The sequence below is a fragment of the Streptopelia decaocto genome, assembly GCF_964273445.1.
Source record: "Streptopelia decaocto genome assembly, chromosome: 3".
Taxonomy (NCBI): Eukaryota; Metazoa; Chordata; class Aves; order Columbiformes; family Columbidae; genus Streptopelia; species Streptopelia decaocto.
The window spans coordinates 19,090,415-19,161,331 of record NC_138656.1 but is presented as its reverse complement, the minus strand read 5'-3'; the positions used below and the strand labels follow the sequence as shown (position 1 = coordinate 19,161,331).

Genomic DNA, 70,917 nt, shown 5'->3' with positions numbered 1-70,917 from the left:
ATGGCGGCGCCGGGCCAGCGGCGGGGGCGCGCGTCAGCCAGCCGGGCGCGCCGGACCCGGTTCGCCGCAAGTGGCCCCGGGCTCGGCCCCGCCTTGCCCCGGCCCCACCGGCCGAGCCAGGGAGGGAGAAGGGCGCGGGGAGTAAGCGGGGAAAGCACGGCGGCTTCCTCCTGCAGTCCGAGCGAGTTCGGAGCTGAAGCTGACAGGGATGATCTGTGAATTGTTAATCCCTGGGCAGCTTCTTGCAGCTGGAAACCGGTGCTGCCGGCTTTTAACTTTTCCAGCTGCTCATTATGGGACGCGTGTGTTATGTCGGGAATTGATGCCAATTTCAGTGCCTGGCTTTTGGGGTTTATTTACAAATGCTCCATGGTGTAATATTATACAGCTCTGAGTTCCCTTTCTGGCTCTCCAGTAAGGTGGTGCTCTCATAAAATACTATCAACAGATAAATTACTCCACTAATTCTTCTGTAAGCATAACTAAAATCCTTTATAGTTTATTTTTCCTGAGTCGCCTCTCATAAGCTCACCATAGGGTCAGAGGTGTGTGCCTGGTATATATCTACACCAGTCTGTGTAGTTCAGCCCATTTCATTTATTTGAGTACCAAAGCAGCCTACATCTATTTTAGCAGGGTGTTCGGTCCACAAGAACACTTTTCCTCATCAATTTTGATTAGCCCCAAGCAAATTACTCCAATCACATGGCTAAACTGCTTCTGCTTCTGCTGCTGGAGGCAGCTGTGCCTCTGCACAGAACTGCATTACATTGTCATCCATAAGAAAGATTTTGCAAATCAAGTACAGCTCCTTCTCATACCTAAAGGACAGACAAGATGGTGGCACCAGTTTGCGTGAGTACAGAATCTGAAATGCAGTTAACGAAATTGCAAGTGACTGTTCAGTCATATTAGAGCAGAGGTTACTTTCCCATGGGGCATTTCATTTCTGACATTAACAGAAAACAAAGTAAGAGTGAATTTTCTCATTAAACAACATGGCAGCTGATACAAGCGGATGGGATCTGTTGGTGATGACAGTGCTAAATTTACAGTCACTTTTCTAATAGCTGCATTCAGGACTTGAAATAGTTTGACAGCACTGGTACAGGGCACAAGCCTCCTTTTCCTTCCCCAAACCTCCAATTTTCCTTACAACATGTTGTGTCTGCAGTTTGTTTCTGACCTCGACCATCCTCTCCTGTCCTTCAGCTCTTATTTTGCAGGGTGAGGAAGAGGAGGCTCCCATGTCAGATCCTCACTGGGTTAGCTTTGACAGGCCCTGTTTGTGGTGAGAATTCTGGAGTTACTTCTATGTAAAGAGCCAAAATAAAAACCGCAAACAAAACATAACAAAACCCCCAAACAAACAAAATAAAAACAAAAGCAAACAAAACCCAAACCCAAACAACCCCACCCAAAGCCAGTCAGACTGACTCTGGGGGACGACAAGGTGCTTTATACTTTGGGGAGGGTAGAAGCCGGAGCTGGCTCGCACTGCAACGCTGGCCCACCCGCAGCCGGCTGCTGGCAGCCCCCTCCCCTGGGGCTTGTTTTCCGGGTCCCTGCTGCTCCTGCCGCCCAACCGGCGGGGGGGACCAGACGCGCCAGGGGGGCGCTGGGGGCTACGGGCGGGGCGGGAGGGCGCGGGGTGCCGGGCCGGGGTGCCGGGCTCGGCGGGGCTGGAGGCTCCGCTCCGGTCCCCGCCGGGAAGGGGCGGGGGAGGGAATCCCCCCTCGCGCGCGCGGCGTGTCTTTTGTGTTTGTACACAGGGCGCCGAGGGGAGGGGGCGGGGCCGGGGGCGGGGCCGCGCCTTCCCTCCATTGTGCTCCATTGGCGGGCGGGCGGGGCCGGGGCGGGGCCCGGCGGGTGGGGGCGGGGCCGAGCGCGCGGCCGGCCCTCCCGAGTCAGCCATCTTTCAATTGTGCTTCGAGCCGCCGCCAGCAGCAGCAGCTCCGGCTCCTCCTTGCGCTCGCCCGCCCGCCCTCCCTCCCGCACGGCAGCCGCGCTCGCCCAGCGGACGGGGTAAGTCTGGCGCCGCGCCCGCCGCCCCCCGCACCCCACCACCCCCGGCGGCGCCCCGCCGCCCTCCTCCGAGCCTCCCCACAAACTTTTGGGGTGGTTCGGGAGGAGGCGGCAGCCCGGGTCCCCTTCCCCGCGCCGCCTTCCCGGCGCAGCCGGAGCGGCTCCCTCCGCCGGTACCCCCGGCCCCTTTTCGCGCGGTCGTTGCCCCCCTCTACTCCCCTCGTCCCCCCTCCAAACCCCCACCAGAAGCTTCCCCGACCCCTTAGCTGCCTCCTGAGCCCGATATCCCCCCGGATCGGGGCTGGGAAGCGGCCGCAAAGAGGAGCCACTCGCCAGCCCAGGGTAACTCTCCTGCCTTCCTTCCCCTGCTCCCCACAGTTGTTGCTCAGCTTCACCATCTTGTCTCTTTTCTCTGGTCACCGACCATATTTTTTTTCCTATTGCATAAAAAACAATAAAAAGGGAAAGAAATTCGCCGAAGGAACGACCCAAACCCAACGCAATTTTTTGGTTTTCGATTGCAAACTTTTCCGCTGCCTCCCCCTTCATCTGCACCCACATGGTTTGGAGTTCCTTGCGATGTTTTTGGCGTTATTTTTTTGCAATTTATTTTTTCCTCCTTTGCAAAAGGACTAGGGCTGCATTTCGTGATTGTTTCCATTTTGTTCTGGGTCTGGGAGATGAGTTTGCCTGTGAGAGGCGCTTGGGAGCGAGGCGGCTTTGGGGAAGCAGTTGCACAGAAAGAGAAAGACGGCACCCAAAAACCAGCCACCCCCCCCCCCAAAAAAAAAAAAAAGAAAAAAAAAAAGTTAGTTGCTTTCTCGCACTTGATCCGGACCCTTCCCTTTTTGTACGGTAAATGCCGGTTTGCCTGCGGTTGCCGGTGGGAGGGAGAGCGCGGGCGGGCGGCGGCGAGGGCCGGGCAGCCCGGCGGGGGCTGCTCCTCCGCTCCCACCCGCTCCGCGGTTCGGGAAGGAGGTTTTCACCGGGTGGCAGCGACGGGTCGGGCGCCGGCCCCCCGAGGTTTGCCGGGCGCTATTTGCAAACACTTCGCAGGTGACGGGCGGCCGGCGGGGGGAGGTGACAGCCGCCTCTCCGCGCTTGCTGGCGGGGCGGCTGGCTGGGCTTCAGCCGCCGCAGCCTCGCTATTGAATTCGTGGGTAAAAACCCCTGTATTTTAATATTCCGCGGTCGGCAGACGTTTAATTTTTTTTTCTTTATTTTTTTTTTTCTCGGCGATGGGCGGCGTTAGGCGGCCGCGAGTCCGGGACTAACGGCTCGACCCGCCGTTCCGCGCTCGCGGGCAGGGACGGCTTGCGCGGGGCGGCGGGGACCGCGGGGGGCACCCGGCCGTTGCGGGGCGGCGCGGGGGGGCAGTTACCGGCGGGGCGTGCTCTGAACCGGCCGGTCCCTCTCTCCCCCGCCCCCCCCACGCGTCCCTCCGGCAGGTGTAAGGCAGCGACGTCGGCAGGAGCATGGCCCGTACCAAGCAGACGGCCCGCAAGTCCACCGGCGGCAAGGCGCCCCGCAAGCAGCTGGCCACCAAAGCCGCCCGCAAGAGCGCGCCCTCTACTGGTGGGGTGAAGAAACCGCACCGCTACAGGTAACGCAGCGCCGCGCAGAGGCGGCACCGAGCCGGTACCGGGCGCACCCCCAGCCCCCCCCCCCTCCCCGCGGGGTCGGGGCGGGGCGGGGGGAGCTTCTCCGCCGTGTCGCGTTCTCTCCGCTGCCGACACCTCCCCGGGGCCGCACGCCGGCACCGCTCTGCACCCCGGTCCCCACCTGCTGAAAAAAACCAAACCAAAACAAAAAAACGCCAAAACATAAATGTCCAGCACGAGCATCGACCCGGTATTTACCATTAACCATTTTTTGGGCGTTTTGGTTAGGCACCTAAAAAACCGACACCCCGCGAATCAATGTATCCGCGATTTTTTTTTTTTTTTTTTAATTTTATTTTTACGTTATTTAAATACTGCAGCAGGGTTGTGCCGGCGCGAAGTTTATTGTTACCGGCGGATTTGAATGTACTTGTGGGGTTCGATCCGTCCCCGGCGCCGTTCCGGCTCCGGTGGCCCTGCAGGGGAGGTGACGGACCGCGAGAGGGCGCCGCATCTCCACGGATGCGCAGGGCCACGTACCGGCCTCGGGGCACGGGGGGACACAGCCCGGGCTGGCAGGGGGACACGTCTCTTTGGGCAGCCCCCTTAAAAAGGTGTTTTCCAGTCCTTGCTCGGTGCAGAGTGGTAGCAGCCGTACTTCAGCGTGGAGGATGGTCTTGGGCTAGTTGTATGTATTGCTTTGGGGGGGTGGTGCGGAAAAAGTGGATTGGGAAGGAGAAGCGGGTTTGAAATAGCCAACTTGAGCTACAAGTCTGTTGCTGCAGGTGTGAGGAGTTAATAGTCCAGGAGAAAGGTAATAAAGCTGGAGCAGGAAAATACAAAGTTTTCACAGAAATAAACGTGGTGTTAATTTCATGGGTGGAATTTGTGTCTGCAAAAGTACATTCTGACACCAAAACTAACACAAGGAAATATACTAGGTACTTCCTACTGATAATACAACACAGAATATAAATTCTGGTAGTTCTGTGAGTATTGTGGCCCCTCAGTTCAAGAAGGACAGGAAACTGTTTGAGAGAGTCCACTGCAGAGCCCCAAAGATGATGGAGTGGAGCATCTCCCTTACGAGGAAAGGCTGAGGGAGCTGGGGCTCTTTAGTTTGGAGGAGACTGAGGGGAGACCTCATTAATATTTATAAATACATAAAGGGTGAGTGTCATGAGGATGGAGCCAGGCTCTTCTCAGTGACAACCAATGATAGGACAAATGGTAATGGGTATAAACTGGAACACGGGAGGTTCCACTTAAATATGAGAAGAATCATCTTCTCAGTGAGGGTGCCAGAGCACTGGAACAGGCTGCCCAGGGGGGTTGTGGAGTCTCCTTCTCTGGAGACATTCAAAACCCACCTGTGTAACCTCATCTGGGTGTTCCTGCTCTGGTGGGGGGATTGGACTAGATGATCTTTTGAGGCCCCTACCAATCCCTGACATTCTGTGATTGCAAGTGTCTTACGTTAATGGGGAAGAAGAACCAGATTCCCCTTAAAATTGTGCTTGATGTCAGGCTCATCACAGGGAGAGCACCCATGGTGCTGCTGAACCAGCCGTCTCACAGTGGTGCCCTGGTTTGCCACGTCCACACAGAGACATGTTGGTGTCAGTCGGCCAGTGTGGGCTGTTGCCTCTTCTCATAACAAAGTCAGTGGCCCGAGGGCCCGGTCCTGCCATGCTGTCAGCTGGAGGGGTCCCTGGCCGGGCCAGGCGAATTTTGCACACATCAGTGGAGATAAAACAGTGACCCTTTGCCAGCAAAACTGGGTTTGTAGTGTAAACACCAGGACGTGCTTAGCAAAAACTGCATGTGTACGGTGCTTAGTTTGGTTTAGATTATGAGCCTGTTTTTTGTGACGTGATGTGGACTATGTCTTGAATACTAATTATTTTTTAATTGTTTAATTTTAAAAGGCCGGGCACCGTGGCTCTCCGTGAAATCAGGCGCTATCAAAAGTCGACCGAACTTTTGATCCGGAAACTTCCCTTCCAGCGCCTGGTGCGTGAAATTGCTCAGGACTTCAAAACAGACCTGCGCTTCCAGAGCGCTGCCATCGGTGCTTTGCAGGTGAGCCTTCCCTGGGCCGGGGAGTCGGGGGCGGGCAGGGGTCGGGGCTGCGGGCGCTGCCACAGCGAGAGCCCCCGCACCCCCAGAACCTGCGGACCGAAGGTAAGGCAGGGCTCCGCCTCCCGCCCCCATTGGCCAGGCTGTTTCCAGGGCTAGCCCCCGCTCCTTCTGATTGGTGAGCTGCCGCGGTGGGCGTGGCCCCTCTTGGGGGGATTGCTGATATGGAGGGATGTGCCCTTCAGCTTTCCCTTGGCTTAGGGTGGAGCTGGTGATGCCCTATAGATACCATAGGCTAAAATAATGCAGTGACAGCTCAGCAGCTCCTTATGAAGGCTATAAATGCAATTGGGGGGGGGGGGATTGCTATTTTAAATTTTTTTTTAATAGCCCCTACCCTCGAATAGTTGCACTTGACAGAACAGTACATCTTATTAAGACACTTAAGATAAGTCTGTTTACTCTGTCCTCAAGCTTTGTGAGAGGCTTTGCCTTTGAAAGCGATGCGGTTGGAAAGGAAAGCATTGTGCAAAACTTGCTCTAGTGTTTCTGGATGCAGGTCTTGATATCCTCAAATGCTCCTTAAAGAAAAACAGCTTGACAGGCCACATCTAAATGCAGTTAGGGAAATAAGTCCTTTTGTGTAATGTAGTTAATGCTAAACACGTTTCGAAAATAATAGTTGAATAACTTATTTAGAGTATATTAAGGGTGTTCTTTCTGGCCCAGATTCCTGCATCTAAGTTAAGTCCCCTCCAAGACTCTGTTCTTATCATGGAAGCATTTTCCTCTTGTGATAGAAAGACACCTCCTGATTAAAGATAGGTCTTCACTCTTCTTTTAGCTGTTGAAAGATTGTCCAAGAACCTATCTGAAATTGTATAATATCTCATATACAGGAAAAATGATCTTTTTTTTTTTTTTTTAGTTAATGACTTCCACTTGGTAAGGGCCAAGACATGCCATGAGATCCTATAAACTTGAGCAGATGCTCAACTTCAAAAGCTGGCTTTGTGCATTTGCAAAGTTGCTGCTTTTGCTTTTAGTTATTCTGTCTTCACTGCTGTGAGTGAACATGGTGGTTCTTAAATCCTGAGGTTTACCTATGCGTCTTGATCGGGAATTGCTTATTAAAATCTAGTCAGTAGTTAATGTATTTTCAGAATGCTGGTTTGAATGTTCGTGGTTGTGCATTAAGGAGTTGTTGGCATAGAACTTGTTCATGTACTATTCCTAGTGCTTCCTGCTTGCATATTTGCAAAAAGAAGCTTTTAACCCCTGTAGTACCATGTTGTTTGTGTAATTTTTAATGTAGTGATTTAGGAAAACTGTGTTAGGGGAGTTTATGGTAGCCACATTCTACTGCATACAAAAAGACTTACTAATACTGCTATCCTCATCTTCTGTAGTAAATATTTTTCTTTCCTTGTATTAAATGCTCTATGTTTTTAAACAGGAACTTTGGTTCTGTGGTTCCTGGTAAAGACACAAGCTGTTCTCTTGCATGTATTCTAGAAAGGTGGACCTCAGCCTCCTTTCCATAACTGAGCTCCGTCACTCCTGCCTTCTCACCCCAGCCAGATGCTGTGTCCTGGTCTGTGAGCTGGTCTGATGTTTCCTAGGAGATTGTTAATTGTTAGAATTCCATACCAACCCAAAAATGCATAAATGGTTACTGTTGCTGGGCTTGATAGCAGCTGACTTAACATGAGCCAGAAGAATAATTAGGTCCAATGGAGCATCTGTCTAGCCCAGAATCCTGTCTGCAGCGGTTCAGTAACAGGGAAAATGCTGCGCTGAGGGTGGTGGTTTTCCCAGGACAGAACTTGTTCTTTACCCTCACAAGTGCTGGGCCCATGGTTCTCGCAGACATAAGGTGAGAACCTTCTGTGATCATGGTGGGAGCTGTGGTGTGTACCCCAAATAAACGGGATGCTTAGGCAAGAAGCAAGTGTAGTGTCTGATTGTAGTTCTTAAGCTGCTGTCCTGTTCTTGGTGATTCAGGGTGTTCCTGAGCTAAAGAAGTTGTTCTCTTATTTCTAATAATTCTCAGTACCTTTTTTTTCCTGCTAATTTTTGACTTTTGAGTTAAGCCACCTCTTCAGTATCCTATGGCAAGGAGTGTGTGCCCGGTCTGGGTGTTGTGAAGGAATAGCTGCTGCTCTTTTCCCTGGCACCTGCCACTTTCCCCTAATGCTCCACAGCTCTTACTCTGGGAAGAGGCAGCAGACAAGTCACTCAAACAGTGCAACCCAGCCTTTAAAAAAGAGAAGCTCCTAAGCAAATTAAACTTTCGATAGGAGAACCCCATATCTTGTGAGGGTCCTGTCAAAATATCACTTTAGTTGTGTTCTGGAGGATGTCTTCACCAAATATCAATAGTACACAATTTTGACATGGAATATTATTGGGGGGGTTTATAAGAAAATGGAGGCTTTTATTCTGTGAGAATCTAAAACTTGATGTTTTTGAGTAAAAAAGATAAAAACCTAAACTTAGTGCCACGCTACATTGTACTTTGAATTATTGCTATTGTTTCTTTCCTAACGCTCAGAGAGTGAAAGTGTTCTTAACTCTTTTCTTCTACACTAGGAGGCAAGTGAAGCCTACTTGGTTGGCCTGTTTGAAGATACCAACCTGTGTGCTATCCATGCCAAACGCGTCACAATCATGCCAAAAGATATCCAGCTAGCACGCCGCATACGTGGAGAGCGTGCCTAAACTTCACTCTGATGGGTTTGTCATTCTCGAAGCAAAATCTTCTTCCTGTTATTGGTAGTAATGAACGTTAGATATTTTTTCCATGGGGTTAAAAGGTACCTAAGTATATGGTTGCAAATGGAAAAATAGGGGACAGAATTGGGTATTGGCAAGTTTTTTTCCATTTTCATTTGTGTGTGGATTTTTAATATAAATGAGGGGACAAAAAAAAAAACAGCAATGCGGTCAAAAAAAAAGTCTCAGTGAAAAAGTTTCAACAATTCAACTTTATAAAAAAAAAATAAATAAACCTGTCAAAATTTTTCTGGACAATGCCAGCATTTGGATTTTTTTAAACAAGTAAATTTCTTATGAATGGCAACTAAATGGTGTTTGTAGCATTTTTATCATACAGTAGATTCCATCCATTCACTATACTTTTCTAACTGAGTTGTCCTACATGCAAGTACATGTTTTTAATGTTGTCTGTCTTCTGTGCTGTTCCTGTAAGTTTGCTATTAAAATACATTAAATGATGCCTGCTGTTAGTCTTGATTTTTCAATATTACATGTGGGTCTTCCCTTTTTCTCTTCAGTATGTGGCCTAAATACTTAGAGCAGATCTGGGAAACACTGGGGACACTGCCTTGGCCGAAGTGATGTATATGTGAGGGTTTTTTAAGAGTAAAGAATTTTTCTCAGTTCCATGTGAAAGCAAGTTTGGTAAGTATATCACCAGGTAGAGTTTGGAGCTGGACTGAGCTCTCTAACTGAGCCACAGTGCTGAGAAAAAGCAGTTTTGTTGCTGTTTAAATTCCTTTCTTACTCAACTTAATGCTGAATTTGGAAGCATTTCTGATTTTCATGGTTTGTTAGCTTGGTATAAGTGGTGGGGTGTGGTGGTTTGAGGGTTTTTTGGTGTGTTCCGGAGCTTGTGTTTTTTTTTTTTTCTTATTTTTTCACACCCTTTTGCACTCTCATCTGGCTTCTCAGTTTGTAGGTGTTAAATTTTTGGTTGACTACCTTTCTGTTTCAGTCACACCCTCTAGCATGTTTGAGAGCTTTGTCCACTTTTAGTTTCAGATTGTATGCTTCAATCAAAAAGACACTTTCGTACCGTTTTTGTTAGTTATAATACTTCATAGAAGCAGTATTTAGACAGGAGCACACATTTGAAACTTTTAAAATACATATATATATTCCCTCCCCAATTGCTGATGAAAGTTCTTGCGAATAAATTTACTGCTGAAAGTATGTTCTATAAGAACTTGGTTTTAATTTTGTACCTGCAACTTGGTTGAGGATTTTGATGGACCAGTCTGGGAACGAGTTATGTGGTGCACTTGCAGGTAGCAGCTTACATGGTGGCTCTTGCAGGTAATGAAATGAGTTACATAAAAGAAAATATGTAGGCCGTGAACAGATTTCATCCCTGTGCTAAGAGCCCTACAGAGCTTATTTGCCACCAGCTTCTTTCAAGGGGTTCTGAGTGAGCTCTAAACACACGAGTGGATTTGTCTGAAGATTCCCAAAGAGGATTAATAGAGATGTATTATCTGCTTTGGTATCTTGAACAGAGAGCCAAAAATTACAGAATAAATCACATTATTCAGAACTTGCTCAGCCCTAGTAATGAGTGCTGTCTGCCAGGGCTGTGCAGAGTGAAGTCTTTAAATGAAGTGTCTTGTCACAGAGAAAACTAATGCTAGACAAAATGTGATCACATCCTTTTGATGCCAAGTGGTTCATAGCTATCAACTGAAAATTAACAAAGATTGTCTTGGAGCATCCAGAACAACAGAAATATAAAACGTGAGCAACTGAGACTTAACTGATATAAGATGTCGCTTTTGTCTACTTGATAACAACCCTAAATGCATTTCAATATAATTAGCTACCTGTTTTGTCCTCTGCTTAAGAATTCTGTTTCATGCATCAGTCAACAATGCTGCAGCCACCTACATGAAAAGGTAATGAGGCTGTTGTGTGGGATTTTTTTTGTTTAGTAACCTGGAATTGAAGTTTTGATAAGGACCTTCGTTTTCTTTCTTGGGTATATTAGAAAACCAAGTATAGAGATTTTGGTACTCAAATACTGAGTTCTTTTTATTCAAAGAGACAATTGGGGTGAGGAACATCCCAGTTTAACTGACAATGTTACACTGTTTTGAGGCCGGAGAATTCAGAATGGAAGATGAGGGGGTCAGGAATCCGTGTGGCTGACAAGGTGTAAGTGTGCAGTGCCACACCTGCAGCTTGGGGATGGGCTTTGCCTTTTTGTGGGGTTTGGCAGTGACAGTTGTCATAGAGATGCAATGTGAATCCTGTTAGTGATCAGCTCTCCATGTCTGTATTGATACCAAGTGTTGTCTTGGTTTTATTCCTGAGGAACTTTATGATACCACTTCTCATTTGTTTTTTGTTTTTTGTTTTTTTTTTTTTTCCAAGTGTGATGGGTTTTCATTCTTCAGACTTTTCCACTGTTCTGCTGAATGAATTGCTAAATCTCCAGCTTTCTCGCCCCCTGCCCCGAGTACACCATCTTTTAGTCTTTACTGTGCAGCAACGTGAAAATAAGAACAATTACATCATCGGCTCTCGTTAAACTTTTTAGGTTTTTTTAAACTGCCAGGATGATCACATGTCAGTCCCATTTCAGATGGGCCTCTTAGTTGATGCCATTTAATGTCAATGGAAGAAGGGGAGTACAAAAGGTGACGTTGCTGAAAGTTTAGTTATTTGGGGTTATAATTTTTCCAGCAGATTTTGGAAGCTCTCTAAGTATTGTTGGTATAACTCATCCAGAGGTGACAGTTCCACTTAAATTTGAGAAGAAACTTCTTTTCAGTAAGGGTGCCAGAGCACTGAACAGGCTGCCCAGGGGGGTTGTGGAGTCTCCTTCTCTGCAGACATTCAAAACCCACCTGGACACCTTCCTGTGTAACCTCATCTGCGTGTTCCTGCTCCAGCAGGGGGACTGGACTGGATGATCTTTTGAGGTCCCTTCCAATCCCTGACGTTCTGTGATTCTGTGATTCACTTGCACCTGGAGTCTCTCAAAGACAGGCTCTGCAATACAGATACAGCAAAATAAAAAGGTGAGGACTGCTGTTAATACAAAAGCTGCAGAGGAGGAGGAACAAGACCATCTACAATTCCTGTTTAATCAACATTGTTCCTTGTGTAGTAGCATTCCTACAAAAACACCTGGGAAGCAGTGGAAGGACGGGAGGACTGTGTAGCACTGGAGATCCACGGTTAGGGCACGCATGGATCTTTAGAGAAAGTGGGTTATAGCATGTTACTTGGAGTTAAGTTTTAAGCTGCTTATGTTGAGATGCTGGTGCTCCCTTCCTTTGGTCACTTCAGGATTACAGGTTCCTGCTCCCTGGGGTGAAGAAGGGCAGACAAAATAGTTCTGATCCAGTTACATGCAGCAGCGTGTTTTAAAAATACCTGAAGAACTGTGTTTTGATCAATGTAGTTCTTCTCTATTTCATATGTTGGCACTTGCCCGTCGCGCTGTTTGCAGCGAGCAGCAGCTGCTGGTGGCCCTGTTAGCGTGTGCAGGGTTGGGCATCGGCTACAAAGAACATCAGCCTGTAGCCCCAAGTCTGCAGAGATTTACCAAGCAGGTATTGCAGCTCGTCTTGCTCTCCTGGGCTGCTGCCTATGGAGCTGACAGGTGGGGAAATGAGTCCTGGGGACTTAGCTGGCCTACGGGAGGGCAATCCACTGGAACATTTTATTGCTCTTGTCATCCCAAATGTTCTTTTGATAAAGCAAGGGGTGGTCCTCTCAGAACTGTGTATGCCTGCTTGTTGGATGAGAGAAAATTTGAGGAAACTATTGACAAACAAATATTAATGGATTTGAAATAACATTTTTTTTGTTTTTGAGAAGCACACTTTTCCTCAGTCAATTTTGCAAGCACTGTTTAGTCTTACAAGATTCTTAGTATCTGGAGTTGCCCTATGTTGAAGAAATTATAATATTTAAAAATGTAAATTCCTATTAACTTGTGGTATTTGGGAGTTGTAGGGAAAGAGAATACCATCAAACTTGAATGTGGGCTAACTTAACAGTGACAGAAGAAGAAATCTGCTTAAATCACATGTGCTGCATTCTCTGGAAAAATAAAGTTTTACATGTGAGGGAGATGTAATACTGACTTAAAGCATTCTTATTCTTTGGAAGAAATGGCTTCAGGTTCCTCTTTCACCTCTAAAAACAAAACAAAAAAAAAGGTAGGCTGAACTAAAATAGTGCCTTGGGTAATTCAGTTGCAGCTGAGATTTTTTCAATGCTAGAAATAAGTTGTGGTCATGTGGACACCTTCCTGGGGAGGAGTTTAACTGTACTGGCTGGAGGGATGGATGTGACGTGGCTCTTTACTTGTTAGGGGCACACATATGCAAAGGCTTAGCATTTGTTTAAGGCATATTGTTGCATGTATCTCCACGTTTCAATCTCTGAATTATTTTGTGAAGTCCTTCATAACATGTATGCAATAAACTGTTCTTTTGGTCTTTGTTTTAGATGTGTATTTTAACACCTGTATTTACTTGCTGTTTTCTCAAGAGTAAATGCATAGCCTTATTTTTCCTAAAGTTGGAAGCTTTGTATTAGCAACACAAAAAGCAAGCTTGCCTACCAGAGCCAAAAATTAATAACAACTTTAGACACAAGATTGTCTCTCTTGTGTGGTTGTATCAAATTCAATTGGTAGTTCTTGAGAGCTTGACTAACGTGGAGCTTAAACTCAGCAGTTTAGATTTTGTTTAGAAAAGTAACTTGCTGAATAGAAAGTTAACTAATATATAAAGTCTGTGAAGGATTTATCTTCTGACCTGGATGATATGTTAAAAAAAAGCTCAAGTGTGTGAAAAACACTACATCTACTAATAGAACAAAAAAAGAAAAGGACTGTTATAACTGCATCAACCGATCTGCTTAATGTAAGTTACGGAATTTCATCACATGGTACCTAATCCAGTTTGTCGTGTCTTTTCAAATTTAAAACATGTTAGCAGTGCATGTATAAGAGGGTAAAAACTTGCTATAAAAGGCTGTGTGCACAAAAAATGTCTCTAGGGAGCACGAAGGGACTGTCTGGTTTCTGTTCAGGGGAGTTACTGTCACACAGGCAATTAAGACAAGAAATTGCTCTCAAAAAACGCCCGCAAACTATAACTATTTATTACTTTTTACATATGTTGTGGAAGCATACCTCAGCACACCACGAGCCCTCTTTTGAGGGTTATATTTCAAGCAGTGATTGCCTGGTTGGGGGAGCAGACCCCCCGTTATTGCCTGGTGTCATATTGTTGGACAATCACTATTCAAAATGCATCACTCCCCTGCTGCACGGGTGAGAATACAGTAAATTGGGCCAGAAGTTGTGGCATATGGCCAAGTACTTACTCTGGATGAGACAAGCTGGTGACATTTCAGGGGCTACAAATGAAGAAGTAAGATCAAGGAGACACACGCAGGTAAGGACTTTGCAGCTGACTCTCTCACTTCTCATTGGACAGAAGTCGTGACTATTTCAGAGGGACTTTCTGCAAAGAAAGTTGGTTTCTAGGTGTTGTTGCAGAGGCAGCTGGTGGTTTGTTTGTTTGTTTGTGGTGTGTGTGTGTTCTGTTTTTTTTTTTTTTCCTGGTTTGTACCACCCCTTCTTATCTTCCTGGCCCAGGCATGGGAATTTTAATAAAATTCAAAATAATAATACTAATTAAAAAAAAAAAGCCCCAACAAATCTTATCCTTGTAGGAGAATAGGTACCACCTTTTCTTTATCCAGGAATATTCTGTGTATGCCTATCAGTGATGGAATACTTCTGAATAAATGGGGAAGGACAGCATGAATTGTGGCTGTACGGGGGGCTTTTTGATTGCCTCCTGCCTGTCATCCCTGTGAATATTGCCTATTACGTGATCCCAACTAAATAAGTATACAAGAAATTATTTATTTAAAATGAAGAGTATTGTCTGTGATAAATGGCTGCAAAATGCTGAGGCTTAGGAATGCTCTCATTTGCAGCAAGCCTAAGTAGAAACTTTCTGCTTTTTCTTTGGTGCTGGTGCTTACCGTCCCTTTGCAGCAGTAACGCTGAAGATCCAGTCACCTGCGTGATATCCCACAAAATATGAGGTTGGGATCAAAGGCAGGCACAGTGTGTGCTCTTCAAGATGGCATCGTAGTTGCCCTTGAGTGGGAAATAAGCCTAGTTTTCTGTCCATCTCTCTTGTTAACGTGTTTTTAGGCTTATATGTGGCTTGAGGTGTGTGCATGTATTCTCTGATGTGTTGTCCCCTGTCAGCAGCATCCCTGCCTTGTACAGGGTCTCTAGCAGCAGGAGTGCTTTATGTTACTAGAAGCGTCTGAAGTCAGAAAGGTTTAAATAAAAAAAAGAAAAAGAAAAAAAAGCTCTGAAAAAGAGAAAAAAGCCTCCCTATGGCTCTAGAAACCACTTGTGTCTCATGGCGGTGTGAGGACTGAGAGTTCTTGTCCCCCTACGTTGACAGCAGCCTGTCCTGAGCTCCTCATTGCATGATGTTTGCCTTTATGCATATGCCTGTTTCATGGAAGTGTCCCAAGTACAGCCCAACTGGAAAACATCTATTGCGTATACATCCTGCAGCGAATGCGAGCTAATTCCATATGGCTCAGTGATAAATGCTAACCCTTGGTTTTGCCCCCACCATCCTTTGCTCATGAATAATTAGCCTAGTTGATCTCCTCTCCTGCCAACCTAGATTTGTGAGAGATTTTGCAAGTTCAACTATTTTTTTGAGTTTTCCTTGGTGCTTGTTGAAGTGGGTGAGGATTATCTCTTCTACCTTTACCTTGTGGGCTACTTTGAGGAGAGGACAGGCTGAGATGGTATAGTAGCCATCAGGTGAGAGATGCTCCGTTCTCTCCCCTGTACTGGAGGAGGAGGAGGAAGGCCGAAGAAATGGTATTTGCAGTCCTGCTCAGGCCTCCTCTCTGAATGCATCACTGCCTGGCAGCTGAGCCCCTGTCGAGCCGGCGGGGGGTGGGAAGGCGGCCAGGTGAACACATGGACATGGATGCTGGCCGTGAGGAGCGTCAGCACGAGCTGTGGAAGGCAGGATGGGCATCCCAGCTGGGTGCATCCCCAGGACCAGTTTCCGCTGAGGAGCTGTGTGTCCCTACATCTAAAGGCTGGAGCGACTTCAAACGGTCTCTGTGCCTGCTAATCCAAGGCACGGGAGAGTTGCCAGGCTGAGGCGTACATGGCCCTGAGACCTCAGGCTCCGGCTTAGCCTCAGAGCGGGTAGGGAATTGGCAGCAGCGACATGAGCTTCCATGTGCTGGCTCGCTGATGTGCTTTGCCCGGAGGGGCTGTCTCCACGGGCAAGTGGATGATGGCTTTTTCTTTGTGCCTCCTTTCATCTGCACCCTGCTGAGGGCATGGGGCTGAGAAGATGAGTAGGGGAGGGGACGCCTCTACAGCTGGGCTGGCCTGGGTGTGTGGGCAGGTGTAGGGAGCACAGGGGTTGCCAGGCTGATGCCATGACTCCTGTCCCAGGAGGACAGGGTGAAAGCTGGGACCTCACCAGCCAGACCTGAACAATGGGAAAGTCCATGTGTTGGCTGGAGGGATACTGCCATGGATGCACACATGGTCTTCCAGGATATGACTAGCACAGTTGAGGCCAGCTGGGTCAGCAGGGCTTTTCTGTATTCCTAGGGCATGACTTGAGCTGTGGTTAGCAGTGCTAAGAGGAAATGGCTTCAAGTTGCTCCAGGTGAGGTTCAGATTGGATATTAGGAAAAATTTTTTCATGGAAAGGGTTGTCAGGCATTGGAACAGGCTGCCCAGGGAAGTGGTGGAGTCATCATCCCTGGAGGTGTTCAGAAGATATGTAGATGAGCTTCTTAGGACATGGTTTAGTGCCAGTGTTAGGTTATGGCTGGACTCAATGATCTTAAGGGTCTCTTCCAACCAAAATGATTCTAAGTCTTGTAGTAGTTGCTGAACTGAACACCAAGGGGTTGAGCCTTGCTGCTGACTTGGCCTGGGCTAGGTGGGGGGCTCAGGTGTTTCCTGAGAGACAAAGCACCAACCAAGGGACTGTGTTACATGATGGGTGGGCCCACAATAGTTGTTGTTGGCTCTCTCTCTTTGGGTCTATGTGTACAAAAAAATGAGCAAAAGGATATTTCTTTGCCAGAGTTGTTGAGGAAGAGGGACTAACTTTCTTTTAGTGAATTGGGGTTAGGTTTTTTGGTGGAGCCACCCCCATCCCCATAACAAAAGCATCCTTCCTTCCTTCTATTCCCTGGTACAAGAAATGCTTTAAATCGGGGTGTCAAACTCATTTCCACTGGGGGCCACATCAGCCTTGCGGCTGCCTCCAAGAGCCGAATGTAATTTTAGGATTGTATAAATGTAACTACTCCTACATGTATACAATCCTAAAATTACATTTGGCTCTTTAAAGGGAACCGTGAGGCTGATGTGGCCTCCAGTGACAATGAATTTGACACCCTGGCTTTAAATTGGTGGGTGCTTGCCCTTGTTTTGAAGTTATGGAGCTGACTCTTTGATACAACCACCAGATCTGCTGCACAGCTCAGATAGTGAAGTTAAGAGATGTTTTCTGCCTGGTGTCAGCTTGAAGCCTCGCAGACACTGAATCCCTCTAGAGGAGGGCACATCTGTTCAGGAATCTGATCTCATTTCTGCCTTATAGATTCTCCAACTAAATGGACCATTTGCTTTCAGGAAAGCAATTGCTTCGAAAGCTGTGGAAAAAAGAAGCCAAAGCCACAGACAGTATCTAACCTTGCTAGTGTTTATTCAATAAATTAATAAAATAAACACTAACAGGGTAGCATTCAAGTTCACAACAGTACAGTAATCTATTTTTAAGCTATCGTGGCTATTGCTAGCAGAGAGCACCACACAGCAGCTGCTATCTGTAATGTAAAAAAATCTGGCTATGTGTGCAGATAGCGGCTCTACTGCACCCACGAGCATCATGAGGCCGGGGCGTAACAGCTCCATAGAAACACATCTGCTCCCTGCCGAGGGGCTGCTCTGGCCCCGCTGCCTGCTGCTCTCAGCACCAAATTCCTCCCCCTGGTCTCAGTTACCTGAAACAGAGGAGACCCTGTAAAATACGATGCTAATACCTGGGGGCTGGTGACTGTCCACGGTGTTCCTGAAGCTGCTCTGACCTCCCTCCTGCCCAGCGGCTGTGCAGGCAGGGCCGGCGCTGCCGGCATGGGCAGCAGTGAGCTTGTGTCCCTGAATACCGGGAAACCTGGGTCACTCAAATTCTGCTCTAAAGCTTCTTCCTTTCCGTGCTACTTCACCCTGCCTCTCTCTAATGCATCTGCAGCCTTCCTGCTCCCTGCCCACGGTAAAACAGCAACACTGCTGCACGCCCTGTCTGAAAAGAGCAGCAGGTACATATTTCCCTGTGCACAGAGTTCTTTAGGATCACAGAAATGATCAGTGGCTGGAGCAGCTCTGCTGTGAGGACAGGCTGAGAGAGTTGGGGTTGTTCAGCCTGGAGAAGAGAAGGCTCTGGGGAGACCTCATTGTGGCCTTTCAGTGCTTAAAAGGGGCCCGTAAGAAAGATGGGGACAGACTTTTTAGCAGGGCCTGTTACGATAGGACAAGGGGTGATGGCTTTAAACTAAAGGAGGGGAGATTCAGGCTAGACATGAGGAAGAGATTTTTTTACACTGAGGGTGGTGATACAGTGGCCCAGGTTGCCCAGAGAGGCGGTAGATGCCCCATCCCTAGAGACATTCCAGGCCAGGCTGGACGGGGCTCTGAGCAACCTGACAGGAAAGATACAGCTTATTTCTGCAGGTGCCACAGCTGCTGCAGAGACTTGTCAGGCCAAGACCATGTCCTCTGCAGCTGAACATGTCCTTCCCTCAGAGTACTTGATTCCCCTCACCCTCTGACTTCAGTATGAGTTTGGGCAGATGTTTTTAATATGTTTAAATAACAATATGCATTATTTATTATAGATATACTATTATAAATACATATTATTAGTTCTTTGTATATAAAATAAACAATACATATTATTTAAGCTTTTGAGGATGGGCAGATGCTTTTTATATGCTTAAATAATAATATACTGTATATTATAAATATATATTTGAGCATATTAAAAAGCATCTCCCCAACCTCACAGCAAAATCACAAGGTGAGAGGAATGGAGTACTATGACAGAAGGATGCTGCTAGTTTATATATCTATGTATACATATTTTACTTTTTTTTTTTTCCCTCTGGAGAGCTGGTAAAGGTAACTTTACTTGTTAATGTTGTCTGTTCTGTTTGGGTTTTTTTTTTTTTAAAGGACCAAAAGTTAAGCAGATTCTTCAGAAAGAAGAGATATTTTGTAGAGGTACAGCTATTAAAATGGCACTAACAGAACTATGGAGCTTATTGCTATTACTCAGGCTAAAGCCAGCAGGGGCCAGGCCAGGCACTTTCTTTAGGGGGTGTGATGTGCTGCAACAGGGAGAACTGTGATTTCTCTCCCTCGTGTATGTGAACATGCCCTGTCTGGCCTTTCTCCTGCCCTCTCCTCCTCCAGGAGCTGCCTTTGCAGTTTTGAGGTGGGCACAACGCAGACCTAATGATGACCTCTTTTTTTGGGTATCTTTCATGAGATACACTCGTTCCTCTAAGGCGCTGCCATCCTATTGATGTTCTGGCATGTGCCCTGCAGAGCAGCTCTCAGTCGAGCTGTGTGCCTCAGGTTCCAGCCTGCAGGGCCGGTGTGAAGGGAGATGAGGGATGGACTATGGTAAAGCCGGTGACAGAGCAAATATCCAGTTTCATCAGGCTCATGGGTTGATTTGGTGCCATGCAAAAGGGTGGTTTCTCCTCGTGCCAGCAAAGGTTTTGTTGGGCGGTTGTGGTTTTTACTGCCAGATGGATGAAGATGGCTTCACTTGGGGATCGGGACAACTACCTGGGCTTTCCTCTTCTAGTTTGAGGAGTATGCATATCCATCCCCAGGCTGCAGCTTGTGCAAGTAGATGTCATTTCTCCCTCTGACTCCATGTCCCTGTCCCATACAGGTGTGGGGAAGGCAGTGCTGTTAAGCTGCTAGCTCTGCGCAAAGGGTTTTTGTCATGTAAAAAAAAGGTTAAAATTGGTAGAAAAAGTGTTCTAGTTCTGGGCTTCCAGAAAAGTGCAACACAAAGCTGAAACCACATTCTCCATACTTCACCAGTGGAAGAGCCTCATCCCCAGCCAGCGTGGCTAAGGTGATACCAAGTAAAAACTAGAGGCCACCCTCCATGTAAGATGCATGTGCCGGCTGTGAGGTCCAGCTGAACATGGTCCTGCCCCATTCCTGCCTTGTTGAGAGCCTGTCTGCACTCAGCTTTGTCCCAGGGCTCCAGGGTCACAGAAAATGGTCCCCCAAACCCTCCCAGTGCCCACACTGGCATCCTGTTGCTGAGCACCTGGCTGATGGCTACTCCTGTGTGCTGGATGAGGGAATGGCCCGTGGAGGTCTCACAACTGCAGGTGACCAAGGCAAGTCCACCTGAAGCTTGCACGGTGTCAAAACATCACCTCCTGAGTAGTGGGAAATAGCATGGCAGGATGTGAAACATGTTTGTGATTGCTGAGCTCTAAAATCCTGTTTTACATCAGCGTTTTTCCACTTATTTTTCTTTATACCTTTCTCCCCACAGCATGCGAACTGCTCCTCTTCCTGAGAACAGCTTAGGCAGGCTCTACCAGGAGGGAGAAATATGGGATGCTGTCTGGAGCTAGCTTTAAACAAGGTAAAGAAAGAGGGACCAGACAAGGGCCACAGTAAGCCGTTTGGCACCGTTTAGAACCGCCTTTATTTAGCATCACAGTGCTTCTGTCAAACTCAGGATGTAGCCTGGCACTAATCACTTCTCCAGTTGGTTTAATTATGGTATGTTGGTCCTGAGACGCTGCTGCTTTTAATATTGTGAAGATGCACATGGTACCTGCTGCTGGATTCCATGGGTGCTGGGAGCTGCTGGACCACGGTGCCCAACCTCATCTCCTGGGTGACACTTAGTAAGATGCTGAGCTGTAGCTTTGGCAAGAAGGCAGCCAAAAGAAAATTAAGCCTCTACCCATCAGTACTTATGCAATGCCACAGTTGTGACTGGTGCTTCACGGGTTGAGGAGTGTGTTGGAAGCATTTCTGTGTCAAATAAGCCCAGAATCAATTACCACAAACCACAGGGTGGAGCAGAAGTGTGGTGGAGATGCAAACAAGCAGAAGATGAGGATGGGGGAAGAGCTGCCCTGAAATGTGGTCAGCTGTGGGGAGGCAGGCACCCAAACTCACCCTTGAGCCTGGGAGCAGGCTTTCCCTTCCCAGTCTTGCTCCGAGAATGATTTTCTCAACAGCTTTGGGCAAGTTACATCACTTCTGGATTTCCCTTTTCTCTCCTAAAAATGAGGTTGCCACTTTTCTGCCTTTGCAGCAGTGCTGGGAGGACTGTTACTGTTTGCAAGGTGCTCCAAAGAGCCACCAACCACTATGTGAGATTTATCCTGGAGATGAGGGGCTTAGCCCCCAAGACACACCTCCTCTCCTATTACAGGTCCTGTGAAAGCTGGAATAGATGCTCTGCTGTTTGCAGAGTGGGAATCCAGGTGGGACCGTAGGGAAGGTCTCTCCTGGGCAGCTCCGATAGGAGTGTGCTCTTGCTGATGGAAATCTGCTTTCAGCAACCTTGCTGAACACCTTGCTTTAAATGACAGCCTAGATTTTAACAATGATAGTATTACGTTGCTCACAGGATTCATACAGTGGGAAATACATTGACGTTATTTAAAGACAGCTAAATAAGCATATTTGATTTAATAAACTGTCTTAATGTTCTTTTGGCACTAGACCTGTCCTTGATGTCATCCATGTTGGTTCCTGTGTCTCTGTTGGGTACAGGGCTACGCAGTGCCAGTGTCAGCAGTCAAAATGCGTTTAGTTTTTTGTTTGTTTAAGAGGAACCAACATATTTGGCTGAGAATTTTGGCTCCACTTTGTGACTGCAGTCAGCCAGTGATGATTGAAGATTGTGACATTGTTGGGGTTAACCCAGCAGGCAGCCAAGCACCACACAGCCCTTTGCCCATCCCTCCCAGGTAAGATAGGGGAGAAAAGTGGGGGGAGAAAAAAAAAAGGTAAACCTCATGGGTTAAGATAAAGACAGTTTAATAGGTAAAGCAAAAGCTGTGCACACAAGCAAAGCAAAACAAGGGTTTCATTTGCTACTGCCCATGGGCAGGCAGGTGTTCGTCCATCTCCAGGAAAGCTGGGCTCCATCATGCGTAACGGTGACTCAGGAAGACAAACAGCATCACTGTGAATGCCCCTTTTTCCCCCAGCTTATATGCTGAGCATGAGGTCATATGGTATGGAACATCCCTTTGGTCAGTTAGGGTCAGATATCCTGGGTATGCCCCCGCCCAGCTCCTTGTGCACCTGGCACAGGGTGAGAAGCTGAAAACTCCTTGACTACTGAGTAACAACTAAAACTTCAGTGTGTTATCAACATTATTCTCATTATAAATCCAAACCACAGCACCATACCAGCTGCTAGGAAGAAAATTAACTCTATCCCAGCCAAAACCAAGACAGGTTAAAAATACATCTTTTAATTGATTCTCCTGGGAAATTAGCATGCAATGAGCTGTTTACTTTCTGTTGTCAAGGTTTAAAGCAAGGTGGCAATCTATTTATCCCTACACTTTGCTAAATTAACTCAGCACTGCTGTCTTCTACTGTATCTCCACTGCAATCAGTGAATCTCCTCGTACCTGGGTGATTCGGGGCTTTGATTTTGGAAAACTGAGGTTAACCCCAGGTGGGGCAGGCAGCAGCCACCCGGCTCTGTGATGCCACTAGAGGACAAATGCTGTCAGATGGTTCTAATTATTCGGTGGATGCTGCCCCAGTGCAGCTCTGTCTAGGAAGCTGGAGCCACGTGCGTGTCTCCAGGCTATACATCAAACCTCGGCCTTCTGCAACCGTGGCTCTGCAATAAACAAGGAGGAGGGCATGACCCTGCTTGACTGGTACGTTAAGCAGATGTTCGGTATCTAGGCGTCAGTTCAAGCTGGTAGAAAAGAGAAGAAAAGGAGAAGAGGATGATTTTCTCTCCCTGACAGCCAATGATGCCCTTGCAAACCTGTGTTTGTGACGCCAGGCTGCAAATTTGGCATTAACAGCTGTTCTGGAGCTGCTGACTGGATTGCAGGGATGCTGCCTCCCGGGATATTTGAGCATGTGTGAAGTTGGTTGCAGCTGCAGAGATGGAAAGGGCTAAAAGGATGCTTTAGACCCACCGAAGAAACACTGAAAGAATATGTTGGAAGCATATTCTGTGTCACACCTGAGCTGTCTGCTATAACCCTCCTTCAAACTACTCTCCTTTATTTCTTACAGGAGCAGCTCAATTTTTCATAACTTCCCTGTGTGATAGGCTTATTATTGTCTTTGTTATTATTATTCTCCAGGGTTACACAGCATCTCTGTGGCAGAAATACAGCCCTAAGGATGAGCTGAGCCCTCTTGGTTCCGTTTTCTCATCCATACAGACACCTTTGCCTTCACATGCAGGAATCATCAGCAGGGAAATGTCCCATTGACAGAGAGATTTTGTTAACATCATTAATATAACAGGGATTTCTAGGCACAAAGCAAGAGCTAATTGATGTGTAAATGTGCTCTAGTTAATTGGGGAGTCTATAAATACCACTCTATCTGGGCTGTACACAGTTGAGATGAGGTGGCTTGCTCTGGTTCATCTGAGGGGTGAGGAGCAGAGCGAGATGTTGTGCCCCAGCTAAAAGGTCAACCTTCCTCTTGCCAGGTTAATCACCCCCTTGCCTTCAGCTATACAAACACTTGTTAAAATAACCCCTAATGTTCCTATTTAAGCTGCTTTAACTGCACAAATGACATCTAAGTAGGTACAAGAAAGACATTGGTCAAAATTATAGCTAATGGCTACCTGGAGCGCAGAGCAACCATGCAGCAATCTGGTAAATTCCAGATATTTCATGCAAGAAAATGGAAGGGCAGTGGTGCCCTTTTCAAGCTGCTCCAGAATAAATCCATGACAGAGCAGAACCACTTTAATCCATGTGCTTCATAAGGAAAAACCTCCTTTCCTCAGCAGCACAATGGTCACCACAATGGGATGCTCACAGTAAAAACCACCTAAGGGCTGCACCAGGCAGAGTCTGAGTGTCACAGGAGTGATGGTCACTTGGCTGCTTCCCTCTGCTTGGCTGCTCAAAAACTCAAAGAGCATCAGTTGTGGTCAAGCACGCTGGTGGGGACCTGCCCAAGCCCTGCTCTCCAGCCAGTGCTCACTTTGCCTCAACTTCAGTGGGACTTGCAACAAAATAAAAGATTAACACCATCTGGGGAGGGAAGGACAGGTATTGAGGGGCTAAACATGTTAAGTGTGATTGATGGCTCACGGTCAATGAGGCTGTGCAGCTTCCCTGGGTGTAAGGGACAGAATTTGGACCCCATCGAAGGAGGCAATGGTGTTCTCAGCTTCAAGTTATTGCCCCATCTCTGCATTTTGGAAAAGAATAAATATTTTACAAGTTGAGGAAGAAAGAAGAAAATAAGAAAAAAAAAGAAAAGAAAGAAGAGAAAAGAAAAAGAGAAAAAGAGAAAAAGAAAAGAAGAAAAGAAAAGAAAGAAAATAAAAGAAAGAGAAAGAAAAAGGAAAGAAAAAAACGAAAGAAAAGGAGAAAGGAGAAAAGAAATAAAAGAAAAAAGAGAAAATAGAAACGAGAAGGAAGAAAAGAAAAGAAAAAGAAAAGAAAGAAAAGAAATAAAGAAGAAAAGAAAAAAGAAAGAAAAGAAAAGAAAAGAAAAGAAAAGAAAAGAAAAGAAAAGAAAAGAAAAAAAGAAAAGAAAAGAAAAGAAAGAAAAGAGAAAAGGAGAAAAGAAAAGAAAAAAAGGAGAAAATAAAAGAGAAAAGGAGAAAAGAGAAAAGAAAAGAAAAGAAAAGAAAAGAAAAGAAAAGAAAAGAAAAGAAAAGAAAAGAAAAGAAAAGAAAGAAAAGAAAAGAAAAGAAGAAAAGAAAAGAAGAAAATAAAGAAGAAAAGCTCTTTGATCAATTACTTTGCTAAAGTAGTTGAAAATTGCTCCTGCCAGTTATGCATCTATTCTGGGAACAGTGATACTGAGAAATTTATTGTGGAGTTGAGGTCAGCTATTTGGTGTGCATGGGGGCATTTTGTACAGTTTTCTCTTCTTTTAACAATAAGACCAAAAAAAATGGGGGTAAAGGCCTCATCTGGGAGGAAAGCTGCCAATTCAAAGAGGTAATAGGATGCCTGCATGCAGGGGAAAAAAAAAAAAAAAAAAAAGGTGATTTAACAGAACACAGGGTTTTATTTCCAAAAGTGCAGAACACGCTGAGCCTGGGGGGAGGTTTTTGCAGGATCTCGCCCCTTTGGCCATTCTCCTGCGGGGGGTGGCCACCCCAGCACACGCCTGGCTGAGCTCCGGCTGCTGTGATGCTGGGCACCAAGTGATGGCGATGGCCATCGCAGCTGTACCAGAGCACCCAGCGCTCATTGCTCACCTGGAGAAACCGGCAACTGGGGCTAAAAAGGAGGTGAAGGGATGGGGAGGTGATCTTGGGTAGCAGGGGAGAAAATGAGGGTGTTTGCTCAGCAGATGTGCTGAGGCTGCCCAGTGCTGTGAAACCTGAATCCCTTCCTTCCTCTGAGCTGGTCTCATTGAATGAGAACAAGAGGCCAGAGGCTGAAATTTATGGCTGGTGTGTCTGAAACAAATCAAATGGAAGAATATTTGGCTTGCCTGAGCGTGGCAGAGAGTGTCAGGTCTTTTGTGTGGGAGCATGGCCAAGGTGTTGCAGGATGCTGGGTCAGGGGTGCCAGGTCCTGATGGGCAGGGACTGATGGCAATGGTGGAGAATCACAGATATTGGATCAGAGCTTAAAAAACCCGGCATAAACTATATAACTCAGTGAGACAGAGCTGGGAAAGGAAAGCTGGATGTCACCTCAGGGGTCTGCAGTCGCCTTTCGGCACCTACATTTTGCACTGTGCTGCTTCTGTCCTGCCTTCCCAACCCCTTCCCCATCCCACCTCCCTCCTGCAGCAGAAGTTGGCTTTACAAAAGAACAGGATTTTGGAGATTTGTATTTGCTCACTCAGTTGTCTGCCTGACTTCCTAAATCAGACTTTAGCACCTATCGCGTCCCTCTCCCACCCCACTAATTTCCCTGCCTTGTGATTTGGGTTTTGCCCGAACATTTTCCTACCCCTTGGGCTGTGAAATTTCCTGCTACGTTCCTCTCTTGAATTTACACATGCGATGCAAAGGCTGTCAAGGGAAGATGAGAAGCATGGCAGCCATGTGAGGGGGAAGCTGGATGGCAGAGATGGCTCTGCAGGCTGTGCCCACCATACTGAGCCAGATTTGGGGTGGAAACAGGCTGGGGAAAAGCATCTCTCCTTGGGCAAGTTGCTGGAGGAGCAGCAGAAACTCCTGTATGAGCTGAGCCAGACATAAAGAAACATTGTTGTGTCTATTTTGGGATTTTGTGCTGCTGCTCCTCACCACCTAGTCCAAATACATCCCTTTAATGGATGTCGCCCGAGAGGAAGAACATACATTCTCCTGTGAGAGGGTGCCTGTGCCCCTAAGCCTGTTTTCCCAACACTATAAATTGGGCCTATAAAAGATGTTACCTCTCCCTGTCTCTCCTTAATAACCAGGCGCTGTGGCTGTAACAACACTTCACGGCCGTAATATTTTTCACCGGGACTCCACTCTCCCTTCTTTTTTCCTCTTGGGTACTGAACAGCTCTCAGCAAAACCAGGCAGTCCAGCACCCCAGCATCCCACATCCCACATCCTGCATCCCAGCACCCCAGCATACCACATGCAGCATCCCAGCATCCTGCATCCCACATCCCGCATCCCAGCATCCCAACATCCCACATCCTGCATCCTAGCATCCCACATCCCGCATCCCAGCATCTCACATCCCAGCATCCCACATCCTGCATCCCAGCATCCCACATCCCAGCCTCCCATGTTCCATCATCCCACATGCTGCATCCCGCATCCCAGCATCCCACATCCCAGCATCCCACAGCCCAGCATCTCACATCCCTGCATCCCAGCATCCTGCATCCTGCATCCCAGCATCCCACATCCCCACATCCCAGCATCCCACATCCCAGCATCCCATGTCCCAGCATCCCACATGCTGCATCCCAGCATCCCACATCCCAGCATCCCAGCATCTCACATCCCTGCAGCCCAGCATCCCACATCCTGCATGCTAGCATCCCACATCCCACATCCCAGCGTTCCATATCCCAGCATCTCACATCCCCGCCTCCCAGCATCCCGCATCCCACATCCCAGCATCCCACATCCCCACATCCCAGCATCCCACATCCTAACATCCCAGCATCCCATATCCCAGCATCCCGCATCCCAGCATCCCAGCATCTCACATCCCACATCCCCGCATCCCAGCATCCCACATCCCAGAATTCCGCATCCCAGCATCCCACATCCCACATCCCCGCATCCCAGCATCCCACATCCCAGAATTCCACATCCCAGCATCACGCATCCAAGCATCCCACATCCCGCATCTCAGCATCCCACATCCTGTGTCCTGCATCCCAGCATCCCAGCCCTGGTGGCAGCCACTGGGTGGGACAGGAGTAGTTGCGCACGTGTGTGTGAACAGAGAGGTCTGGTGAGGCTGCTCTGGGATGAGGTGGGACACTGTGCACAGAGGGGAGGGCAGTGGTGATGGGGCCACATGAGAATTTGGGAAATGGGCGGGGTGGCTAGAGTGCGTACTGTGAGGTCCTGGGCAGCCCTCCTGAGGCCTGGCTCTGCAGTCATATGTCCCATGTCCCATATGTCCCACTGTTTTTTTAGACACACCCTCCTGGGGTGATCATTCTGTCACCACATCATGATGCCCTGTGGGGAGTCCAGCCCTGAGCCAGGAGCTGCAGTGAGGGCTATGGGCTTGTCCTTGGGGACTCAGCGTTCCTTGTGTGTGAGGAGCATCTTTACCACCCTCATCAAGCAAAGGCAATATGCGCCTGCCTGGTGGCTCGTGCTGCCCCATGCCAAACAACATGAATCTCGGGGTCAGACGGAGCAGTGAGGCTGCCCGGTTGGCCCTGGGGCACCTCATCTTCCTGTCCCAACCTGTCACAGCACCGGGGCCCATGGAGAGCAGCAGAGACCCCGCTGATGGCCCTTGCAACTCAGAAGGGGAGTGGAAAGGGAGACTTGCAGTTTGATTTAAAACCAGTAAATGCCTGACTGCCCCTGTCAAGTGACTCAAGCAGGGAAGCGCTCATCTGCACCCAGTTTCCCCTCACCCAGCGCCACTGGGATCAGTAGCAGAGTTAGGACCTCTCCACGTGACACCTGCCAGGTCTTCATGTAGCCGCTCCTTGGGTCTGCTCATCTTCCTTTCGTGCATGGGAATGTAGCAGAGCAAATCCTGTCTGAACGGTCACGTTTCCAGATTTCTTCTCCCTGAGGAGCTCATATCCCTTTCACTGAAAGCTAAAGATGCGGCATGTGCTTCTTCAAAAACAGATGTATTCCTTGGGTGCACAGTGTGTAAGCAGAGTGCAATATGATTGCTGAAAATCTGTGCAAACCCAACATCAGACATTGCATATTACAATAATAGAGGTTTGAATTAAACCATTAGAAGTTACTCTTACAGGTGAGACTTTGAGGTATCCTTTGTTCTCTGAGTAAAGTCTTAGGGAGGACTTTCAGTCGTGGTTCACCTCTTCTTGTAATGCCTGGCTGAGTGTCTGTCCTGGTTTTGTTAAAAACAAGTTTCTCTTTTAGTGATTTTGCCTGTCAGCTAAAGCCTTCATATTAGCTGCATTTTCCTGGAGAACCAGATACATGTTTTGGTAAACATAGCAATGGAATGCAAACTTATTGATAAGCACGGATGGACATCTCGCGAGAGGGGCAACAAGAAACTGGTGACCAAGAAACTGACCAACTGTGTATAACATTCCATTCACGTGAATACTTCATATAAAAGTGGGAGATCACGAGGATCTCGTCCCTCTTTTCCCTTCTGCTTATGGCCGACATTAGGAGAGGACCTTGCTAGTTGTCCCTGCGAACTGAGGCCTAGTGAGAGACTGAATCCAGCTCCGGTTGGCTGCAGAGTCCAACCCAGGACTTCGGGTGCCAGCTCTGCAGTTGCTGAGACTTTCAACATTGGTTTTGTATATTCTGTATTATTTTCTCTATTCTTATTAGTAGCATTAGTAAAACATTGTTGATTTTTTCCAACTCTCTTCTCTCTGTCCTTCTTTTCCTCCTGATCGCCTGTCCTGAGTGGGAAGGGGGGAGAGGGAGGGGAAAAAAGGGGAAGTGTGGTGGGGAGGAGGTTAACAATACATTTGCCAGAGTTTTTGTTGTCACCCTGCAATCTAAACCCTCGACAGTGTCTAAGGGGTGATGTGGGGGTACTATGCTAGCAAGGATTCATACATCTGGGGTCAATCATATCTTCATACCTAGAAATGGGACTTAAACATGTTGATCCTCTTTGCCATTCACTGCATGAAGAAAAAGGGGAACATTTGCAAGGCAACAAATCCTGTCAGCTCACAGTCCTGGCCAACAGGTTGAGCAAAACCAAGCAGCTGAAATCTCATGTTGAGATTTTTTTACAGAAGATCCCATCCCTTGCCACACGTTCATTCCCTCTTGGCTGAGCTGCGACTCTCCTGCTGCAGCGCTGCAGTAAGTCACCAGCCGGAGCAGCCCCTTGCTTTATGCTATTGCAGTAAAGCATGGCCAAATATTTGCATGACGACAGCTTTAATGAGCTAGTTTTCTGATGCTGCATACGATCTTGTCATCTTTCTGACAAATTAATGCTTCCAAAAAAAACTTCTTGACTACAACAGCTAAAACCTTAAGCATTGTTGCCCTAGGACTTACTTATGAATATTTTGCTGTACAGTGGCAACACTGGAATAATGCTGAGAAGCTGTAAGTATTAATGCTTCTTTGTCTGTCAGGATCTTTAAGTCTTAGGTGTGGGACATGGGTGATTTAAATAATTCCCATAGATTCACCAGCTTCCCATGTCACATGAATGCAGACAGAAGGAATCACATGTAGGAGCACGCTTAGCAAACTAGCTGTCTAACAAAGTGCTTTCGTCTACAGGCATTAACCATCTACTGTCAAATAGATCAGTGGGGAAAAAAAAAAAGGCATATTCCCATGTCAAAGTTTTGTACTGCATCCCTGTCTTTAGCAATGGCAGCTGGTCCCACCCCACATGTGAGAGGTGCTCCAAACATCACACCTGTGTTCAGTGCATATGGCACCAGTGAAATGTGAACAAACCTGGTTAGTGGGATGCTGGTGAATAACAGGAATAAACTAAAACAAACAAACAAAAAAGTCTGATAGGAAGAGGCTTGTTTGACAAACCCCAATGAAATCTTTAATTAGGCAGCCTTGAGCAGGGGGTCACTAGCCACACAAAGCAGAAGAAACCCAAAAGGAATAGCTCATAAAATGACGAGGGATTTAATATAAGAACGCTCACAGTTTTTCATAGTTGCATGTACTAAACAGAGGCTTTCAAAAAGCTGCTCTAATAACCCACCTTTTCAATATGTCAGGGTCAATATCTGCAATGCCAGGCCCGGGCTGTGCAGCAGGGTTTGCCAGCCACAGGCACTGCCCATGAACCCAATGTGCTGGGCAGCACTGCTTCCTAACAGCATGGATAAACCCCAAAATTTCCATGGAAGCAGGAAAAACGCTGCCTACCATTTACCCAAGACCTATTCATTGGTCAGTAGCGCTCTTGGGGCGTGTGAAATGTCACCTGGTGCTGTTGGATGCGGGGAACTGCACTGGTGGCCACCAGCTCCTCCCGATGTGCTGCAAGCAAGTATAAAGCATCTCCTGGGCTCTTTCTACCCCTGGGCTGGGACAGAGCTATTTGTCCACACATGGTATTTCTCAACCCATGAGTAACCTGCCTCTCGTGTTCCTCCTGGAGCAAAGGGGGGTGTTGACATGAGGGTGCAGATGGGATGGATGGCGTTGCTGGTGACTGACTCCACACCAGGCTGTCGGGGGGGGTTTGCTGCTGGGGTTGGGTGGTAGATATGGGTGCTGAAGACCTTGGTCCACCTGTTTTCCAGAGCGCAGCACATATGTGTTTCTTGTCCCCAAACTCAGGGCTCTTGACGCATCAGGTGGGATTTTTACAGTGGATGTGAGCTGTGAGTTTCCAACTATTTCCCCATGCTTTAATCAGTTTCCCTGGAGGCTGTTTGGGAGCTCGGCCCTGTTCAGCCCGGGCTGGGCATCTCTCCCATAAATGTTTCCTGGCTCCTCACGTGTGGGAAGTGGTTTGGGGGGATGTTGCGGAAATTCTTTGTCTCCGCTTCCTATTTCTTTTCCTGCTCACCACCCCACAGCCAGGCGTATGTGCTACCTTATTTTGGTTCATATCTGGTCATTTATATTTTATAAAAGTGGAAAGGGCTGGGGTTTTTTTAATAGTTGGGGGGTGGTCTGCCTGGGATCTGCCCAGGCACTGGTGTGGCTGAACCCGGCGGAGGACGGTGGCTGTCAGCCAGGCTGCTTCATCTTCACAGATACCAAGATGGTCCTTGCTCTGCAAAAATGTCCTCCCCTTTCAGGTGATGGGTGTGCAGGGTGGGTTTGGGTGCAGGCTGGGGGCCTGACTTCTGACTTCTACATGGCTAAATGGCTTTATTCACATAAATAATGGGAGGTGGCACGCTGCCAGCACTTCCAAAATCCTGCCCATTTCTGACAGCACTGTGGCTTTTTCTCTGCTTTCCTTTGGGATTAAATGCTCAATTATATATATAAAAAAAGAACTAGAATAACATTCTGGACTAAGTGGTGCTCTAGAAATATCCCCTAGTGCCCAGGTACATGTGGCGAGTCTGCAGCCAAAAAGAAAAGACTGCGGCGAGCGTTTTCCCACCATGACCTGCCCTGCTTGACCTGTCTTGCATGATAAGCACTACGCCTTAGTGAGACAAAAAAGTAAAAAGCCTTGAAAACTTGGATCCCTCAGCGTCTCAAATTAACCTTTAAGTGCGCTGGGCACTTCTCCTTGGGCTGTTGACTCATGTATCGTGGGCACAGGTCCAGGTCTCTGCACGCCCCCACCAAGGGAAGTTGCCCTGTAAGGTGTTCTGTAAAAAGAAATGAAGGTTCACCCTTTACACTATGGTTTAAGGGTTAGAATTTTTTAAGCACAAAATTCCTGGGGAAATGTGAGATTTGTTTCCATGAGCTGCAGCTGGGAGGGCAGCAGCTTCCCAAAATTGTTCAATAGTCACATAAGCAGGATCAGAGCAAGTTCCCCTGCTGGTAAGGCAGCCTTTAAAGAAAATTTCTTTCTTGTTGCTTGGGCATAAAATATTTATAGTAAGCGGGGATGTGTTTGGCAGCCTGATGGCATGGAGTAGCTTGGTTTTGTGGCTCATAAGCCAGGAGTTACCATACTGTGGTAGGACAGGTGCTAATGCTGCTGGGGTGAGGACCAGCCCAGCTCCTCTCCCTCTGGTGCCGCTTCATGCACTGTGAAATCACCTGAATATGTGAACAGAAATGGGGTGGTCTCATGGCAAAGGGGTCTCTCTGTGAGCCCTGGACAGGGTCTGCTCCATGTCCCATCCGCTCTGTCAGTGCCACGGAGATGCTGTGCCCCTGGGTGTCGCCAGGCTTGGTATCATTTTGGAGCTTCAAAGTCCTCAGATGGATTATTGTTTTTCTTTCTAACCATTTAGCCAGTACCTAAAGCTCTGACAGTTATCTATTTTACATCAGAAATTGGTGAGGCTGTTTTTCTGTAAGCTAAAAGGAGCCAACGGGCAGATGAGCACCAGACCCCTTGCCAGGGGTCTTTCCCATTTCTATGCCCTAGGTACTGCACCAGGGAAAAATAGGGGAAATTACAGTGGAATTAGGATGAAAAAACTTTGCACCAACAGAAGTGGACACGGGCAATTTGGTAACTTCTCCCACCTACAGCTCCCACAGGGTCTGTGGGACCCCTGTCCCACCTGCTGTGCCTGTGCACCCCACAAGCTTTTGCTGCCCCACAGCAGAGGGGTAGATGGGGGCAGGTATGGCCCATATGTACCTGCTGCCCCTGGACAAGTCCCATGCTGAGTGTCTGAAACATAATTAACAAATCCTAATTCTTTAACTATAGCCCCATCTAATGGCACAATCCCAGTTACTCCCTGTATAACGCTGGTGTTTAAGTGAACGTGCCAGCGGTGCTGCTGGGCCCAATCCAGCCCAACAGATGTTTCTGGCTGGGGACACCACAGCGGTGGGGCTGCCACTGTCACCACGCTTGGGCACTCCGGCAGTTTTGGCCATGCCCAAGCCTGCTCCTTGCAGCCCCAGTACAGTTCACCCTATTTTTTTTAATCCGGCTCTCTTTGGTGTAGAAAAGCGGTAGCACCCACAGCCACTTTGGTGAGGCACGTTGGGCTCTGGCTGTGGCCACCCAAGCGCTGTGCCAGGGGACACTCTGGAGCCAGCACAGGTGGCTGTGGGAGCAGCAGGACTTGTGCTGCCGGAGGTGTGTGCCGGCTCTCCCAAAGGCTCCTCCAAGGTCTTCTGCTGCGCTCGGGCTGGTGTCTGGCACTCGTTCTGGTGGATGCCCTTCCAGAGCTATGCAGATCTGAGGGAACGAGCAGCTTGATGCCACCCACACATACCATGGGGAAGGCGCAGGGTGCCTGGCACGGTGGGCATTACCTGCTCCTGTGTGCGTGTGAGCAGCGCTGCGATTGATGGAGAGCATTTAGTGGAAAAGCCCCACCTGTCGTGCACATCAGCAGCACATGGGACATGCCGTTCCATCCCCCATGAGGGCCAGCGAGCTGACTGCATCCCCAGCAGACCCCCAGGGGCTTGGCTGCTTCCCACCCCTTTCCAACAAGGAAAATGGGCAGCAAACCCTTGCAGCAGGCCCCAGGATGTACAGCCCACACAGCAGCCTGCTTCCCTGGGGTCGCCTGCTCCTGGGCTGAATCCCTGTAGCCATGGGGAGCTACACACTAATGTCCTAATGGTGACAGAAAGTTCACCTAATAGTGATTTTAATTGAATTTTAGCTCAAGCTAGGGTTAAGGTATGAAAGGTCACAAGAACTGAGGGCATTGGGGTTTGTTTTGCAAGGAGAACTTGGTCTGGCTGCTGCCTGAAGGATGAGGTTCTGTGTCTGCTTTGTGCCTTGCTGGCTGAAGCATCCCTCTCCCTGCTTCTGCAGGCAAGGATATGGGTGGTGGTACTGGTGCTGGGCATGAGGGTGCTGGTAGGGACTGTGGCAGGTGGCAGTGGCAGGTGATGCTGCTTTTGGAGGACAGTTTCACGTCAGGCAGGTTAGTTTGTTTTGTTTTGTTTTGGTTTGGTTTGGTTTCCCCAGCTTCATTTGCACATATCTTTGGATGTCAGTGGTGGCTGAAATGTAGCCCCTGGAGCCAGGCACAGCTGACCTTGGCATCCAGAGCCAAATGGTGGTGTTGCGATGATCTAAAAGCAGGCTGGAAAGCCTGTCTGCTTCACTGCATCCTTCCAGGGGAAAGAGAGGTGGGTGAGGAGAAAGCACCCTGCTGCCCTCCACAATGGTGCAGGGATGCTGTAGCCGTGATGGTCTCAGGGCCCCTTCCAACCAAAATGATTCAAGGATTCTACGACTCTATGGTTCTATGTTAGCCTCTTGTCTCAAGGGGTATGGTGGCCTGCTGCATGCATCCATAGCTCTGTGTGTGTCACCCAGCCTGTCAGGGTAAGTTCATTAAGGGCTTGGGCTACTAACAATGTAGGGATAGGAAATACTGAGGATGGATGCCCAGCACACACCCAGCCACCAGGCTGCAGCTCCCCTCCCTGAACACAAGTGCAGGGTTACAGCTGGGAACAGGGTTTTTCCAGGCCCCACTGAGACAAATGCTCCTGCCGCTGGGCAAAGCAGCTCCTCCATGCAAGAGGAGGTTTGCTACATCACTTCCACTTGTGGTGGGTTTTTTCCTCCCCACCCTTTCTCCATGCACGAGCTTGTGCCCTCATGTCCTGTGTGACACGGTCCCCGAGACCCTCGTGCTGACTGAGTCTGAGTGGGGATGGGGGTGTTGGGGCTCTTGGAGAGCCCTGGGGACACGTGGGCACTGGGAAGGAGGGGGCACCATCAGGCATTGTGCACCACGGTGAGAGCGAGCCCCATCTCCCCCGCAGCCCGTCCCCAGCTCCAACTTACACACTAGCCCACAAATGCACAGAAATATGGCAAGCCAACTGCCAGCAATTTCTGCATTTTCTCTTCTTTTCCCCACTGTTTTTGGTCTTTGCCCTTGCCTTGCCACTGGGGAGGAGACTTTTCCTGCAGCTGGAGCCAGACCAGGCTGCCCTGGCGAGGCTGTGGCTTGCTGGGCTGGCACCTGGAGAGCCAGCCAGGCCTGGCCGGACCGGGCATGCAGTTTGCATTTGCTCCGTGGCTGCTGCAAACACGACCAGTGAGGCTGGGGAGGGAAACCTGGCCCATGTCCTGGCAGGCTGGCTGGTTTTGGGGAGAGCTCACCGCCTCAGCCCCCTGTTTATCCAGCAATGTCGGGCTGGCTACAAAAGACTACCTGTAAAAATTAGTTTTGGCACAAGCATCCCAGAGAGAGCCTTTGCCAAGGAAAAATATTGTCAGCAGGCTCTAGGAAAACATAACTCATCTGGGGAAAATAACTAAACCAGGCTGAGCAACCCGCATGGATTTATTTGGTGCAGCTTTTTCTTTTCTTTTTTTGACCTGTTAGAGAGGGGCCAGAGGAGCCACCAAGATGATCAGAGGGCTGGAACAGCTCTGCTGTTGGGACAGGCTGAGAGAGTTGGGGTCATTGAGCCTGGAGAAGAGAAGGCTCTGGGGAGACCTTGTTGCGTCCTTTTGGTACTTAAAAGGGGCCTGTAGGAAAGATGGGACAGACTCTTTAGCAGGGCCTGTTGTGATAGAACAAGGGGTGATGGTTTTAAACTAAAAGAGGCAGATTGACGCTAGACATGAGGAAGAAATGAGGGTGGTAAAACACTGGCCTGGGTTGCCCAGAGAGGTGGTTGATGCCCCATCTTTGGAGACATTTCAGACCAGGCTGGACAGAGCTCTGAGCAACCTGATCTGGTTGAAGATGTTCCTGCTCATTGCAGGGCGTTGGACTAGATGTCCTTTGGAGGTCCCTTCCAGCCCAGGCTATTCTGTGATTCTATGATCTCTGACCAGCAGCAGGGCACCTGTGAAAGGACGGTGTTTTTCCTCGGTGTTACCCCATGTCCACCAGTTTGCCTCCAGTTGGTGCAGGTTTTAGGGTCCCCCCTCCCAGCTGAGGGACACATGGGGCCAAAGGGGGTATTTGTGGGGTGCAGCTGGCAGGGGCAGGGGGTGGTTTCTGTGCTGGAGGTGCTCCCAGCACTCTGCGGTGCGGCGCAAAGCCCAGCCCCAGGGTGCTGACTGGGGGCAGCTGGGCTTGGCAACTGGCACAGCTGAAACTGGCACTAAAACATTTCCCACCTTGCTCTTCCCATCACTGGGCCTGTGCTGAAGTCATTTCCCCGAGTGTATGAAGCAAGCCGTGGTCTAATTACATTTTTTTTGGACAATTTTTTTCTGTTGTCTGCAAGCCAGACCTGAATTTTACAAGCATCACGCAAAGCTCTGCTGGTTGCTCTATGCTTGCTCAGCCTGGGGCAGGGGGTGTAGCGAGTTGCATGGTCTCAGCCCCGTGCACTGAGGCCAGGCTCACAGGAAGGGCTGTGAGTAAGGGCTTCTCTCAGTGCAACACTGCAATATGCAATAAATATAGAAGTTTGTGTTCATTTTAGCTTGCAGTAATTTGTTGAATGACTTTTCCCTAGCAAGGCAGCGCATGAGGTCTACCCAGGCAGGTCTAGAAAGAGCCTGGGTCACGCCTGACTGCTCGTGGGGGTGCAGGGAGGGTTTGAAGGCCATGGCTAAACCAGACTAAGGAGCAGCCACAGTCAAACGGCCCCATGCCCAGCCCCGGAGCAGAAGAGGGTTTTGCTGGGCTGCCCCTCAGCCCATGCTGCAGAGCCTGTTCCTTGTGTCCTGAACTAAAGAGGGGGTGCAACACCTGAATCCAAACACTGAGAAAAATGCTAAACTCAAGCTAAGTGTATGCTGAAATCAGGGATTACTTCCCCAAACCTGGCCACCAGCTAAGCATGCCAGCATTGAGACCCATGACTAAAGGCAGCAGGTTTCTCACCAGCTTTGTCATGACTCTGTAGGATGAAGATGGTACAAGATGAAAATGGTGAAGGCCAGCAGCAGAATTTAGTACAGAGAATATATGTCACCTTTTACCTCATTTCTTGCGATTTTGTTATTTTTAGGACACCAAACTATAACTTTGCATATGCAGTATCTATATTTCATTGCAACATGTGTATCAATACTAATCCAAATGTTTTCATATACAGGGTCTTTCAAAAAGACGGACCCAATTTGAAATCACTCTATCTCTGGAACCACAAACCACCTATGAATGAAACTGTTCCCACTTGACAGAGTGGGGCATAGAGTTAACCCTTCTGTAAATGTTCTGCAAATTTTTGTGTAACATGTTACCATTTTGAAATGTACTGCTTTGAAACTGGGTGCATCTTTTTGAAACATCCTGTACTTCTTTAAGCCACTGTGACGCTGTACCAATGAAACCTACACCTTTGATGTGCAGCTGGCAGGTCTTAGACAAGAGGTATTTGGGAAAAGGTTTGGGAGACGTTTCATGCTTTGTTTAGTCTTCCAGTACATGGTGCCGGATGTAGCTGCCATGTGAGGTTAGAGGTTTTTTTTTTTTTTTATGCAATGGACCTAAAATCACGTAGCTCACATTTGTAACCTGCCCTACCAAACTGTCGGTGCGAACGCCTGAGCCCAACACAAGCAAAGCTGCCGCCGCAGAGCGTGGGATCAATGTTACCGCAGGGACTTGCTGCCCAGAGAGGCTGTGGAGTCTCCTTCCCTGGAGACATTCAAGACCCACCTGGACACATCCCTGTGCGATCTGCTCTGAGTGAACCTGCTGTAGCAGGTGGGTTGGACTGGATGATCTCCAGAGGTCTCTTCCCACCCCAGCCATTGTGTGACCTCTATGACATGACCCTTCCCATCAGCATGTGGCAAAGCAGAGCCCCAGTGCCAAGGCTTTCCCTTGGGTGGGCTGCTGCCTCGTACAGTGAGCAGGAATGACAGGCTGCCAGTGGAAGCCAAAAGCTCCTGCTGCTGAGCTTGGTGTGCAAATGAAGGAACGGGAGGAGCTGGGCTTATTAATTTGAACTGTGGTTTTGGAGGGAGGCAGATTAGGGGGGTGGGATCAGAGCAGAAATCGCTAGGAAGTAGCAGCTTGCAAGAGGGAAACTGGAATTTCCAAAAAGCCTGGGTGTACAGGCATTTAATCCAGGCTCTAGCTGGTGCCTTTGAGCAGCACCACGTGTACAGAAGGTCCTGGCCCAGTGTGCAGATGCAGCAGCCGAACACGGCAGCAGAGCTGAAGGAAGAGCGGGAGCTGTGGGACTTAAAGCCAGAGGCAAGGAACATGAATGAAGCAGGCTGGGAGGGTTTAGGGGTCTCCAACCAGCTTTTTCCAGCTTTCCCTTGCAGTCTTTTCACTGCAAATATACCAGGGGGATGGGAAGAAGAGGATGGAGACTGCAGGACCTGGTGCTAGAGAGAAGACAACACTGAGCTGTCAGAAATCAACCTTCCCATTGCTGTTTTAGATGAATAACGCTGACTCCTGCCCTGAGCCGTTACTCAGGCTGGAGAAGGGGCTAGCGCTTGGGTGAAGGATGGCTACGCTGCGTCTTTGTACTTCAACAATTTCTAGAGCAACTGCATAAATGGGAAGAGGTTAAAGGGCTAAACTGTCCCTTAGACCTCTGACAGCAGACTACTGATTTTCTGACCCTGCCCATTACAGTTACCTCAAAGGTTGCATCCAGCTGCTCTAAATCATGCAGCATTTAATCTGTGACTTACAAAGTACAAGTGCTAAAAGCCCAGGGGTGGGGAAGGACAGCAAGGAGAACAGGCAAGGATAATATCACCCAGCAGCCCTAATTAGAAAGTTGTTTCGACTGCATTGCTTATCTTTGTGGGAGAAGAGAGTCAAGGAAGACCTTGCCTTTGTTTCTCCCATGCAACTGTGCAAGCAACATCCATTTTGATGGTGCTTCTGAAAACATCATCATTTCTAACAACTGTTTGTCCCTCGGATTATTTAGCTTTGCTCAAAGTACCAGTATATTCCTAACAGAGCTTTGTCAACCTGTTTGTGTTGCATCACCTGGACTTATTGCCAGTGACTCACAGAAAGTGTTTGTTAACTCTCTTGTGGAAGTCAGCCAGGAGGAATACAGTGTTTCCCTTTTAATTGGAGAAAGAGGAATTTATACACACAAGGGAGATAAAATAGGTCGAGTTGCTGTTGTAATTACTTTGGTTTTCAACATACTTGCACATTTAATGTGAAACTAGTTTGTAGCATACCTAGGCGATGTGGTACAAGGTGCTGGGAAGTTCAATGCATGTAACAGCACCACACTTGCTTTGTTCTCACAAAGAGACTTTTGCTCCCCGGATGAAATCTGGAAGCACCAGCTCCAGAGGCTGCTGTCTATGGGGGCAGATGGGACCAAGAGGTCCCGGACCACAGATCAGACTAGAACCCAACCCACTTCTGACCTCGGCTCCAGGATAAGCTACTTCCTAGTAGTGGGCAAACAGCAAAGGGTGATTTTGGCCAACAGAAACCTTAGAGGCACAAAAGCTTTTCTTCTTGTTCAGTTTAATCTGTGTGTGGTCCTGCCTGCCTCTGTCCCTTCGGGCTCTTCAGGACCACGCAGCCAGCTCCTCGGCTCCTCAGGGCTGGGTTTGTCAAGCTCGTAACTTTTGGCCGCCCCCATCCAACCCGTTCTGCTACAGAAGAGCACTTTCAAAACCCAAAGTGATTGCGCTGTTCAAACTGGGCAGTTCTGGTATCGACAGATGGCCTCATCCCGCGACACTTCTCACCCCCGGCCTTTGGCCCCAGTGATTTGGCTGCTAAAACCACAGTGTTAGCACAGTACTGCATTTTTAAAAACGAGAGGGAAGATGACAAGCTTATCGTAGCTGAATAGCCATACGCAGCAATGCCAAGGATTCCAAATTAAGAAAAAGCCAACAGCATTACAGATAAATGTATTTTAATTAGGATTAAATACTAATCTCAAGGTATCTTGAAATCGCACTTGTACTGTACTAATCAACAGCCGGAGGCAATAAAAAAAGTCTGAAAATGTATAAGATCTAACATCCAACACATGACAGTAAGTGCTGCCATTTAAAGCAACAAACACCGCTCCCAATAACAGATTCTTAGAGAAAGAAGTCATAACATTTTTGTATGGACAAAAAAATTTAAATTGAAGACCAGAAGAAATATATTAGTGCCTGCCTTTTTAAAAGTTTTTTTTTTTTACATTAAATACAGTTCTCTTTAAAAGCAAGGTACTGTCTAAATTCATGGTTTATATATGTACACAAGAGCAGAACATTGTACAGTGTTTTTGGATAAAGCAGCACTAACTAGCTCTAAGCTGGTACGGTGTTGCTGAACCAAATGCAAGATGACAAGTTAAGCACTCTAGGAGAAGTATCTCCGTGGTTGGTATGAGAAAAGTAAAATATCATGTATGTACAAACTGATTATTCAAACAAATCTCGCAAACTCAACATCATTTCCCGTGGAACTGTACATGCTGCAGCTGGTCGATAGAAGTCACACTGCAAGAACTGACCTGACAGAGCCAAAGTAACCGTTTTCTTTCAGTAACAAAGTGCATTACCCATGCAGAGAGCACTCAGGCGAGTCGCGCTGTGGCACATCACCCCCGGCGTGCAGGGTGCCCAGGAGAGCGGATTCTCACTGCAGCCTCAAGGCGAGCAGCCACCTGCATTTTTTCCCACTACACAAAATACAAAATGCCCCAACCAAACCATATGAAATTGAGATTAAAGCTACGTTATTAAGTATCTGTATTTGCACTCTGGCTTTCTGGGGACAGTTATAGATTAAAGCAGAAAGTTTGCACCCAAGTATCACCAGTTCAGACTAAAATGGACTGGCAGTGATCTCCATAATTAGTGCAACATCAACCCCTATACTTTATCAAAGTGACTTACTGCTCTTCAGATGCACAACGTGCTTATTCAGGTTTTACAAAAACAGACAAACCAGAACATTGTGCAGAAAACTAGTTTAGTATCAGGTTTGTACATATATACCTTTTTAAAGTCTACCACATTAAAATCCCAAACTTAGAAACAGTTTGTGCCCTGTTTCAAAGTCAATTGCCTCAAAAAAAAAAAAAGACTCTTTAAATTCTGGGTTAGCAGTGGGGCAGAAAGACATTAAGGTTCTTGTTACATAAACTGAATGACAATTGGAAGTATATATCTTCAGAAGGTTATTCACTGTACTTTCAGGATGCTGTTCATCTTGTCTTAGCCACTACACTGGTTTAAGGAACTGAATGTTTCTTCTTCGGTGAGGACAGAAGTGAGACAACTTGTTTCTAAACTGTGTCAACTTAAAGTTTCAAGTTTTAATGGTGTAAAAATCTGACATTCAATTACAGTTAAGAGAAACTTGCTACACAGCAAACTGCATCCAAATCTACCGGTTATTGATGGGACCTTTAAATTAACCGTTAACAAATTATTCAAAGCATCCAGACCTGGAAACATCAGACCACCCAGCCAGTGAGCCAGCAACTCCCTCCCCCTTTTTCACAAGGCTTTAACAAATGCAACTGATGTGACCTTAGCACTGGAGCCCATGACTTCCATTGGTTAACCCCAATACCCAAACAGGCCAGGGAGATCCTGTGTTAAGCCCAATGCAATATGCATTAGTGTCATGGAGCAGGAAGATCCCAGTGTCTACTTGTTAGAAGTCCACACAAACCATATAGATACAGACAGGATAAAACACAGACTCAAAAGGATCCATTATGCTTGAAGAAAATTCCAAATAAAATGACATCTTCTGCACAGCCCAGCCTCAGACACAGCCACACCTTTATCTAGTATAATAGACTCTGTAGTAAACTGTTTTTGACCTCCATAGAGAGTAGGAGTTGTCAAATTTAAGGAGATAAACTCCTCTCCCTGGGTACTGGTGGCTGCCAGCATACACTTCTTCATGACAGTCTCGTCTGTACACAGGCACTATTTCATCTAGCTGAGGCTTGTTGGCGTTCTTTTTGGCTTTTTCTTCACTGCTAGTATTTTCTGCAAGGAAAAAAAAAATGTGCCAGTTAACATGGGTGGATGCTTTGCAAGAGAAAGACTGATTTGTAGTGGACAAGGCACCCTTTGTTAGTTTAGATATCAGATGAGTCAAAGGGGTTCATACCCAGGCTATGGGTAAAGCGCCCAGAAGCAGAAGGAACAGCAAGTATGCCCACTTAATATTGAACTGTGAAACTCATGATGAAAACTCCCCACACTCATCTCCCCAGCACAACTGGGTCTGGTCATAGAGATGCCAAGCTCTGGTTTCCATCAACCTTACACCACATTAACTGACTGACACTGATCTGATGCACTTACTACTACTGCTTGCTTAGCAGGAATACCCAGGAGGCCACTGCTTCCTATGTCAGAGCAGTTCCTCCTAAAAAAATCACCTCCTCATTTCAAAGCATTTTTTTCTGACTGTATGCTGGACTCCCCCATAGGTAAAGGCCATGGCCTATGTCCTGGCCACTATCAGGAATTACTCTTTTAAGCTGTTTCGCTGAAGCCTCACGGAAACCTCTCCCCTAGAAAAAGTTCATCCACAGTAGGGCAGTTTTTTCCTTAAGGTTTTCAGTGTGCAGACCCATTATGCTCTATTATGGCACAGGTTTCAATCTAGTGTACTGAATAGCTGCATTGGACAAGACGGCACACTAAGGAGTAAGTAAAACTTAGGAAAAGGATTTCCCCACCCTCAGCTGCTATAACCCATCTGTGACCAAATGAGGTGACTGCTGTTACTTGCAGAATGGCACTTCCTATGCAAAATTGAAGATAAAATTCCAGCTGAATGGAAGTTGGGGGAATTAAGAAATTACACGAGACGACCAGTTAGGTTTCCTCCACAGCAAACTCTGTAGGACTGGCAGTTTATATAAATAAACATGCTTACCTTCTTCTTCATCCTCATCATCACTGGATTCGCTGACATGCACACTGACTGCAGTATTAGGGGAGTCTGTCCATTCAAAATACACCCCAAAACCAATGTCATAATTGTCTGTAGCAAACTCCCAAAAGAGGTAAGACCCCTCTTCATGAGTTGGTACTCTAACTGTAACCACCTCTCCTCGGCCCACTGTGATCACAGAGTCTGCATCCTGTCGGATTTTTTCCTTGAAGTCTTTTATCTGGGGTCGTGTCCACATCGATGGGGCAGCTATCACTGGAACAGAATCTGCAGAGAGAGGAGGAAATACTCCAGTTAAGATTTTCTTCAGTTATTTATGCTGCATACTTAAGTGTGTCTTAAGAGGACCGGAGGACCACAAGCATCAGAGCTACTCCCAAGCAATTTATCTTTTTATTTTTACTGGGAAGGAAAAAAAAAGTTTCATGAAATGCAGTGTCAGTTTACATGTAACACTGCACACTTAAATCCTGCCAGTTCACCCATATGTCACATTTAAACCAACAGTATTTATGCAGAAAAGATTCTGAAGACAAATATACTGTTACACGTGATGGACTTCCATTGCAAAGAACCCTTCACTGAAAAGATCTTTAATGTAACAGAACCAGAGGCTGTGGATTTGTCTAGAAATTTCCAAATATTGACTAAAATAACGGAACACCTCACTGCACAGATAGGGTCTGTGCTAGTGTTGGCTCTATACCTGGATGCAAGCAAGTCTTTTGAGGACTACTGATTGTGGATGAAAATATAGAGGTAACACCCAGAAATACCAGCAGCGAGAGAGCTGCTGCGAGGCTGCTCTTCCTGCTCCACTTTCACAGCTTCCTAGACACTGAGGAAGGTGGGAAATGTGAAGGAAGAACAGTCTGGATTCCTCACAGGAATTCAGAGAGAGTAAAAAGGATTTGGTTTTATTTTAATCTGCAGGCTAAATCACTCAGTTTTGACCCAAGTTCAAAGAAGATTGAACATATTTCTGCACAGAACAGCTTTCTGCTCCTCTCCTTCAAGTCAAGAGTGAATGGAGGTTTTAGATCCCATCCACTTTGCCTGAAACGCTTTTGCTGCTTCCTCTTTCCCACCTCTCAAAGCTGAGTTTGGCCTGTGCAATATTGTTCTCCCTTGAGAGAAACTGGGCCCAGAAAGCAAACCTAGCTCTTGTGTCACCCAATGAATCCAAGCAAAGAGCCATAGTAACCATACCTAAGACACCTGAATCCTAAGAAAGGCTTTCATTATTTATTTTGAATTAAGGAATCTAGCTAGTCCTACCTTTTGGTCCATTCTCCAGTGCTTCTTCCAAAGCCTCAGGATCCATCTCTTTCTCAGGGCTGTCTGCATGTGCACTGGCCTGCCCATTAATAGACGGAGTGTCCGCTGGGGCAGGTGCATTCCCCTTTGATGCAGTAGTCAGAGGTGTCCCTGTCGCTGCCACAACTGCCTCCTGCTGTTTCTGTAAGGCTGCCTAAAATGACACGAATTAAGTCAAGTAAAACCAAAGCCTCTCAAAAGTCTATAAACACGTTAAAACCAAACCAAAACAACAGCCTTCCCCCTCCACCCCATGAGGAGGGTTAACATGAAAGACCAGAAGCAGCACACATTAGCCAGTGAGAATTACACATACTCGGTGTCAAGGGAAGTGAAGTCACTTTGTTCTAGGCTGGTGGATATAACCTGAACAAAAAGATTCAGCTTTCAAGTTAATTAGGGCACACACAATAAACTCCTGCACTTAAGTGTGGAAATTCTGCATTTCAGTAACTTCTATAACATTTCTTTCAAAACTGAAGGTACGGACTTGTTTGCTGGTTTTTACCAGTGGGCTGAATTGCTTCTGGCTCATCCAGGTCTAGGAAGAGCTGGAAGTATTTAAGGGTTATTAGATAAGTGCCAGTTTGTGAGTTAACTTGCTCAACAGGGTTCTCTATCAAATCCACAATGCCTGATAAAGGCAGTTATTGAATATGAAAGCAGGAAGCGTAAGAGCTACACAAACTGCGAGTGGTCTGGGAGAAGAGTTATTAAAGCTCAGAGGTGCTGCTTTTAGAACATGACTTATGTACATTGAAACTCTTCAGACAGAATTTATCATGCTGTCCCTGTGCAAAGGATTAAATACACCTAAAAGGACATTATACAAGGTAACAACCATCCCTTTGGATTTAAGGAGGATGCATTAACCTTTCAGCTTCAAGGCTTATTCCCCTGCCCCTGGTTATCAGTACAGAGAGATCAGATGTGCTTTTTTATTGGGACAAGGAAAAGGTATAACTGACAGTACCATTCTTTAAAGAATAACCCAGTAAGTGCATAGGTTTGATGAATGAATAGAATACAGGTATCCTGAAGGAGTATGAAGACGTTATCAAACATCAGTTACATTTCAAACTTGAGCAATTGTACAGATGCTGCCCAGACCCACTTTTTACTACAGCAGTTCCATGTATTGAGACAATGTAAAGTAGCGAGAACTTGTCTAGAAAATTATTGCATTCAGCCTTCCCAAAATTAATTGTATCACCAGCTGATCTGTAAGCAACCATGACAGAACAGCACTGTTTAGCTGCACTGACAGATCCCAAGGCAGCTGAGTTACATGCATCGGAAAGGAAAGTATTCCTCAAAAGTGTTACAGAGGCCATCTGAGTGTTCAGGAAAGTCCGAAGCAGAATTAGGTAATTTAGCTCTGTTACATGCTTCTTTTTCATCCTTTCCTCTACAAGAGTTGTACAAGTAGAGATTTGAAAAATAAGCTTCATTTCCTGTCAGACTACTTATTTTGTAAAACACTATAAAAGAAAGGTTGTTTTGCCCTGGGCCTTGGAGGGAATTAGTCTTTTGTACGTAGAAAGCAGACAGCCATGACTGAAAGGAGCAGCACTGATAGAATTGTAGAAAATTGGCAGCAGGACCTCTGACACCTCAGTCTCCAGGGAGCAGTATCTATTACAGATGCATCAAGGACAAGACTGATGAGGCCATAGCTTTTGCTGACCACTATGACACCACAGCATTGGTACCAAGGTGTCATTAAGCTTCAAGAGTAACTATAAACCACCTCAACTATATTGAACCATGGGCCAGCTTGGAATATACCTTAAAAGATCATCTTGTCCAACCCAGCTGCCATGGGCAGGGCCACCTTTCACTAGATCAAGCTGCTTAAAGCTCCATCCAACCTGACCTTGAACTGTTCCAATGATGGTGCATCCACAGCTTCTCTGGGTAACCTGTTCCAGTGTCTGACCACCCTCATTATAAAAAAAAATTCTTATGTCCTGTCTAAACCTACACTGTCACAGATTAAAACCATTGCCCCTTGTCCTGTCACTACAGGTCCTGGTAAAAAGGTCTTTGTCTCTCTTATAAACCCCTTTAAGTACTAGAAGGCCACAACAAGGTCTCCCCAAAGCCTTCTCTTCTCCAGGCTGAACAACCCCAACTCTCTCAGCCTGTCCTCATAGCAGAGCTGTTCCAGCCCTCTGATCATTTTTTATGGCCTCCTCTTGACCCACTCCAACAGGCTCATGTCTTTCCTGTACTTGGAACTCCAGAGCTGGGGACAATACTCCAAGTGGGGCCCCACCAGAGTCAAGTGGAGGTAGAGAACCACCTCCTTCCCTCGACCTTCTGGCCACACTTCTTTTTACACAACCCAGGATACAGCTGGCTTTCTAGGCTGCAAGAGCTCATATCCAGCTTTCATACACCAGTATCCTTAAGTCCATCTCTGCAGGGCTGCTCTCAATTAATTCATCCCCTGGTCTGTATTGATATTAGGCACTGCCCCCGCCCAGGTGCAGGACCTTGGCCTTGTTGAACTTCATGAGGTTCATATGGCTTCCTTCCTTGGACAGTTCTTTGAGGGCATCAGTCTTGTCAAAATATAAGTAACTAATTTCCTGTTAAGTCTTTAGCTCAAGAACAATAGACTTCAGGCAGACAGTTAGAGGCCACTCAGGTCCTACCCAGAGAGGTCAGATGTACTAGAGCCTAAAGTCTGACTTACATCTGTTTAAGGCAGTTACAGATGGACATCCTTGAACTTTTAAATAGATACTGATGGCAGACAATAGATGCAAAAGGAGAGAGAAGTCAGGAGTGCTTGAGTAGACAGGGAGGAGCCATCTCAAACCCAGAGGGGACAGGGCTGAACCCATGTTCAGCTGGAAATACATGGTTGTCCAAAGCCTGCTGCTCTGCACACGTTCTCAGGTGTGATACCTACATGGGGAATCACTTGGTTAGGTCTGTTCACATCCAGATGTGCTGGCACGTTCCCCCATTAAATTAAAAACACAACAGATGCTCCAGCAGAGTACCTCACATTTGGTCTCCAAGCATATCGAACAAGTAATTAGTAAAGGCTGCTTAGAATTTTCTTAACAGCTGCTTCGAAAAACTACTTGAAAATATTAAATAAAGGGGTTTTGGTGTTTGAATCTGAAGCAGCATTAGTCACTAGAACACTACCTCTCCTTGTAGCAATTAGGTTTTCAAGGGGATAAGGGCAGACAAATTCACATCTCCCAAAGACAGCCTGGGACACAAAATCTAAGTTTCTCAGCCGGTCAGTCAGTCATACCTGTTGCTGTGCGAGCTGGACTTGATACAACTGCTGCATGTATTGCTGGTAATGCTGCTCCTGGAGCTGCCGAATGAGGATCTGCTGCTGCTCATAGTTGCCCGGGTACTGCTGTGCCGCGTACTGCTGGAACTGCATGGCAGTCTGGGAGTTCAGCGCTGCCATGATCTGCTGCCTGCACCGGGAGGAGAGCGTGAAGATTACAAGCAGCTGAGGGCATTGGGGAAATCCCTGTACTTAAGTGATTAAAGTGGCCTCAAAGACAGTTAATTCAATTCCTGTGGAAACCAATTAAAACAAATCTATGTAACAGAGCAGAGCCCAGAGGTAATGTAAATGTGAATTTTGCCTTAAAACATGCTGAGAATATAAGGGAGCAACAATTCATACCCAGTTTTTGTAAACATCAAGTATTAAAAAGCCCAAGAGCTCTTACATAATTCTCAATCTGTAGTCTGATAAAGAGGTAGTGCTAGAAAAACACGTGACTAAATATCTCAAACGAGCAAGGGGAAAGAAAACACATTTGGTTCCTCCAGAAAACATCCTTCTAGCAGCCCTTCTACAAATATGGATAAGAACAGACCTGCTGCGGTACAGCATGGCAATACTTTCTGGTAAATCTGAGAAGAACACACCGCATTACTATCTTAATTTCCCAGGGCAGTATGCAAACATATGAAAAGCATGACTGACTGCGGCCTAATTCAGGAATGAAAAAAATGCTGCCAAATAGGGCATCTGTGCCTCCAGTAAACTCAACTGCTGAAACTTCAGGAGGAACACATGGGTTACTTATGCACAAGTTCAGTTTTCCTCCTCTCTCCAAAGGGCTAACAGAAGCTAATACTAAAAAAGCTAACTAGATCCAGAGTTCGTTTTGTCTCACATTACATCCATCAGCCTATCAATGCTTTAGAGGAAAAAAGTAGTATCACACAAACACAGGAGTAATTCTTTGCTTCCTGTTCTCCTTTCTTCCCCCCCAAATCATCCTCTAAAAGCTCCAGTATTAGACTGGTTTGTATTCTAAAGGGCAAGATTTACTGTTTCAGGAAAACTGTGACTTTGGATACACTTGGCCTCTATATATGTATCCACATTCCTTTTCTGTCTAAATTCTCTCTCTCTGTAACCTGTTACAACCACTTAATACAAACTGCTATTCAAGTTAAAAAAAAAAGAAGTAATCTCTTAACTTCAAGGCATACCACACTTCTTGTTACTTAGCACTGTGCAGCATTTTCCTGTTGTAGTCTCTGTTCATTTATGTTGGTATTTTACACTTCTCTGTCTCAGTTTTAAACAAACAACAAAAATCTATGGATTAAAAACGACTACATGGCAAGCACAGGATCTAATTCAGAGAGATCCTTTGCAAAGACATTTTTATTATGGAAAATGGTTGCTGACGGATGTCGAACAGCTTTGATGATTTACTATTCTCTTAATTATTATGTGTGCAAAGCTAGATCTGTGTTTTCAGCATCTAGATGTGATGGGAACAATAGAATATACAGCTCTAGTTATATTGCAAGCAAACTATTTAATTCAGGCTACAAACAGAGGTTAAGTGCGTTTGAACATGAATTTTGTGATCCTTTTAGAAAGGTTCTAAAATCCAGTGATTGCCAGTGTGCAAATGAGATCTGCAGACACTTAACACTTCCTAGAAAGAGAACGCCTTTTAGGAGGTAATGCTAGACTATCAAGTTTGAAAATTTCAGCCATGCATTCAAAACACCCCACTGAACTGCTGTTACCCTTTTTCAAGGCTCCACCTTTTGTGAAAGGATCGAAGCTTTCAAGTGACAGTTCAAACAACTCTTGCAGTTGGACACTTAATCATTTAAGAAGTAGAGCCCCAAGTTTTCGTCAGGTACACCCAAAAACCCTCAGAGGTTCTCTTTAAACAAAGCTTCTCTGGCACTTTCATCTGAGAAGGCTACATACAATAACAAGTTAGGATAACTATTCTCTGTCAACTGTGTCCTCTTAACTACAGATGCAAATGTCACTGCCAGACTCGAGTGCTCTGGACTTCAGGTATTCAATTCTAGCATAACTATTTAGGAAGTTAGATCTCAAGCGCAAAGCAGTCATTTTCTTTGAAGTGTTATTTGTTTCAGCTACTCACTTCTGTTGTTCCATCCGAAGCCGTTCCTCCTCTATTCTCCTCCTCTCTTCTTCTTCTCTTCTCAGTCGTTCCTCTTCTTCTCGCCTACGTTTTTCTTCTTCTTTTTGTAAACGCTCACGCTCCTCTTCTTCACGCTGCCTTCGTTCTTCCTCTTCTCTTCTGCAACAGCCACTCAATAAGCTATCTCAGCACTCCTACAATCCTAGGATGAGTTATTTTCAACATGCTGTAACCTGCTTTTTGCCTGCCCAATAAGGCTTTTGATTTGGTATCATCTCCTCTCACTTCAATTTGACTGGAGAAGTGTCTTATTGGACACAAGAAGAAAACATATTACTGTTTAGTTTTACTGCACTGTGCAGTGTGACAAGTGTAAATTCTGCATTATAATTTGATAGCCATTCTAACCTATTACTATACTAACCTTAGCAGACAGCAGCAGAAAAAATTGCCTGGAAACCTTTACACATGTTCCAAGCTTTAACACATGTTCAATAATTACATGGATACTACAGTTTAATAATCACATCATATGTAAACTATAGAAGATACCCTTTGTCAAGTTGCTAACCCATACTAGGAGTTTAAAGCACCTGACAGTTTCATGTTCTGTATACATTTAATCCACAGACATATCAGGGCAGACATTTTGTGAAGCATATCTTTCTTAAACATATGACAGCATCAGCAAAATTTTAAAAACTCCTTATATTCTGGGTGTTCACCTCAGAAACAATCATTCATTACCAGTAAAGTAAAAAGGCTTAAAGAGACCAAATGATACCACAGCCACGTAAACTTCAAGCATTTCTATTCCCAAGATGACTTCAACCTAAGCCAGCTGTGACACTGTCCAGAGGTCAAGAGTTAAACACTCAATATACTCCAACACCAAATGACACAAGCATTACCTTTTCTTTTCTTGTTCTTCTTTCTCTATCTTGTGGGAAGTAACATATGTTGAGAACAAGTGGCAGCACCTATTCAGGAGCTTCACAAATTCTGTCATAGCTTTTTGCTTTGACATGTTTCCAAGGGCAGCCCATTCCTTCCTGAGAGAGAGAAATCAGCTGAAATAACAGAAGACTCAATTCTTTTCAAGTCAGCAATGAACTCTGAGAACTCAGCAAAGAAATAACAACAACAAACCACAGTTGGGAGACCAGGGACCCAATTTTATCATACGCAGTTTCAGAGAATCAACAACTTTTAAACCTGTAGGTTTCAGTGCTCTCTTCTGCCTGCACCAGAACAACCATTTCAAACGGACAGAACTGAGTGTTTATACGAAACGTCATACATACCATTGACCCTACTTCAAATTCTGAACAATGTCCAAAAACTTCCCAGCTACAAATGAACCTGAAATATTTTTTTTTTACCCCTATCCCACTCTAGTTTTTGGAAAAAAAAAAAAAAAAGCATACATTTTCCTGGCTGGCTGAACAAACATGGTAACAATCATCGATTATAGCGCTTCAGTTAGTTTGGTTCTTCCTAAAGGAAAGCTGTGTCCATTTAAGCAAAAGCAGTGCCCTGGGTCCAGCTCTGAGAAGCCAGTGCTGTGTTGCACAGTATCTTCACAGCTAGAAACAGCAACAGTGAACAAGAGAACTGCCGCCTGAACTGCAAGCAATACCAGAGACATACCCGAGGCTCCCCAGATCTCATCAAAATTTACTCAGGGTTTGAATGCATCAGGTATCTGATTTCAGAAGTTTATCCTCAGTATTAACAAAAGCTAGAGTGGATGCTGTTACCATCGGCAAAAGGTTTGGTCTGTTGTAACCTCATTGTGGAGTCAGGATGAACATAGTCCTGCACATTAACACAGAGCTAACAAGTCTTAAACTGGTGGGAGAAACTGGACTCTAGGCACAGCAGCTTTTCCTAATGAGGTTTAAAAACCCCAATAATATTCTGCTAGCTCCTTTACCAAACAGTGACTCAGATTTCTAAGATGTATTTGAAGAGGTCCCCCTCACTTTTCACTACCACACACACACTGATGCAGCCCACATACTTTTCTTCTTATTGCAGAAATTGAATGATGTTTTCTTCAGACAGAAAAAGCAGAGTTAAGGCCAATAAGATCGCCAGCCCTTTTACCTTCTATCATTCCCCAGCACATCAAAGAATCCAACTTCAGGGCATGTGTCAGGGTTGTAAGGTCCCAGCAGAACCTGCTTGTGCAGTGCCACAAGTTTGAGTTTTTCTTCATATGTTGGATGAAAGGCTTTGCCATCTTTTTCTGTAGGGGAAAAAAAAAAAGAAAATGTCACTGTTGTGACTGATGAAGCACAGGACAGCAAAGAGTATTTTGTATAACCTCTTATCATGATTACTCCATAAAAAAGGAATAGGAAAGAGAAGCCACAAAAGGTTTGACAAATTAAGTCAGTTCTATTCAAATAAAATAAAGATCTGCCCAGAAGAAACACATTTAACTTCAGCTGCTGAAACTTCATTCTGAAGTGTTTTTCATTACACCATTAAGAGTGAATCTTAGCTCATAAGTTAGCACATAAATATTTATGTTAATTAGTTGAAGATCATACAATATGGATACATAACTCTGAAATATTTAAAAACCTTAACTTGAATTCAAACGTGTCTGCCAAGTGTATTGTAGCATGGATAAGAAGGATTTTCCACAAAGTTGTGATGATATCTTTATAGATTGCTCTCCTTTCATGCTCTGCACACTGATGAAAGCAAAACAAGCAAGGTTTAAGGCAAGGAAAACCGCAGAGTACAAATTAGAATTAAGGGAAAGTTTTCCTTGAGGCAATTTGATTGCTGCACTTTGCCAAGGCAGCTGGAATAACCCCTCACAATGAAAAGTCCTAGAGGTGACTCCATCAGCGCCAACGCGTACAGAGAGCTCTGGCTGTATGATGCAGGGAACATAAGCCTGAATATAATCAGAATTCCAGTGGCTCCACACCAACTCCTTCTGAAGTGGCCCCCGTTAGATCCCACCAGGCATTTACTGGTAAGAGACTTGCATTGATTTAGAAATGATATATGAATTAGTCGGCTAGGACTTACTTCAACACACTTAAACTGTCAAATCAAAGAAACAGGCATTGCTACATGTGATTACGCTGTTCATTAAGAGGAGAGTTTTTCTTGAACAGGAAAACAAATAAATAGGCATCATCTCCTTTTGGAAGGGCTGAAACTAGGAAGCCATTATGGGATGTAAATGACCGACATTTCACAGGACTGTACTGACTGCTCTCCAGGTCGTCAGGAACCACAGGCAGAGCTGCCACCAGTTCCCAGCCCTCCCGCTACCGTAAAGGTCACTTTGGAGCAAGTTGTTTACAGCCTTAAGCTGAACAGCCCAATTCACACCCAAATTTTAGGGCTGACATTTGCATATTACAAGCATCAGCTGAGCAATTTTGTAAACAGAGTTATCAAAAGGAAAAGAAGCAAATATCAGAACAAAAGAGTGGGGAAAACACCTCTGCTATAGCTTACTGAGAAACTCAAAGCAAATATTTCTGAAAACTGAGAATTAGAGACAAACCCAGAGGGAAAGTGTTTGCAGGTCACAGCAAGAAGCAATATTTTCAATAGAGTAAGTTCAGCACATTACTAGGCTTACTCAGTTAAAGCAACACAAGAAACCATTACATGCATGCATTAATTTTGAAGACAGAATCAAAGAACGATGAAGGTAAATGTTTCATCACTTTATTATCCATTCCTAGAGGTCCACTTCACTCTTCCAGAACCTTACCTATTTGCTCTTCTCCCAGTGTCACACAACCTTACAGCAAATATCTCTTCCACCTTCAAAAACCAGAAGAATTCATCCACAAAAATACCTATTTTCAAAAACACCTGATGAATTTGAGAAGGGGGGGTGTAAAGACAACCAGAGTCTATTCAGTGGTAACCAGTGAAGAGACAAGAGGCAGCAGACAAACTGAAATACAGGAAATTCTACATTTTTAAAAATTATTTTTAATTTCTGTTTTGTTTTGTGTTTTTTTTTTACAAGCACTGGAACAGGTTTCCCAGAGAGGGGTTGTGAAGTCTCCATCCTTGGAGATATTCAAAACCCAAACAGACAGTCCTGAGAAGCCTGATCTGAACAGAGATGGCTGAACATGGCAGTTGCCAGAGGTCCCTTCCCACCCCAACAAGTCTGTGACCCTTAAAAGATACAAATCCCCATGTCCTGGTAAGCTCCCTTCCTGGGGCTCAGGCCACCCAAACATCCCTTTGGCTTTTCCTCAATTCTTCCCACTTCACATTTAACTCAGAATTTGCTTCTTAGGTAGCAAACACTTCTATCAGCCTCAATAAACAGCACACATGCTGAAATCATGCTTAATATCCTGGGGCAGCGTGCTTAAAAAGCAAGTCAATTGATAAGGGTACTACACTGAAATTTTGTCAGGCTTCTGAGCAAAGTACGCTCCTCAAGAGGGTCCCTATGGCATCATTTACCTTGCACAACCTGTAAACCTGCAGTTGTCTGCCAAAAAAACATAGCTGTTTGCTGTACTAGACTGCTACCTAAGCCAGCTATAACAACATCATCAGTATTTGAACTCACTTTTGAAGGGGTTTAAAGGGAAAAACAACATTGTTTCCCATGCTATACACAGCATGTCTTCATTTTCACAGACGAGAGAAGTCACACCTCAAGGCCTAACAATCAAGAGAAGCCAAAAATACGCATTTACAAAGAATGGTCACCAAAGGGAAGAAGAACAAACAAACAAACAAAGAGAGGATAACAGATCCTAGAAAAATATAAGCCAGGCATTCAGTGACATGTAGATAATGCAGGTTAGAAGCAAATCCTCAGCAAAACATTTGGAGCCGGTCAAGAGAGCGAAGTTGTACACTAGCTATTTTTCAGTTCAGTTCTTATGCATGAACTGCACTGTACAATTATCCCAAAGATTTGGAATTGTTGCCATTAAACTGAACGAGAGGACCTGAAGCCATCTGCAGAGTCAAATACGCCAAAAATGAGCATTATTGAGTCCAGACAAGTAGAAGTGCCAAATTTATTCAAGCATCTGTGAACACACCATTTAAGTAGGTATTACCCACACATCTAATACAGCTGTCAGGAAGCTGAAGAACATCAAAGAGCTCTAAGAAACACACTGAGAAAGCCAAAGGGTGCACACAGCACTAGTACAGCAACTATACCACTCTCCCTATGCCACCCCCATCAGGGCCAAAGATAGGCTCAGCTTTCTTACAGAAGATGAAGAGACTTCTCTGACAATACTTCAAACCATCATTTGCCTGAAATGGCAGTTTCTCAAGTCAACTAAACTCTACGCTTAAGCAGCAGCCCCTAACAGGTCAAATTCAAATAGTGATTAAAGGAACAGTTACATGAACAAGGCAGGCCATGGACCCACGGTGCTTTAGGCATTCTGCAGTAAGGGCCAACATATACATATATGTATCTACGTGGAATCACAGAATCATGTTGGTTGGAAAAGACCTTTAGGATAGAGTCCAACCACTAACCTAACACTGACACATCCACCTCTAAACCATGTCCCTAAGAACCTCATCTACATGCCTTTTAAACACCTCCAGGGACGGTAACTCCACCACTTCCCTGGGCAGCATGTTTCAGTGCTTTACAACCTTTTCTGTGAAGAAACTTTTACTAATATCCAATCCGAACCTGCCCTGGCACAACTCAAGGCCATTTCCTCTCATGCTATCACTTGTTACTTGGGAGAAGAGCCCAACCCCCTCCATGCTACAACCTCCTTTCAGGTAGTTGCAGACAGCAATAAGGTCTCCCCTCAGCCTCCTCTTCTCCAGGCTGAACAGCCCCAGTTCCCTCAGCCGCTCCTCATCAGACTTGTGCTCCAGACCCCCCACCAGCTTCGCTGCCCTTCTCTGAACTCTCTCCAGCACCTCAATGTCTTTCCTGTAGTGAGGGGCCCAAAACTGAACACAGGATTCAAGGTGGGGCCTCACCAGCGCTGAGTACAGTGGCACAATCACTTCTCTAGTCCTGCTGGCCGCACTATTCCTGATACAAGCCAGGATGCTGTTGGCCTTTTTGGGCACCTGGGCACACTGCTGGCTCATGTTCAGCTGCTGTCAATCAACACCCCCAGATCCCTCTCTGCCAGGCAGCTTTCCAGCCACTCTTCTCTGAGCCTGAAGTGCTGCCTGGGGTTGTTGTGACCCAAGTGCAGGACCCAGCACTTGGCCTTGTTGAACTTCAGCCCATTGATCCAGCCTGTCCTTCACTAATGACATGAAGTAGTTCACCAAGAACATGGAGAAAGACTGGCTCCCACCTACCACAAGATCAGGCCTCGCTGATGTGTCCCATGAAACCACACCACACTGTTAATGCACTGTCACCCCTGAAAGGGAAAATCCCTGCACACTGAATATCAGCTCTTCATATTAATACTACCATTCTTCTTGACAGTGGCTACTTTGCTCACATGCCCGCAAAACCGAGATGCATCAAGGACAACTCAGCTGATTAATCTAGAAAACCAGTACTTAAAACACTAATGACCCTCCTTGTCCTACAGATAACTAACTGTATGCTTGAAGACCACCGTTTATGTCAGCATGCAAGCACAACAGGAAGATTAAGCTATAACTAGTAATGAAAAGCAGATAACAGAAGCTTATGTCACTATGTGGCACTGCACCATTGACAAGAATCAGTTTAAAACCACACATTTAGACTCAAGGGAGTTGAAGAAATATGCTTAAGAGACTGCATCGTGCAAGATACTGTTGTTCCAATGCAGGTAGCTGCAGATTTTTTTCCCCTGTAAGAAACGTCGCACAACATGCTGCAGCTTCCTCTCCAAATTCACCTAGTGCACTCTCTCTCTAAATGCCTAATTCCCATGGGATAGCATTCGGGTGAGTCATCTAGAAGAAGCTAGAAAACAGTTTGCCAAGTGCGATTTTTCACCTCATAGCTTTTAGAAGCAGAAGTCGCACATGTTAATGCCATTCATTTGCAAAGTTTTAATGAGCGAGACCAAAACTGAGAAGCGCAAGAACTGAATCGCTGCCTGCAGATCCCAGCACACACTCTTACACTCCTAATGCTCCTCCACTGAAGATGTTCTGCATCAACAGAAGAGTTACCAACCAGCCCTTCCAATTAAACTTGTTCAAAGCTCAACTTCACATCAAATGTAGGTACATTATGGGGGTTTTCATAATTCTTGGTGAAAAAAAAGCCTACTTAACTATGAATTACAATCATGCCATCAAATTAGCCCTTGGGAAAGAAAAAAAAAGTGAGGTAAAACAATTAATTTGGAATTACGTATTGCTGAGGTTGAAGATGCACTTTCGTTAGGATAAGAGGAAATAACTCGGAGCAGCCAAACAAAATTAGAGTACTTCACATACCAGGAGAGCTTTTAGATACCAAAATGATATGGTTTGTACACTGCCCACACAGGTGTGCCGCCCTGCAAAACACCTTAGACAGCACATGAACACTTCAGAGGCCGTCACAGATCGAAGGCTGGGTGCAGTGGGGTTTCAATGGCAGGATGTGGAGAACCATCCAGCCAGGTTGATACTGGAACAGATTTTCTGGCAGAGCTACACGAGCAGGACACAGCTTACACCTTAAACAAGTTACCTTCACTGGCACAGCTTGTACTAGCTCAACAAGCAGAATTCGCTGTCAGAGACACATCTACTTTGCCAGCTGCCCCAAGGCACACAATTACAGCCAGCCAAGAGACAACGAAATGTCCTCATTTCAGTAACATGAGTGTGTTCTCCCCTGTACAGGGGAACTAGCACAGCAGAGCAGCTTCTTAACGGCAGCCAAAATGCTGGCCGACCTGAACTAGGCTCGACAGAGCAAGAGAAAGCGCATACTGTGAGAAGGGCTCTTATTTATCACAGAGAAATGCCCTGGAACACTATTAACCACCTGTTTTCTATGCCTCTATTATTCTGAAAAGCTTTCTTCGCAAGCTATTACAGATGCTAAAAGAAGGTAGTGCACATCTCCTGCACAGCCTAAGGCCTGACAGCTGAAGTGACACCGGGTCAAGCATTTTAGATCTGCTCCTGTCTTCATCAAAGAATAAAGTAGCTTTTCAGTCTCTCCAATATCCTAGCCTACTTTCAGTTGTGTTTTTCTCATTGTTTATATGCACTCCCACCCTGTCTTGTCTTCAAGCAATTCTGTTACACACAATATGCCACCACAGACAAGTGTCAGCAGTCATTGTAATAAGCAAATCCAAACCATTTTGCTCAGATTCAACTTTCCTAGGAAGAAAGTACACCACAAGTTACAAGCAGACAACTCAGTCTGCCCACTGAAGCTGCAAGGAATCTGCTTAACTAGTGATTGCTGCTTGCCCTTTGAGGGACTCCCGCAGCATCCCGACCTGAGCTCCTTCCATCCCAACAACCACAGTTAATCCACACACCATCATCCTCCCAAACAAGCACAGCCCTGGGCCACCTGTTCCACGGTAGCTCTGTGAGCAGGTAATACCATACACTGAGGCGTGGATATCAACTAGCTTTAAGACAAAGTTTCTCAAAGATACCCCCACCTCTAAATCAGTGGTTTTTAGAAGAACGATCAGAAACAAGATCTCAGCATTGACCTGTTAACAGGGGTCAACCTTCAGATCCCTCATATGCTCCTTCTTGAAGTAAAGGAGGATTCTGTAGAGGTTCCTTGGCATCTATAAGGTTGCTACACAAGCACGCCCACTCCCAAAGGTGTTCTGACAGTGGATGCAGGCAAACCATTTGGAAACGAGACCAACTATTTTCACAGCCACAAAGATATAGAACAAACAGGCAAGATCAGTAACCCAAGTATTACAAGCTCCTGTAACACACCATCACATCTATAAATAAAAATATTCGTGTTATGTCACTTTTAGGAAAAAAAAAAAAACAACCTACAAATAAAAATACAGGCAATGTCTTCACATGACTTATTCCAGCCCTAAGGATAGAGGAACAACATCTTCATTTGGTAAGTCTGACAACTCCATATAATGTGGAAAATTTTCCTCTTATGAGCAAAATCACACATTACACAAAATTGCAGAAGGTTAAAAAAAAGAACAGCAGTAAAATGAAACATGTTGAAATTAAGCTTTTAATAAAAGTAAGGCAACAACAAACCCAGTGTTGAGAAAACACAAGGCACTGGCACCTAGACACAAGTAACACTCCACTGACTTTTCATCATCCAAGAGGAGATAAATGTAGATCATAAATTCCATTAAAACATGAGACATAATAGACTTAGGTTATCAATAATGTAGATAAGCTCATTCATAGTGCATAATTTTTACACTGTAAATACAGGTTCCAGTAGAATATTAAACCCAAGACAAAATTATACCATGGTTGACTGAGACAAGGAATTTGGCTACTGCAGAGACATTTCTTTCTGCATCATGTTTTAAGAACAAACGCTAATTAACCAAACTAGAACTCTTTCAAGCAGCTTGTTTTACAGAAAGGGTAGAGACAGAAGTCATAACGCTTCCAACCTGAAACTCAGTTGCAGCAGCTTCTGACACAGAAGAAAAAAAAAAATAATGAGCTTTATGATCCCTTGTGGTTCTTACAGCTAAAAAAACCCCAAAAGAACAACTTTACATATCACCACACTAACAAAAAAATTGCTTTGTGGAAGGGCAGCAGAACAGGGTCTAAGAACCAGGGCTCAAGAAAACTGCTTAGAGCATTACATGCTCCCAACAGCTACCCAGTCTCCCCCAAAACAAGACAGGGTCTTATACAATTTTTGCTCCAAAAGTTGCTTGCTTTTTTTACATGTATAGCTGCCTGGACACCATTTAAATTGATTTTTTTTAAATGAACTGTAACTAGGGCTTATTTTTGGAGCAGGGCTTGTATTTCGAGCATCCTCAAAAAATCATGCTAGGGCTAATTTTCAGGGTATCAGGGTGCAAGCCAGCCAAAGTGAAGAAAATAGACAACTTTGTCCTTCTAGTGCAGTTCTGACCTGCCAGTATGCTTGCCATCACAAGAACCAGCTTTCCTGGAAGGTCCCTTAACGACTGATTGCCACAGGACTGACCTTGCTAAGTACAGAGCTGTATCTTCCCCAGCGCGGGCAGGCTGCTGGACTCCCTACCCTGTGAGCCACATTAAACAGCAGCCACCCAAGAGCCATCAGAGTGACACACGGCCATGAGGTGCTCAAAAACCACACAGCCCATTTCCTCCTCCTGAGGAAAGCAAGCGTGGCGAGGCACCTCTGCCTTGCTGCAGAAGCCAGCCTGGCTACAGGGGGTCTCAGGACAAACACTCCAGCTCTACGCCCGTGTGGGGATGTCAGAGCTCCCTCGCACAGCTGCCAGCTGGACAGCACACAAATCAGCAAAGCCAGGCTTGAAGTCAGCATCCTGCGGGGACGGCATCACATCTCACGCCGGTATCCAGCTGTCAGAGTGCTCCACGACACTCAACGATCGGGCTCTTCGCCTACGTTTGCGAGTCTTTTTTTCTTTGCGTGCCGCAAGCATGGACTTTTTTTGCTCCGTTTTTAGGTCGGGTGGTGCAAACCCTCAGAAACGCCTTCCCAGGGCAGCCCCCGCTCCTCTCCCAGTCCCACCGCGAAGAGCGCGTCCCCACAAGCCGCCACCGACCGCCGGGACGCGATGCTGGCCCCGGCACTGACCCCCAGGGGCCGCCCCCCGCGCCTCCCAGGGGACCCGGGGCTCCGCCTGTGCCCCGGCGGGGGAGTGAACGATGCCGCCGCCCGGGGCTCCTCGGAGGCGGCGGCTCCCGCCACGCCGCCCCGGTCTCGGCGGGGGGTGCGCGGGCCACGTCGCCGGGCGGCCTCACCTTTGAAGAAGCGCAGGGCCAGGCCGTACAGCTCCTCCAGCGCGAAGCCCCAGCGCCGCTCCGGGCTCAGCGCCGCCTCCTCCGTCGCCTCCCCGCCGGCCTCCGCCTGGCCCGGGGAGCCGGGGCCCGCTCGGCTCCACCCCGCCGCGGGCTCCCCCTGCCCCGGCCGCGCGTCGCAGGGCGGCAGCTCGGCGTTGGGGCTCAGCGTCAGCCCGTCCACCGAGACCTCCAGCCGGTCCGAGCTCAGCACCGCCGCCATCCTCTCCCGCCCGCCCTCCGCCTCCTGCTCCGCTGCGGCGGCCACGTCCCGACTTCCCGTTCCCTCCGACCCGGAACTTCCGGCCCCGCCCCCCGCCCAGGCCCCTCCCCGCCCCGCCCCGCCCCGCTGGCGGGAGTCGCGCAGAGCCGGGGGCTCGGGCGGCGGCGGCCCCGGAGCGGGCCCCACGGCGCGGCCGGACCCGGTGTGGGCCCTGCGGGGCCTCCAAGGCCTGGCTGTCGTCCCGCGTACACCCGCCCTCTTCCCCCGGGATCCCTGCCCCGCGGCAGCGCTCACATGCCGGGCACAGCGGGTTACCTTAGCGTTTGGGGGGAGTGCCGTCGAATATGCGCTTTTTGGTGGCTTTGTAGCAGAGTAAGGATTTTTCCGCAGCTTTGTGTCACGGATTTAAACGGTTTTGTTCCAGCAGGAAGGTGGCGTGGGGTCTGGCACTGATGTCTGCTGCTCCCTTCTCGGGAAATGTGCTGCAAGGGCTCGCACAGAAATGACCCAAAGAAAGAAAAAAACCAAAAGTATGAGGCTGAGAGAGTTGGGCTGTTCAGCCTGGAGAAGAGAAGGCTCTGGGGAGACCTTATTGTGGCCTTTCAGTGCTTAAAAGGGGGCTGTAAAAAAGATGGGGACAGACTCTGTTGTGATAGGGCCTGTTGTGATAGGACAAGAGGTGGTGGTTTGAAACTAGAGGAGGGGATATTCAAGCTAGACATAAGGAAGAAATGTTTTACAATGAGGGTGGTGAAACACTGGCCCAGGTTGCCCAGGGAGGTGGCAGATGCCCCATCCCTGGAGACATTCCAGGCCAGGCTGGACGGGGCTCTGAGCAACCTGATCTGGGTGAAGATGTCCCTGCTCATCGCAGGGGGTTGGGCTGAAGGTCCCTTCCACCCCATACTATTATATGATTCTATGATTCTACTTCTCCAAGAGCTCTATCTGTAGTTGACTTGCTGCCTTGTGACCATGAAACACTGTTCACAATAACACTGTTGCCATGTGCTACACAAGGGGAGTCACTCCTGTGCACAGCTGATGAGGTTTACTTCCAGCCCAAGCAACCCTTCTCATAGGATTTCAGGAAGGACCACGCCAGCCCTGAGTGCTTTTGGTCGCGTTTCTCACCCACAGCAAGAAGCAGATTGCAAACCTTGGAAGTCTGGTGTTTCATGAAGTCGATGTGAAGGAAGAGAACTGCACAGCTCTGCAACCTCCTGACACAGGGGTGTGTGTGGGAGCCCCTCCCTGTCCCATGGACTGCGCTGAAGCCTGCTGCCCATTTCTGGGTCACCCCTGAAGCCGGTCACACCACCTAGAGTTCATCTCCTGTTCAAGCTAGTTGTAGATCCACCTGCTGATCTCTCAGGAATGCTGAAGAGATTTTAAGTCACAGTTATAAAGTGCTGTGAAGCCTTTCGGTAAAAGGCGGAAGTAAAGCTTTAAATTAAAGTACTTCATTTACAGTTAGTATTTCCTGAAAGTATGAATGACACACAGGGCACTGTTTACTACAAATGGGGCAGAATATGATTCAGGTGATGATTCATCTAAGCTTCAAAATAAATTTTACAACCAATTGGAAATCCTTTGTAGCTTCTTCACTAGCATTTTGTTTTTGTCTTAGGATCAAACGTAACACTGTACTGTTCACTATTTTTATGCCAAAGATTGCAGAACAAGGGTGCATTGTCCTGTTTTGATGGTTGGAGCTCTTCAGGGCACACAGTTCTCCATACTGACTATTTGGTGCTATCTCCTGGACCAGACTAACAGCAGAACAGATGATTTTATCTCCTCATGCAAGCCTGCACCCTGCTTTACAAGTCTGTCACTTCAGCCACAGATCCAGCTTCACTTCAAGATTTGCATTTATGAAATAATTTGTATTAAAATGTCTGTTTTCAAAGTTTTGATGTGACACATTTCCTGCTTGGCTTGCGGAGTTTGTGCTTCATAAATAGAAGCATAGAATAGTGGAACAGTTTGGGTTGGAGGGCACCTTCAAAGCTCATCCTGTCCAACCCCCTGCAATGAGCAGGGACATCTTCAAGCAGATCAGGTTGCTCAGAGCCCCATCCAGCCTGGCCTGGAATGTCTCCAGGGATGGGGCATCTACCACCTCTCTGGGCATCTGTTCCTGTGCCATATTTTCTTATGGCATTGATTTTACAGTAATGAGATTAACCTTAAAGTTCTTGCTTTAAGAAACTCTGAGTTCTTTATCCTAAAATGCATCCTTAGAATAAAAGAAACTGAAGTTCTGACTGATCCCTACTGGATTTGCTATGTTTCATGAAAATAGAAGGAAATATTTACTTCATTTTATATACTGGCAAAACCAGAAGGGTTTCTGCCTCATGGTAGGAGACTGACCCAAAACCAGGCAGCCCTACGTTTGCCTGTGTGTTTGGAGGCCAAGCTAAATCCAAGATGCTCTACAAGCATCTTGCTTGACAACCTGATTTTGGCAATAATTAGAGAAAACCAAATTGTCTCCTGACAGGCTGTTTCTCGCAGCAAATATTTGGTGCATTTAGCAAATGTGAGACTGTTCCTGTCTTCTCATGCCAGCTTTGCTGACCATGCAACACACACGACTTGGTGCCAGTGGAGCAGTTTTCTCCACGAAGTGCGGCTTAGTCTCTTGGCAAAGTCCCGGCTGGAGAACTGAAGCAAGGAGTCTCTGGTAGTGCTGCGTCCCACCGAGGTGGGGCTGCTCGTAGTGGTTCTCCAGCTTCCTTCCCTGTAGCACAGCTGTCTGGTGGATGTGGAATGGACACGTTACATCGCCTCTTCTCTGTTCCGTGCTGTTTCCAAGTCTGGTTTATAAATACAAAAACTTGCTCTTACACTGTGGTGTCAGTAAATGCTGTGATGTGCAACTGGTGGACAAGCTGAATGCGTGATCAGGTGTAGGAAGATTTTGAGACGAGTCCTGATCTGGGATAATGTAATAACCAATACCAAAATATTTTTTCCAGAAGAATATTTTGAATTTGCAGAGATGGCTATTTGAGCTGCAGTGTGGAATCACAGAGTCTTAGGGATTGGAAGGGACCTCAGAAGATCATCCAGTCCGATCCCCCTGCCGGAGCAGGAACACCCAGATGAGGTTACACAGGAATCCTGGTTCATCTGGTATAGAACAGAGATTTGCCCAGAGCTACAGAATCACAGAATCGACTGGGTTGGAAGAGACCTCAGAGATCATCAAGTCCAACCCTTGGTCCAACTCCAGTCCGTTTACTAGATCATGGCACTAAGTGCCATGTCCAATCTCAGTTTAAAAACCTCCAGGGACGGCGAGTCCACCACCTCCCTGGGCAGCCATTCCAATGCCTGACCACTCTCTCTGTAAAGAATTTCTTTCTAATATCCAGCCTAAATTTCCCCTGGCAGAGTTTAAGCCCATGCCCCCTTGTCCTATTGCTGACTGCCTGGGAGAAGAAACCAATCCCCACCTGGCTATAACTTCCCTTCAGGTAGTTGTAGAGAGTGATGAAGTCACCTCTAAGCCTCCTCTTCTCTAGACTAAACAACCCCAGCTCCCTCAGCCTCCCCCCATAGGTCTTGTGTTCAAGTCCCTTCACCAGTCGTGTTGCTCTTCTATGGACCCGCTCCATGTCCCGCTCCCGCTACGTGTCCAGGCAGCCACGAGGGCACCCTCCCTGCTGAGGGAGCTCTGGCTGCGGGCTCAGGGCTGGCTCATAGCCTTGGGGAGGCCACCACCAGCACTGAGCCTTGGCCCTCGGGAGCTATTCAGCTGCGGCTCTTGTCCTTGGCCCCATCTGAGCTATGGCCTCAGGCCCCCAGATCCCCTCCTGCACCCCAACCCACTGGCTCCCCATCCCTCATGTAGCAGCTTGCCCTGGCTGTTCCTGGCATTCTTCTGACACCTCCAGTGAATTGCTCGTGAATCCTATAAATGAAGAAGTATTTCTCAAATGATTATGACAGAGATTTTCCAATATCTGATGTATTTGCGAAAACCCTTAGCTTAAGTCACAGATGAAAATGCTACGTTCAGCCAGAAAATTATTCATTTATTTCTTGTAACAGCTGGCTCTGCATGGGAAAAGAAACACAGAAGAAATACAAGTCCCAGAGAGGCAGTCTAGTGGTGAGGCCCCACCTTGAATCCTGTGTTCAGTTTTGAGCCCCTCACTACAGGAAAGACATTGAGGTGCTGGAGAGAGTTCAGAGAAGGGCAACGAAGCTGGTGAGGGGTCTGGAGCACAAGTCTGATGAGGAGCGGCTGAGGGAACTGGGGCTGTTCAGCCTGGAGAAAAGGAGGCTGAGGGGAGACCTGATCGCTGTCTACAACTAGTTGAAAGGAGGTTGTAGCATGGAGGGTGTTGGTCTCTTCTCCCAAGTAACAATTGATAGGACAAGGGGAAATGGCCTCAAATTGTGCCGGGGGAGCTTTAGATTGGATATTAGGAAAAAATTCTTCACAGAAAGGGTTGTCAGGCACTGGAACAGGCTGCCCAGGGAATTGTTGGAGTCACCGTCCCTGGAGGTGTTTAAAAGATGCATAGATGAGGTTCTTACACACTGGTTTAGTGCTAGAGTTAGGTTATGGTTGGACTCAATGATCTTAAGGGTTTCTTCCAACCAAAATGATTCTATGATTCTAGTCCAGCAACAGTGCCCTCCACTAAGAAATGCAGACCTAGAAACTTTATATAGAATAGATCATTTAATTCAAGCTGGTGAATATTTAACAGTTAAAAATACCACCCTCCTCATGGCAATTACACAGCGAACCATTAACACGTTCATAGAGCACTGTTCTCACCTAAACAGCTCTTCTGCACTTCCCGGTGTCCGCAGGTACCGCACCGTCAGCCCGTCCTCCCGGGCAGCCCTGTGTGAAGCCGTGGTGTCCTCCGGAGGAGCCCCCTTGCGTGGTGGTGGCTCACAGAGGAAGGGCCCCGCTTCACAAGATGCGGCCTGATGCCGTGTTTGCTAGAGCAACGGCTGATAAATATTGGATTATCTCAAGCGAACATCTCCGAGCAGCCGGGTCCGCCACTGTGCTGTGGGCTCAGAAATGCAAGTCATTCGCTGTGAAAATATTGTTATCAGGTTCTCAGGAATGGCTACATTAAATGGTGTGGACATCACCCCCAGCACTGGTGGCTTTGTACCAGCCCAGAGCTCCTGTAGCTGGGAGGGAGGAGAGCGACTGCCTGGAGGGAAAGGTGACGTATATCTCTGGGAGGGTGACCAGATTAATGCAGGAATTAAATTCCCCAAGGTTTGGCAAGTGAATTGCATTTTTGAGTAGTAACAGGATTTACCTTTTTTCGGAACATGACAGTTCTGTTCCTCTTTTTACTGTCTTCATTTTGCATTAGTGAGAGTTATACTGGCTGGAGCAGGCCAGGACCAGAAGGAAGAAAATGTTCAAGTTCTTTACTGTAAATTACAGGCTTTCTCTCGGTCTGTCTGCCTTTCCTTAAAGGATGGACACAATCTGTTTGGTTAGGAGCTGATCTTGCACAGTAAAACCACCAATGAAGGCACTGTTACGGTGTAGTGGGCTCACAAATCTGCTAGCAACACAAAGGAAAATAAATTTGGTTTGTGTTTATGTCTCTACATTGCTCTAGTTGATATAATCTAGACTAAGAATATATGTAAATATTTTTTGGTGTCCCCTTATAGAAATTGAATTTTTTTTTTTTTGGTAGCTTATTGGAAAACACTTGTCCCAGGAGCTTCAGTGAATCTTCCAGTGTTGCCCCTTTTGGTGACTGCTCAACCTCATCTACCACCAAGTTGCTCTATTTTTTGTGGCTGTTTATTGGCCCAGGGTGACCCTACTGTATGTGTGACAAACAGTCGATCTTCTCAGTAACTCTTTAGTTGTTCAGGACACATTAAATTCAAGGATCATGCTCCAGTCATTTGTGCATGTGCAATAAATTGGGTTTGGAACTACAGGGATTGGCAGATCTGGGACAACCAAGTGTATAATGGCACCATAGGATTCATTGAGAGAAAATTCTCTTAAATCATTTAAATCTGTCCCTTTTCATTACTACTTGTTTATTCAAATGTTGTATGTCAATGAAGAAAAAGAAGCCAACTCAAGATTTTATGCTTGTACTTCTCAGTTAAGCAAGAGAGCACTTTGAATCTACTTTTGCAAGACCTCCACCACCGTCTCCTCTGGGCTGAATAGTTTCAGTTTTTCTAAGAACTAATGAAAGCTCCAAAAACAGAGACAGAGGCGGGGAAAAAAAGAAAAAAGAGATAAAGATAATTTTCTGAGTAGAAACCTGTATGCAATTTCCAAGTAGAAACCCTCATGCAATTTGTGTTGATGCCTGAAAATAACCACAATTCCATTTTCTTTTCCCTGCAAGAGGTTTCCTTCAACACATGGTCCAATCTTGCCTTGCGCCCAAGAGCAAACTGTGCTTCACATCTGGCTGGACGCCTCTGAAAGATGGCAGCGTAGTGGCAAGTTTGCAAATCACTTGCCGTCCCCCTTCTGGGACCTCTCTAGAGCAGAGTGGGTAAGAGTTGTCTCAGCTTCGAAGCCAACACCATTCACTGCCCTGCTGCCTTGCATTTATGTAGTAATTCATGGTGACATTCACACTGATTTCTCTAAATTATTACACGGGGTGCAGAATAACAGTTAATGGGATGTAGGTTCTGGCAATACATTTTTAGCTGTGTCAGCAAACACTGCTGAAATCACGTTTATTGACAGAGTGCTGGAGCGACTCCTGAGGAAACACACGTGTGCTAAAGTCCATCTTCACTGAATATTCCCATTTTGGCAGGCAGCAAACCTCCCATAGCACAGAGGCAGTGATACCAGCTACAGGTGATAATAAAAGAGCAGTTCAGTCTAATAAAATAAGTTATGCCAGTTTAATTATCTTAAGTTGATAGGACTGCATCTGCAGCAGCGGCACTGTGTAAACAATCACGCCTTTTTACAGGCACATGAGCTGCGAGAAGTAGCACAGCTCTGTTATCAAGAAATCTTTGCTAAACAAGATACGGCCAGGAATGTGAGCACTCCTGAATTTAACCAGCTCCTCTAATAATTTTACAGAAGGGAGAACATGGAAATAGCTGCAATTAGCAATTGCATTTTTGGCTATCTGCCCAGAAAAAAAAACTGTGCATCAGAAGCCAGAGGTATTATTGCCATCCGTGTAAATTCAGAGCCCCTCTGGATGCGCTTTTAAAACACCTCCAGAGGGGAGTGGTACCTCTGGGTCAGGATCTGACCCCAACTAGCACATGTCCCCAAAGGGGACAAAGGTGGCATAGCCCTGCCCTTGAGCTCTGATCATAGAATCCTAGAACAGTTTGGGTTGGAAGGGACCTTCAAAGCTCATCCAGTTCAACCTCATGCAACGATCAGAGACATCTTCAGCCAGATCAGGTTGCTCAGAGCGCCGTCCAGCCTGGCCTGGAATGTCTCCAGGGATGGGGCATCTACTACCTCTCTGGGCAACCTGGGCCAGTGTTTCACCACCCTCATTGTAAAAAATGTCTTCCTCATGTCTAGCCTGAATCTCCCTTCCTTTAGTTTAAAACCCTCCACCCTTTGTCCTGTCACAACAGGCCCTGCTAATAAGTCTGTCCCCATCTTTCTTACAGGCCCCTTTTAAGTACTGAAAGGCCACAATAAGGTCTCCCTGGAGCCTTCTCTTCTCCAGACTGATCAACCCCAACTCTCTCAGCCTGTCCTCACAGCAGAGCTGTTCCAGCCCTCTGATCATTTTTGTGGCCTCCTCTGGCCCCTCTCCAACAGGTCCATGTCTTTCCTGTGCTGAGGGCTCCAGAGCTGGACACAGGACTCCAGGTGGGGTCTCACCAGAGCCGAGCAGAGGCTGATGTTCCAAACACCTCCTCCTTGTGCTGTGCTACACACCAGCTTCTGCCCTCCTGTGTCCTTCCCTTTTGCCTTTGTTTTCAAATGCACTGTATCTACTTTTGAGCCTCCAAGTTGCCCAAGGGTAAGGGAGATGATGGGCAGAGAAGGGATTTACTTGCAAAACTGTCTGCCGGCCCTCTGCCTGTCTCCTGGGAAGAGCAAGGCTATGTGTGCAATAGTCATGTCACTCCTTCCAGCAAACAGAAGGATAACGTACCTTTCAAGAGTGTGTGTTAAACCCGTCCCTCTTCATCTAATTATGAGATGCACTCTTTTTAATGGAGAGTATGCAGCTGGTTCCCATCTGCTCAGCTGTGCCTCACTTTTTTATGTTGTTGTTTTGGTTTGTTTTTTTTTCCTCCTTTGGGTTAAATTGAAAATGAGGTTTCATGAAATGGCTGCTGTCAGGAGCCACCCTGGGCTGCTCCCAGCCACACAATCCCATCAAAATCTTTGTTGCCAGCTCTTAGGCTCGTCGGACCTCTCAGCAATCTCCTTCACCTTATCAAGTTGGCAGAAAACTATTTGCTTCCTGGGTTAGTTCTCTGCTGGCTTGGAGAGCAGCCTGGTTCACTGAGGGGTCAGGAAGCACTGGTGGCAGCAGGATCGCGCAGCCAGGAGCAGGGAAGGGAGGACGGGAGCAGGTTGTCCTTTTGGGTGCAGCTTGCTGATAGAGCCATGAGCTCCTGCCAAATAGCCGTGGTCGTGCTCCACCGTGGTTTCCAGCTGCATTCTCTTGCCCTTTCCCTTGCGCTGCATTGAGCGATGGAGTGGCTTCAGGCTGAGCTGATTCAGCTGGCTGATCTGGCTGAAAACTACCCATTTGTATGGCACGGTTAGTTTGCCGCTGCTTTCAGCCAGATGAACAGATTTGCCCTGTGGTGACACAGCCACTAGATGCAATATAAAGAAAAGCAACATGAATGGGAAACACAGACAGCAACTGGCTTGTAGATCAGCTCAGCTCTAATACCAAACTGCACCCTAAGAAGCCGCTACACCAATCCAGCCACCCTGCTGTTACTGAAATAGTCACATCACTAGATAGTTTGCTTCCCTACCTGCGCTTTTGTGCTCTGATGAACATATTTTCAGTGCAGGAAGTGTATTTTTATCTCCCTTATTCTGTGTTAGTACAATTGCACTCCAGCAGGCAATTTCAACCCCTCGCAATTTGTGGACTGTGAGTGGAGAGGCAGATCCTGCACAGTGGGACTAAATCTATTGACTTCCGTTCCTTTAATAGAATCATAGAACAGAATCATAGCATAGTTTGGGTGGGAAGGGACCTTCAAAGCTGATCCAGTTCAACCCCCTGCAATGAGCAGGGACATCTTCAACCAGATCAGGTTGCTCAGAGCCCTGTCCAGCCTGGCCTGGAATGTCTCCAGGGATGGGGCATCTACCACCTCTCTGGGCAACCTGGGCCAGTGTTTCCCCACCCTCATTGTAAAACATTTCTTCCTCATGTGTCCCGTCCTTTAGTTTAAAACCATTACCTCTTGTCCTATTGTAATAATGACAACAAAAAACCCTTTGTGGCTTTTGTGGGCCTTGGAAGTTGTCCACAGTAGCAACAACCATGGACTGAAATCTGCTGTGCAGCAGAACTGCTGAGAATCACCCAGGTCTCATCAGACCGATGATAGAGTTATGACGCCATTTTTTTTTTCTTCCTCTTTCTCACCAAGGATAATAAAATCAGAGCAGATTATGGTGCATGAAGCTGGTGAACAAAAATGAAAACTTTGAGCTAAAACCTCCTCACTCCTGTTTCCCAATGGACAGTACAGGACAAATTACAGACACAGGACTTCCCGTTCTCTTTATCTGTGAGCAGGCTGTCCTCAAGGGAGATAAGCAGTAACATCCTTTCTCACAAAAGTAACGCAAGACCCTTTGTTGCAAGGCAGAGTCACGAATCTGAGTTTGTGCAGGGCTGCAATAGTGACCCTGCCTTTTCTTGGGTTGCAGACGTTCCTCTCTGAGAGACGGTGGCTCCTCTCCCCACCATGGCAGAAGGCCGTTTTGGTGCGACGGGGTTTCCGTGGTGACACTGGCTCGTAGTGACATGCAGCCTCCTTCCCTTCATCCCACCCTCTCTTTCTCTCTGTCTTTTTAAACTGGCCTTGTGCCCAGACCTGGTTCCCAGCCCCATAAACGATTGGGTCAGTACAACTGTTAGGGAGAAGCGCTGCAAGTAGAGGGGTGTGAAGGAGGGGCATGGCACAGGGAATGGCTGTCAGGATCTCCTTAAGCTGCCAAACTCTCATTTTTCATCAGGCCAGAGGTCAAGACTGGCACATGTATTACATCTGTAATCTGAACCAGCACCTTTGGCTTGAAATGTCTACAGTTTGTATATACACCTTTTG

The 70,917-nt window shown here is 46.7% G+C and overlaps 2 protein-coding genes across 2 annotated transcripts; one reads left to right on the top strand and one right to left on the bottom strand.

The window, feature by feature from the left end:
* Positions 1 to 1,873: 1,873 nt before the first annotated feature.
* Positions 1,874 to 8,942, top strand: H3-3A (H3.3 histone A). The gene is made up of 4 exons (XM_082048381.1): positions 1,874 to 2,025; positions 3,474 to 3,628; positions 5,555 to 5,708; positions 8,298 to 8,942. Exons 2-4 carry the CDS (start codon positions 3,501 to 3,503, stop codon positions 8,424 to 8,426), a joined length of 411 nt encoding a protein of 136 aa, XP_081904507.1. The 5' UTR covers positions 1,874 to 2,025; positions 3,474 to 3,500; the 3' UTR covers positions 8,427 to 8,942.
* Positions 8,943 to 39,752: 30,810 nt separating this feature from the next.
* Positions 39,753 to 60,658, bottom strand: ACBD3 (acyl-CoA binding domain containing 3). The gene is made up of 8 exons (XM_082049845.1): positions 60,366 to 60,658; positions 51,618 to 51,759; positions 50,420 to 50,560; positions 49,509 to 49,667; positions 47,372 to 47,546; positions 44,056 to 44,248; positions 42,760 to 43,044; positions 39,753 to 41,858 (listed from the first exon to the last, which is right to left on the bottom strand). The coding sequence occupies exons 1-8, from the start codon at positions 60,622 to 60,624 to the stop codon at positions 41,647 to 41,649; spliced, it is 1,566 nt and encodes a 521-aa protein (XP_081905971.1). The 5' UTR covers positions 60,625 to 60,658; the 3' UTR covers positions 39,753 to 41,646.
* Between the last annotated feature and the right edge of the window lie 10,259 nt (positions 60,659 to 70,917).

Bases quoted from the DNA above. Each gene is read 5' to 3' on its own strand.
- H3-3A (XM_082048381.1), top strand. From the start codon at position 3,501: ATGGCCCGTACCAAGCAGACGGCCCGCAAGTCCACCGGCGGCAAGGCG. The intron at 3,629-5,554 runs GTAACGCAGCGC...TAATTTTAAAAG, and splicing joins AAGAAACCGCACCGCTACAG to GCCGGGCACCGTGGCTCTCC. The intron at 5,709-8,297 runs GTGAGCCTTCCC...CTTCTACACTAG, and splicing joins CTGCCATCGGTGCTTTGCAG to GAGGCAAGTGAAGCCTACTT.
- ACBD3 (XM_082049845.1), bottom strand. From the start codon at position 60,624: ATGGCGGCGGTGCTGAGCTCGGACCGGCTGGAGGTCTCGGTGGACGGG. The intron at 47,547-49,508 runs GTGAGTAGCTGA...CTCCCGGTGCAG, and splicing joins CTTCGGATGGAACAACAGAA to GCAGCAGATCATGGCAGCGC. The intron at 44,249-47,371 runs GTATGACTGACT...GTGTCATTTTAG, and splicing joins TCCAGCTCGCACAGCAACAG to GCAGCCTTACAGAAACAGCA.